This window comes from Neovison vison, chromosome 5, assembly GCF_020171115.1.
Source record: "Neovison vison isolate M4711 chromosome 5, ASM_NN_V1, whole genome shotgun sequence".
NCBI lineage: Eukaryota > Metazoa > Chordata > Mammalia > Carnivora > Mustelidae > Neogale > Neogale vison.
In genome coordinates, this window is record NC_058095.1 from 104,646,884 (window position 1) to 104,717,663 (window position 70,780).

The window sequence follows — 70,780 nt, forward strand, 5'->3', positions numbered from 1 at the left end:
TGGAACAAAGGGGTGCTGGCGGCACAACTTGTTGTTGGGTGGAAAATGAGGAGAAAGTTTGAGATCACCCAAGAGTTGAGCAGGCTTGGAGAACTTGCTCTACACATCAGATGAAGGGGTCCTGCCATCTTGTGTATCTCAGACTATACTCTTCATCTCCCCCCACCCCCCAAAAGCTCCCCATCCTGCTCTTCCTTGGCCTCTTCTCAGTGACCGGCATAGCCACCTCCCCTTGGGTCCCCGTCAGGAGCCTACGAATCATCCTTGATGCTGGCCACTCCCAGGTTGACGAAATCCAACTCATCCCCAGCTGTGGGACTCTGTTGGCCTCCCAGTAGCCCCCTTAGCTCTCGGTTCCCTAATTCCTACTGGTCTGTTAGGCTTCACCCAGTCATCACCCCTCCCTTTCTAGATTCCTCCACTCACCACCCCCCACCACTGCCCGACTCAGTTAAAAGACATCAAAGGAGCACTCCTTGGATCTGTCTCTCACTGTTCTCATCACCTTGGTAGGCACTAGCCTCTTTACCTGCCTGTCTCCCTACCTAGAGAACAGAGCCCAGGATGGTGGAGGAAAGATGGAATCATAGACAGGTGTTTCTGTCCTCTCTGGGCCACTCCTCCAGTCCTTCAGCTGGCAGTTGTCTCCAAATGGTTTCTATGGGATGCTGTTAAAGCAGGAGGGGGATAGTGGGGGCTTTCCATCCCTGCACCTCAGTTCCTCCTCCACCAGATTTATGTTTCTTTGGTCCTAAGATAAACAATTCTCTTTGCTCTTGTTTGGAAAAGAATCACTGGGCATCCCTGACTCCGCGGCTCTTGCTGCATTGGGGTTCCCGCCCTCCTGCACATCCACTAGAAAGGTCTTCTTGAGTTGGGCTGTCCAGTTGTCTCCCCCTGAAAACTGATTCTCCACACCGCCATCTTGTTCCCACAGCTTGCTGAAGTCTGCCCAGGGGTCCATCGGGGGCTGAGGAGGCAAGGCAGGGTGTGAGAGAAAGGAGGAAGCTCCTCCTACAGCCCTGGCCCTGACTCCTGACAGTCAGAGGTCTTGCCCGAAACCTGAACATTCCCACAGTGATACAGAGCCACAGAGGCCTGGCTGCTCCTGGAATGAACCCATTCTTCTCCTATTAGGAGAGTTTGCTCAGCACACTTAGGAGCAACCTGTCCTCTCCTCTCCCAGTCTCTCCACTGCCACCCCACACCACAGTGTAATTCCACAGTGCTATAAGGCTCACCAAGCCCTCATGCCATTTTTGGCATCTAAAGCCACATTTCAGGACCTAGGGCTGTCATTAGAAAAGGAATGGGGCCCAGAGGCAGACCCTTCCATTTACTACATGACTGCTCTTATGTAGTCACTTTGCTTTCTGAGGTATCTGTTTCCACATCTGTGCAATGGGTTGATGTACTTTTCCTGTCAACCCACAGAGTTATGGTGATGGCTACGTGAGTTGGTGAGTGTGTAAGTGCTTGTCAGGTAGGAAGGGAGGCACAAAGGCAAGGTAAGTAGATGTGTTAATAACAATGAGGGTCAGGCCTCAGAAAGGGGAGAGTGGATGTTTCTTACTGTCGGAGGTTTCTTACTGGACATCTCTTACTGTCTACTCTCCAGTCCTTTCCGTACCAATGCCCATATAGACCATCTAGACCCAGAAGAGAAGTTGGGTGTTTGAGTTGCCGACCACATTAGTGTACATTCATTTAACTTTTATGAACCCAGGGCATTTTAATTTTAAAAAGAATGGAGAGAGAGAAACTTAAAGAAATTGATAATTCAGTGACACCTGTGTGAACGGGAACACACGGTGGCAGGGAGACTGTCCTACACGGTCCAGGTGACTTCATCATCCGGGAAGGGCGGTGCTTTAGTGGGCGGTGCTTTAGAGCCTCGGCCTTAGGCCACGCCCCTTTCTCCGCCACAGAGAAGCGGGAAGTGGAGAAGTTTGGGGCAACAGTAAGAGCAATAGGACCATTAGGGGATCCCCCCCCTCTTGTATTCCAAATGGGTCACAGGGGAGCAAGAAGCACAGGTGAGTTGTTTGAGAGCCCTGTGGCCTTCTTTGAAAAGCCGTGAACGCTCTCCAGGTCTCTGAGACTGTTCAGAGTGGAAAAGAAATGATTGTCCCACAGCGTGACAGTAGTGTGGGTGGCTCAGCTGCTCTCTGTCCCTGTCTGTCTCTAGCTGGAGTTGTCTGAGCCTCTCCTCCCCCATTCGGACTTTCAGAGAGAGCCACAGGGTCTCTGTTCACGGACACTCCCACATGCGGGGCTCAGGGGGGAAGCGCGCAGAACCGAGCTGTGTGCAGACAGCCGTACAGCCTGGCGGGTGGGAATATGGCCTCGGAGAAAAAAATGAAGCTGGCCCTATTGAAGAAGTTGTTTTCCCAAACCTCTCCCCAGGACTTTATTAGATCTTTTGAAGCAAGGAGACCAACAAGCACATCTTTTCTCCCACATATGGGGTCATCCTGGACTTGAATCCCAATCCAGCAGAGCCTGGACCCTGTGGCCCTTGTTTCTGGGGCTCAAGCTCTGCCTCGGGAGAAGGCTGGTGGTTGTGGCCCTCCGTCGGCGTTATAGTGCCCGTCTTCAGGTATCTGCTCCTCGGCAATATGGCCACCACCTTCTACCCAGAATGCTTTCTCCTCCTCCCAGAGAGCGTTCTCTTCCTCCCAGAGGGACTTTTTATCCTCCCACAGGGCCTTCTCCTCCTCAAGAAGAGCTCTTTCCTCTACCCACAGGGCTTTCTCTTCCTCCCACAGGGCCTTGTCCTCCTGAAGAAGGTTCCGGTCTCTTTCCCATAAGACATTGTCCTCTTTCCAAAAGGCCTTATCCTCCTTCCAAAAGGTACGATACTTTTTCCAAAAGGTTTCCTCTTCTTCTCGGAAAGATCTTTCCATTTCCCAGAAGGTTTTTTCCTCTTTCCAGAAGGTTTTCTCTTCTTCCCAGAAAGGTCGCTCCTCTTCCCAAAAACCTAAGATCTGACCCCGGAAAGCACGGATCTTGCCTCGGAAATTCCACATCTCTTCCCTGAAGTCTTCTATTTTCTCACGAAAAATGTTCATCTCTTCCCGAAAAGCCTTTTCCTCCTGCAGTTTATAGATTAGTTTCTTCTGGCGAATGTTGGGTGAGGAGCCCACCATTGACCGGAAGCAAGCAAGCCCCATCCATTTGCTCACCTTGAAGGGAAACATCTTCTTAGTGAGCCAGAATGGTGCGGTGGCCATGATGGAGGACAGGGCCATTGGCCAGGTCCAGGTCAGCTGGTCAAACCCTGTGGGGGCACCACAAAAACATGTTCATGAGTATCACATGCCAGAGAACAAGCCCCTGTATTACCTGTTTCTCTCTTTGTCCCATCAGCTGTATTTGTGAGAGCCAAGATTTGGTAGACAAACATGCTGGGGGGTCATGCCTTTGGGCTGAAGAGGCGGTTAGTATATTCAAGCTCAAGGCTGCTAAAATCAGAGAGTCTCAGCCAACAAGGACAGGGGTTCTCAACAAGGGCACCAGAACACACGAGTATGTTGTGCTCACTTAAGGGGTGTGTCACGGGATTTTTTGCTTTTAAGTAATGCAACCCCCAGATGACTTACTTTTGTTAAACCAACCAGAATTCATTTATTTTTTAAAAAGATTTTATTTGTCAGAGAGAGAGAAAGAGCACAAGCAGGCAGACTGACAGGCAGAGGCAGAGAGAGAAGCAGGCTCCCCAGTGAGCAAGGAGCCTGATGCGGGACTCGATTCCAGGATCCCGGGATCATGACCTGAGCTGAAGGCAGTGGCTTAACCAACTGAGCCATCCAAGTGTCCACCAGAATTCATTTAAAGTTGTGTCATTCTCACTTGGGGATTGCTTATAACCTTTTCATGGTCACGCTCATGACAGGGTGCCATATATGTGAATATCCTGTCACAGGTCACCTGGAAAACAGAGCGTGAGACCCACTGACCTAGAGGGGACCGTTTTAGTAGAAAAGTCTTTTTGGGGACCAGAGGCTTAAAACAGTAGGTTGAGAGACAATGCCACATGTTGGCATATGGAAAAGAGGAGCTCTCACAATAGGGAGTAACATTGCACTGTAGGGAAGACGTGTTATGACCCAGCAGCTCCACTTCCAGATATGTACCTGGAGGAAACTTATGAATCGTGACCAGGATATACATATAAGAATGTCTGAGGAGCTTTGTTCAGGGAAGCACAACACTGCAAACAATCCAATGAACATCACAATAGAACGGAATTTAAAAATGGTAATCTGGGGGCGCCTGGGTGGCTCAGTGGGTTAAAGCCTCTGCCTTCGGCTTGGGTCATGATCCGAGAGTCCTGGGATCGAGCCCCGCATCGGACTCTCTGCTCGGCAGGGAGCCTGCTTCCACCTCTCTCTCTGCCTGCCTCTCTGCCTACTTGTGATCTCTCTCTCTCTCTCTGTCAAATAAATAAAATATTTAAAAAAATTTTATTAAAAAAATGGTAATCTGTTCACGCACTGGAGAGCATAGCTATGTGCAACAATGCGGGTGAATCTTATAAATGTTGAAAGAAAGAACCAGGATCAAATGATTTCAAAAAATTGAGTTCCCAAAGAGGCAAAACTAAACTCTGTTGTTTATGGACATATACATAGGCGATAACACAAAAAGGCACAGCAAGGAAGTGAGTCCCATAATTCGAGATAGTGGCTACTTGTAGGGGTGAGGGTGGGGTGGGAGGTGTGATACTAAGGGGGTGTCTAGATGAGGATGTGAGGGGGGCTGAGGGGGGCTTCTGAGGGGCTTGCAGTCTTCTGTTTCTTGACTTGGGTGATGGTCGCGTGTGTGTTCATTAGAAAAATGTGCTACACTCTATGTTTATACTCTATGTACTCCAGTTAGTGTATTGTATTTCACGATAAAATATAAGCTAGGGGAAAAGGAAGGAAGGAAGGGAAAGAAAGAAAAAAGAAAAGAAAGGAAAATATAAGAACAGAACAGGGAGAGGGAGAGGAAAACATTGCCATGTATCTGAGGTATCAGGTATTAGAACTTTCAGACCTCCCCACCGACATTCCAGTAACTGCAAAGGTGGGTCAAGGGATGACAGAAAAGGTTAGACATTGGAGAATGGGTAGAAGCAGGGAAGACAAGGAGGGCGTGCCCCTGGTGAGGCCATTGATTTCCATTTTGAGCTTTCTGGAAGCAGCTGCCAGGGTCGGCCTCACTCCGTGGGCCTGGCTGAGCACCATGCAATGGAGAATTTCTGGTCTTTCTCCTTTTTCCATTTTCTGACTTGGGAGGAGAGCGTGGAGGGAGAAGGAAGGACACAGCTGGGGGGTGTGTGTGTGCATGTTTAAGAGAGACGGTGGCTCCACTGTGGGCAGCTGGTGGCACCGCCATATTCACCCAGCCACACAAGCAGAAACCTGGAGCTCACCCCGACTCCTTCCTCTTCCTCACCAGACTTTGAATCCATCACCAACCCTCCCGGTTAACATTTCTTGAAACCCCAGCCCCTGCTTCATCTCCTTGACCACAACTGGTTCAGGCCAGGACACCTCCTACCGTCTCCTGTTGTTCTGGGATTGATCTTACCCTTCCATCTGCCCCAGGGGTGTTTCTAAAACACATCACATCACGCCTGCTCACAAAGCTCTGAAGACCCCAGCCCAATCCAACACCCTGATAAGATGCCCACTGTCTCCAAAGCTAAGTTTCAGTAATAATAGACTGTATCCAGTTCTCTGGACAAGACCCGCAGTTTCTTGTTCTTGCCTCCAGGCCAAGGAACGTGCTGCATCCCCCATAGTCTCCCATTGTGGGCTTGAATTCTTGTCTGCACCGTCCCCTCTGAAAGCTACTTGGACCCTCCAGGGAGCCTGGGTGGCAGCTGGTTACACATCTGTCCAACTCTTGATTTCAGCTCAGGTTGTGATCTCAGGGTCATGAGATCCAGCCCCGCCTGAGGCTCTGTGCTCAGCGGGGAGTTTGCTTGAGATTCTCCCTCTCCCTCTACCCCTCCCCACCATGCTCTCCCTCTCTCCCTCTCTTATTTATTTAAAGATAAATAAATCTTTAAAAAAAAAAAAAAAGCTACCTCCAGCTGAAGTCAATCACCACCTCTTCCATCGTACTGCGTCTACCCAGTCCCCTGATTTACTTGTCACATTTGCTTGAAATCAGGTGTGGGTGTGCCTTGTTGCCATCCCTGTAACCCAGTATCTCATATGAAGCTGTGGATATGAGGAGGTAATTGATAAAAATGTTGGTTGACTTGAACTGAATTTCATTGAATTTTGGAATTTTGATTTTCTATGTTGTATTTTGGTTATTTGTCTTATTTATGTTACTGTCGATATCTTGAGGTGGGAAAAAGTGCCTCCTCCTTCAAGTGCCTGCATTTACCGCTTTCCTTTACGAGAACACAAAGCAGGCCCTCAACGAGTGTTTGTTGAACTGGTTTAGGAAACTCTGTGGGCAAAGCCTCTGGGTCAGCTGGAGTCCAGGACCGCAGGCAACGGCAATCAGCTTTCTAATTACAATGTCAGGAACAACAGTGACTACACGCACATTCATTCAGCCCTTTGATGCTGGGCACTTTACCAGCACTATCTGTTTAATCCTGTTAACCATACTATGAGATGGGCACCTTGATTAACCTCATTACATAACTCAAGCTTGAGCAAGTTAAAAACCCATTCAAACAATTAAGTAGGTGAGTCAAGATTCTGTTAGTAAGTGCCAGGAGTGCATTACGTGGTCAAACAATACTGTTTGTAAACACCATCGGGCTCATATTTTCACTAGGAAGGCTGTGTGTATGTGTATGTGTGTGTGTGTGTGTGTGTGTGTATAAGAGTGACAGCATTTGTATCAAGCCCTTGACTTACTGATAACAACTTAATGATAACATTTAGCAACCTGGTCACTAATTTTAAATGAACCTCTTTTCTCCTCACACAATCCTACTGCTGGAGGAAACTATGCCGACTCCCCCCCTAAAAAGCAAATCAAAGAAGATGGAATGTTACCACTGAAGAAAATAACTATATTTTTGAATAAACAATGAAACAACAGTCACAAAAGTCTACTTTCATAAGTGGAACCTGTCTGTTCCCAATTCGCAACAAAACAAAACCAACCAACCAACCAACCAACAGAAAAACCATTTTGGGGCAGGCTTCTGGCTTTCTTCTGAAGTGTTTCCTGGACCTATCCCAACACCAAAAGTAACCACCTTCCAAAATTACACTAAAGCTTTATTTCTTACTCCTTGGGTAATGTTCGCACTAACTAGAGCCCTCACGGAATCAGATTAATAAATTCCCTTCTCCTTTTGGCCAGAGATACCAACAGTTGCCTAAGTCCGCATTTCTCTTGTCCAGTTTCTTCCAAGCTCTTCTCTGGCTCTTTCCATGCCTGCACGCATTTGCTGCTCTAACACTGGTTGTTGCTCTTGGCGGGCTTTCCTCTCAGGGCTGTGCTCCATGAACAGTGTGGGCATTCATGAGGAGAGAGCCCCTCAAAGCTGGGTGGAGAAGTCAGTTCGGGGGGGCTGGCTCAGTCCATGCAGTCACTCGAGAAAAAAATCTACAAATCACAGGTCTGTGAGCACTAAGTGTTCACTCTACCTGATTTTCCCCCCAAGTCTGATTGCCTGCTTGGCAACATCAGGAGAAATCTGCTTATGGCACTTGCTGACAAGAAATAAATGTATTATAAGTCAAGTATTCAAGGACTGCCCCTTGTTGCCAGAGGATCTGGGTTCCTACGTGTGGAGAAACAGAGGCCCATGGGCTGAAGCTTCTTCAGCTTCCAGCACCCTGTCTTGGCATTCACATCCGGGTTAATGCTCTCCTCTGGGCTCCTGGCCAAAGCTGGGCCCTCCCCACCCCCATCTTCTCACAACCCAGTAGGAACATTATTTCCTCAGCAATCCCTTATGGACCTTCCCCGTCTCTCTCTCTCTCTCTCTCTCTCTCTTTCTGCTCATTCTGGCCTCTGGGCACACAAACACACTTCAAACGACCACCCAACTGCCCAACCATAGAATCCACTAACTCCCTGTGCTCATTTGCTAGCCCTCTTTCCCTCGAAGACTCTTCTCAAAGAGCAGCTGCCTATCACTATACACCGCTTCTGAATTGCATGTATGCCTCATCCGCCAGCAATCTGTCTTTTGCCTCCTTCTGCCACTGAAATTAAATTTGTCAAAATCATGAGTGACTTGCTAGTTGCTTAGTCCTTTGTCCTCACTGACCTCTGGGTAGCATTTGACATTAGTCCTTTTTGAAGCTCCTTCCCCTTGGCTCCTATAACACAAGGCCATCCTGCTCTGGTCCCACCTCCTAGACTGCTCTTTCCCCATCTCTTCGTGGCCTCCTTTTCCCAATGGAATATACTTTATCCTCAGAAGGCAGTACCCACACCTCATGGAGCTCTTACAGAGGATGAATTGGGTATGTCAAGTACCTAGCCCAGTACCTGGCCCATAGTAAGAGCTCAATAAATAGAAAGCCATTTCTTGCTGTATCTCTCAGCCACCTTCCCTGATGCCTAGGCTCTAGCCTCAAACATGCCAAGGTTTCCTCAGTTCCCCGCCATGCTGTTCTCTCTCCTTAGATAGCCTTTGCCTAACCCCACTTTCCTTCACCCAGCTAACTCTTCAGGACTTGGTCACCTCCTCTAACAGCCTCTCCAGACACCCCTGTCTCCACCAAGTTAAGACTGAGCAGATGCCCCTCTTGTCCCACTAGGAGCACTCCATCTCACACCTCTGTGTCTGGTATCCTGTAAAACGACAGGTACATAATACGTGTTAAGTAAATGGCAACTGAACGAAGGGGAGTCCCTGGGTTAGAATGTTAGGGAAAATTCATTTGCAAGTTTTTCTCATGACGACTTAAATTATCTTTGAAGAAGAGATAAATTAAGCGTGATATCAAATACATAGAAGTGTATGTAGATATAAAGCAAAAGATAAAACTGTAAAGGTGTACCTACAGAGATATAAAAACATGAACCAAAGAAACACGCCTCATCTTCAGTATAGTACTTCAGGACAAGAATGTAGTTTTAAGGAAAACATTATGTATAACTCTATGCTTCAAGACACTACTATCCAATCTAAAGCCAACCGTTACTTACTACTTAGCTGTTTCCCAAGTGGGCAAGTACCGTAGCCCTCAGAGGGCAGGCAACCATTGTTACATCACAGACCCCCTAATGCTGTTTGCAGTGACCCCTCTGCCCCTCTTAGTCCTGACTCACAGGGTAGGGAGGGCCAGGATGGGTAGGAGACTTTAAGGAGTAGAGAGAGAAAAACTTGCCCATCTTCCATCTTTGACTTCACCAATAAGGTGGCTGTTGATGACTCACAAATGATTGTTACCTCACATTCTACCTGGATGGTGTCCAGGAGCAGGCTTCTGGAAAACCACGTTGCGGTTGTGGGTTTGTAGGTGAAGAATCCTTTCTCTTGCTGCTCTCGAGATGCTGTCTTTGGCTTTTGACAGTTTGACTGTGATGCGCTCATGCATCCCTTTGAGTTTATACTACCTGTGATTTGTTGAGCTTCTTAGAGATGCAGATTTGATGCAGTGGTTTTTCCTCAAACTTGAGAAGTTCTTGGCCATGATCTCTTCAAATATTCTTTCTTCCACTTTATTCTTCTTTTAGGATTCCTTTTATATGCAAGTTAGTAGCTTGAGGGTATCCTACAGGTCTCTGGGGCTCTGTCCATTTTCTTCATTCTTTTTTTCCAAATTTCTATTGCTTAGACGGGATAATCGCAATTGATCTGTCTGTGCTCATGTAGGGAGTCCACAATTCTGCCTTAGCCTTCAGTTCCTTGCTGTGCAAGACCTCAAGGTCAGCTAGAGGTGAAGGATTATGAGGCATGTACACAGTCACATATGTGTGACCTTCTCGATTCCCATAAATATGTTAGAATTTTTCGGTGTCTCCATGTTATTCCCCAGTTTTTCCTTTTAGGTTATTTCTCAGCTTCTTTTTAGCTCCAACTGGTAATACTGCCTCAGGAAACTGAGATATTAAAAAACTGCCACTATATTTTTTTTGGCAAATGCCCCGAGGTAAAGCCTATTTGTACAAAATTAGCATTGACTTAGGTCAAACACAGACAAGTCCTGTGGATGGAACTTTTCAGTGAACTGCCAGACAGGTCAAATAGTAATGATTCTTTGGAGAAAGGGATTTTGGGGACTCCAAACCCAACTTGTTCCCTTTCATGGCCATTCTAGAGGTCCCAATCATTGGCTTTAATCATCATTCTTTTCTAATATATATTCTGAAGACTATCCCTTTCCCTATAAATACACTTACTTGATCTCACATGTTTTGATATGTCACATTTTAACTATCCTTCAGTTAAACTATTTTCTGATATCCAGTGTAATTTCTTCTTTGACCCACTGGCTATGTATAAGTATGTTACTTAATTTCCAAAAACGTGGGGATTTCCAATTACCTTTTTGCTGTTGATTTCTAGCTCCATTCCACTCTATGTCTGTACAAAGCATATGGTTTGTATATTTTGTATCATTTCAATTTGTTAAGACTTGCTTTATGGCCCTGCATCTATTAAATTTTGATAAATGTTTCATGTTCACTCGAAAATAATTGGTGTCCTTCAGTTGTTTGTTGCTATGTTCTCTCTGTATATGAATTAGGTTAAGTTTTTAACTATGCTCCAATCTTCTATATCTTTGTTGATTTCTATGACTGTTCTGTCAGTTACTGAAAGGATATACTTACAGATCTATTTCTCCAAATCTATTTCTCTCTCCTAGTTCTGTCAGTTTTTGCTTTATATACTTTGAGGTTAGGTTATTGGGTATACCCATATTTACAACTATTATATTTTCTTAACATACTAACTTTTATCTTTATGAAATATCCCTCTTTATATTTGGTAATGCTTCTTTCCTTAAGTTCTACTTTGATATTAGTATAGATATATCACCTTTCTTTCATGTTGGCATGGTGTATCTTTTCTATCTTTCCATTTCAACTTTTCTGTGACCTTGTATTTAAAGTGTAGTTCTTGTGACTAGCATATAATTTAGTTTTGTGTTTTCCACTCTGAAACAATTTGTCATCTCATTGGGATATTATTTTATATTCACATTTAGTATAATTATTGATGTATATTTTGATTCAGCTCTGTCATCTTAGCACCTTTTCCGGACTCACTTATTCAACGTTTTTTTCTTTCTGATTAATTTATTATTCCATTTCCCTTTATTATTTCAGTAGTCATATATTCTTTTAGTAATGATCCTAGAGATGAAAATAGGCATCCTTGAACAACTAAAGTATAATATACATTTTCACCTTTATCACATTATTGATAATGCTAGAATCTTAGAAGATTTTTTTTAAAGATTTTATTTATTTATTTGACAGGCAGAGATCACAAGTAGGCTGAGGCGCAGGCAGAGAGAGAGAGAGAGGAGGAAGCAGGCTCCCTGCTGAGCAGAGAGCCTGATGTGGGGTTCGATCCCATGACCCTGGGATCATGACCTGAGCCGAAGGCAGAGGCTTTAACCCACTGAGCCACCCAGGCGCCCGAATCTTAGAAGATTTTATCCCCATTCACATCCCTCCCTCTCATCTTCTACATTTTGTTGTCATGAATTTTTTTTTAACGATTTTTATCTATTTATTTGACAGACAGAGATCACAAGTAGGCAGAGAGGCAGTCAGAGAGAAAGAGAGGAGGAAGTAGGCTTCCTGCTAAGCAGAGAGCCCGCTTTGGGGCTGGATCGCAGGACCCTGGGATCATGACCTGAGCCTAAGGCGGAGGTTTTAACCCACTGAGCTAATAGGCACACCTGTTGTCATGAATTTTGATTCTACATATATTTAAGACTCCAGAAGCCTTTACTATTACTGTTTTGTAAAGTCAATGTTTATTTATAATTACACATATTTTTATCCTTTCTGGTGCTCTTCACTTTTTGCTGCATCTCTGTGCCTCTCTTTGAGATCATTTTCTTTTGCCCCCCAAAATCATACCCTTTAAGTTTCCTTTATTATGGGTCGTGTGGTGTCTTCTCTCAGTGCTTATTTGTTGCAAATACTTTTATTGTGCCTTCATTTTTTATACCATCCAATAGACTTTATTCATAAGCTAGTTCACTTAACATGTTTCTATTACGATGTAAACAAATGTTCTTCCATTTTTTTGGTCTTCGCATATTGAGTATTTCATGGTAATAAGATTTCAAAACAGTGTAAGAAATGAGTTTTTAATTTCTGTAAACACACTGGTGACAAAATCAGCATTTGTCTCTGATGAATTTGTATTATCATGACATTGGTTCTAAGTTTTTAATAGAAAGAAAGAAAATGTACTTTGGGGCTACCCAACATTGAAATTCTAAAATCAGTAACTTTGGGTTTTTTTCAGAAATGCAATCCTTTATGATACCATCTGTCTTCATCTTCAAAGCATATTTCCACTAACTAGAGAATTCCAGGTTAGTTGTTATTCTGGCCTTCACTGTTCTGTTGAGAAGTAAGCATCCATTTAATTATTGCTTTTTTAGAAAAGTAGTATTTTTTTTTGTTGTTTTTAGCTGCTATTAAGACTTTGCCTTTTATCCTCAACAGTTTTATTTTGTGTGATTAAATATACTTTATTTTGTATTTGTCATGCTTGGAATTTAAAGCATATTCATGGCTTAATGGTTTTTATAATTTTGGGGACATTCTTGGCCAAATTTCTTCAAATATATCTTCTCAATTTCTTCTCTTTTCCATTTCTAATACATATATGTTAAATATTTTCACTGGGTTCCTTATATTTCTTATGCTCTTTTCTATATTCTCCATTTTTTTGGTCTTTTTTATTTAATCTGTGCATTTTCTACTGCCCTATATTCCAGACCATTATTGTGTCTTCAGCTGTGTTTAATCTGCTGTTAAACTTATCCATTCACACTCTACTTTTATTTATTGGATATTTTTCAGGTCTGGAATATCCATGTGATTATTTCACATAGTTTTCTGTGCCAAGTTTATTCATCTAGATTTTTAATTCCATGAACGTATTAATAACAGTTCAATATATATATATATATATATATATATATAATTATTATAAAAACCTGGGTCTTCTCTGGATTTCTTTGCATTGTCTGTTTTCCCTCTTGGTTGTCTGTCAAAACTGGTTTTCTTCTGTGATTTGTTACTTTTATTAATGTTATCTATTTCCAGAGGTACTTATTTGTTGCTTCTAATAGACAGAGAGGCTAAAAGCTGATTAACTGAATCCAGTCAGGAGTTGCTATGATTCTAAAACCAGGTCTTAATCAACCCTGTGAGATATGCTTCTCCAGTTGACCCTTCCTCCAGAAAATATGTCCGTGATGTTTTCCAGTACCTCTGCCCTCTAATAGGTTCTTGACTCTAATTTTATCCCTCTAAACATTTTCATATTGATGAAAACTCTGCTCATACTTTCCAGCTTTTCATTCACTGCTTTCACTTTTGGAATCGGCTTCAAATATCACTCACCTCTACTGACTTGATTCCTTATTCAGATCTTGGTCTAAAAAATTCTCCCTGACTAGATATTTCTGAGATGTCCAGTACTTCTACTTGTTCCTAGCAGGATATGTTGTCTCAAACAACCTAGTCAGCCACTGCCCAGTATAAGACTCATATGGGGGCTTACAGCCAAAAGAGTGAAATGATGTTACTCAAGACTTTTGACCTAGCCAAAAGACCCAAAGTAGATGCAAATGAATTTATTATATAATTGATATTGCTAGCATTGATTGATCATTAACTATGTGCCCAGTTGCGGTTCTGTGTGCTTTTACATGTATTATCTCACAACAAATTAATAAACTAGATAGTATTGCTACTTCCATTTTACAGATGAAGAAAGACATACATGGAGAAGTTAAGAAACTCACCTAAAATCACACAGGAGTAGAGCCCATATTTGAACCTGGGCAGTTTTTTTCAGAACACATATCTCTCTGACACAGAAGATTGCTGTGATAAGGGAGGCAACAGGTAGTCGTAGTCCTGATGAATATTGTAGCTGGGGAGTCAGAAAGGAATCAATAGCTACAAGAAATGTTTCAAAGAAAGACTCATTAGGTGATCAAAAGAGTTGCATGGGATGAAGATGAAGGAAGTACGGGCAAGGCTAAGGGGACTGGCTTCCATGCCTAGAAATTGACCAGACACTGATTAGAAATTAGAAATTGAGATGGAGTTGATTTAGGTGAGTTGAATTATCGTTATGGAAACCTGGGGATCCTCAGTAATTCACAATTCACAAAATGTTGGCTGTTCCAAGCAAACCTTACAGTCTCTGGGGAAATGGCAAATAAAATTATTATTGCAGAATGTGAATGGAATACTGAAAGTAACTTGATCTGAGCATCAGTGAGCTCACAGGATTGAAAGGATAAGCTTTTCCCTTGCACCACCTGCTCTGCTCCAAATCAACAGCTTCTGTTCCCTCAAGACAAAGTTTAGCTTAAATTCTGTACAATATTATTATTTTAAAAAATAATATTGCCATTATTACCAATTTTCAGAACAATACATGTTCATTATAAGAAATATTAAGAAATAGAGCAAGGATGAAGAAGAAAATTAAAATCATCCATAATCCCAGTACTCAGAGGTAACCACTATAAACATTTAGGGTATAGTCTTCCACTCTTTTTCCTATGCTAATGGCTAGATATAGTCTATGTGACTTTTTTTGCTGTGCATAGAGCTTTGTGGCTTGCCTTTTTATGTAATAATATATCACAAGCACTTCCCCATTTCTTTAAATATTTCTGAGAACATGATTTTTAATAACTGCAAGATTGCATATTCCCCTCTTTTTGGAAATTGATTTATTCTGTTAAGAATATAGATTATTTTCTTGGAAGAGTAGGTCAAGCTGGAAAATTGCTCACAGATGAAGACAATGGCAACATAATCAATCATTGCTGCCCATGGCTTCAGTCTCTGTGTTGAAAGAAGAGAATTCATTTTAGCAGCACCAGTCATAGAAAGGGATCGTTCATGGGAAGTTGGCCTTGTGAAGGCAGAGACTTTTTTTGTTCCTGCCCTACTCACAGTGCCCATTTTACAAAGGGATTCTGAAATAAAGCAGAAAAAGATAAACCACCTGATAGATAAATCACCAAAGACTGTGAATAACTAGATTGCTGACAAACAAAAAATGACTCTAGGAAAAAATTCCCAACCATACTTAAAGAGAAAAGCAATTAAAAATAAATATTGCATTTTCTACCTACTGGACTGGCAAAAATCCAAAAGTTTGACAATACACTCTGTTAGCAAAACTATGTGGAAATAGGCCCCCTTATATTGTGCTGCTAGGAGTGTTAAATGTTACAACCCCTAGAGAGAGGCATGGTCAGTATCTAACAAAATTATAGATGCATTTACTCCTGACTCCTCAATTCCATTTCTGAAAGTGTATCTCACAGGCACACCTTCACAAGTACAAAATGACACTTGTAAAGGTTATACAATTCCTTGGAGTATTGTAACTTCAAAAGATTGGCAGTAATCCAATTTTCCAGCAATAACGGACAACTTAAGTAGATGATGGCCTGTCCACCCAGCAGAGTACTATGCAGCCATAAAAATAATACAGCAAAAGTTCTACGTGTTGATAGGGAGAGGTCTCCAGGATATACACAATGAGAAAATCACCATCAACAAGATGCAGAATACTGCTATATATTGTGTAAGGGAGAAAATAAGAATACATACCTCTGTATTTGCCTATATTTGCACAAAGAAATATTAGTAGAAAGGGGCACCTGGGTGGCTCAGTTGGTTAAGCATCCACTCAGGTCATGATTTCAGTGTCCTGGAATTGAGTCCGACATCAGGCGCCTTGTTAGTGGGGAACCTGCTTCTCCTTCTTCCTCTCACTTTGTGATCTCTCTTGCTCTCTCTCAAATAAATAAAATAAAATAAAAAGAAATAATAGAAGAAAAACACCAGCTAAAAAAAATGGTTGTTTATGAGGGAAACAGTGGAGGGGACAGGGATAGAAGTAAGACTCTTCTGTGAATACCTTTCATGAAGTCTTTGGTCTTTGAATAATGTAAATGTTCTATAAAGTCTAAAATAATTCTTAAAATTGGAAACAAACCCATGAGCATAACCATACATCCATTATTACCAGGTCTGCACAGAGGAAGGATTTATTTCAAGTAATTTTAGAACACGGTGCTTTGACTTTTAGCTCTTAGTGGCTAAACCACATGATGTTGGTCAAAGGGCACCATGTGAGGTCCTACAATGTATCCTCCACAAAGGTGGATGTCCAGGGATGAGTTGTATTCCCCAGAATGTCATATGTTGAAGTTCTAACCACAGTACATCAGAATGTGACCATATTTAGAGATGGAGTCCTTAAAGAGGTAATGAATTTAGAATGAGGTCACTGGGTGGGTTTTAATTCAATATGACCCGCATCCTTGTAAGAAGAAAAAACAGGACCCACATATGCACAGATGAGAGACCATGCACAGACACAGGTGAAGATGGCCATCTACATGCCAAGGAGAGAGGTCTCAGAAGAAACCAAATCTGTCAATACTTTCATCTTGAACGTCTAGCCCCCACAATTGTGAGAATAAATTTCTGTTGTTTAAGCCACTTAGTCTGTGGTCTTCTCTCACAGAGACCCTAGCAAACCAATGCAGTGAGGACTTTTCATTTACTGCTTCATTCCTGCATTGAGAACAGTGTTGGACACATCATAAACATAGTTATTGAATGGATAAAAGGATGAATGAGTGAGTGAATGAATGAATGTTCCACTCCTAGAGTTTCAAATAAAAACAGGAGAAAAGATCTCTACTTGCAGCTCTCCTCTGTCTGTGGTTTCTATTCTTTGGCTCCTCCTCCTCTTTTTTTTTTTTTAATATCAGAAGAGGTTGTTACCCCCTTGCCTTACCTTTCCATCCTCATCTTCCAGTGAAGGAAAGACTTTTACTCACCGGCCTGTCCTCTGGAGATTTTCTGAATGTCCCATTTTCTTCTGGGCATTCCTTCGGATCTCTTTGTTCTTGGGGGTTGAGGCAGACTAGATTTTCCAAGGATGGCCTTAACAAGATCTCTTCCATACATTTTTCTTGCCCTGTGACCCCCCCAATCTCCCAACAAGAGGAAGTCTTTCCCCTTCCCTTGAACCTGGGTGGACCTTTGGAATGCTTCAGCTGACAGCACAGAGAAGGTGATGCTATGTGACCGCTCAGCAGTAGTGGGCTGGGGCCCTGCTCCCAGCTCCCTAGTGATAGTGGACATCTTCCTCCAGCTCCATGCCCTGGGAAGTCCTGCCAGTGGCCTGGAAACAGCCACAGGAAGATTATTGATAGTGCAAAAACAGCAAGGACTGGGATCTCTCTCTCTCTCTCTCTCTCACACACACACACACACAACTATTGTTAAACATTTACCCGCAAACCACTATTTCTGAGGATAGATCATAAGAAGTGATACAGCCTCCCTTGGTGCTCCATCTCTCAGTACAAGTGCTTTTAAATCCAAGCCAGCGTGCTGTGCGGAAGCCGAGGGCGCATGCAGAGGCCACATGTAGCCTGCTGGCTGACAGCCCCAGCTAGCCTCATCCACACTGCACATGGGAGTGAGAAAGCCTTCCACAACTGCAGCCTCAGCCTCCATCTGCCTGTGAGCCCAGTCAACTCCCAGAGCTGGGAGATCCAGTAATAAATGATCATTGTCTTACACCACTTAGCTTGGAGTGGTTATGCAGCAATAGCTAATCAGAACACCGATGCTCGTCTGCCGTCTTCATCATGATGCCGTAAGTGAAGGGAAATGAAAATGCATCAGTCTAACAGGCGAAAATATATCAGTTTTGCAGGATAAATCTCCATGCTCAGAGTGAAAGTTATTTGCTCACTCATTTATGCAGCAGATGTGTCCTGAGTGCTAATTAAGCCCCCAAACCCTGTGCTCTCACGATGTAAAGGGTAGAGGAGCTCCCTGCTCTCTATGGAGACAAAAGGGGAACAACCAAATACAGACATAGTGTGGAAGGCCTCCCCACAGAAGGGTGTCCAGGAGCCCCTGGGGGTGCAAAAAGGAGAAAGGGGCTAACTCTCCTTCGTTGGGAGGGGCCGAGAAAGCAGCAGGTAGTTGAGGAAGATCTCAGAAAGCCTGTCTGGACGGAGGCCTGAAATCTCAGTGGTTTTCCATGTTCTCAGCCGGAAGAGTTCTCCAGGCAGTGGCCCACAGGAGGGAATGAAACACTAGGATCCTAAGCCCCTCTTTTGCTTGACTGGGCTGTGCCGCATTACTGATCCGCAGTTGTTGGAAGATTGGGATCAGGCAGGGGTACCTTGAGGCACACTGAGAATGAGAAGGCTGGAAAAATAAGTTGAGGCCAAGTTATGGAGACCCTTGACACTATCCTGAGAAAGCGCTTTTGGTAAAACAAGAATCAAAATATTATTTTACAAGTATTACATGGTATCCCTTCCACGAGGGATAAAAGGAACAATGCAGAGGATCACAGGGGAAGGGAGGGGAAAATGGAATAGGAAGAAATCAGAGAGGGAGACAAACCATCAGAGACTCTTAATTCTAGGAAACAAACTGAGGGTTGCTGGAAGGGAGGGCAGTGGCAGGTTGATCTAACTGGGTGATGGGCATTAAGGAGGGCACGTAAGGTGATGAGCCCTGGGTGTTATACGCAACTGATGAATTATTGAACTCGACATCTGAAACTAATGATGCTCTGTACGTTGGCTAATTGGATTTAAAATTAAAAAATAGGGACGCCTGGGTGGCGCAGTTGGTTGGACGACTGCCTTCGGCTCAGGGCGTGATCCTGGAGTCCCGGGATCGAGTCCCACATCAGGCTCCCAGCTCCATGGGGAGTCTGCTTCGCTCTCTGACCTTCTCCTCGTTCATTCTCTCTCTCACTGTCTCTCTCTCTCAAATAAATAAAATAAAATCTTTTAAAAAAATTAAAAAATAATAAAAATAAAACATTGTTTTCAATCTACTACAAATCCATGAGCAACGTCACGCTTGAAGATAAAACATTCGGGGCTTACTAGGTGCCTGTCACCTGTGATCTAGCTGTGCCAACTGTTTACAGCTGCTATCTGTTGGGATTGGCTGGTGTTGCCATTCTGATTGGTCAGGGCCCTTGTCTAGGTTTTAAGTACTCTATTTTGAAAATATCACCCCTAAAAACAATATTAAAATCAAGAACAGGACAAAGTGGGTAAGTTTCAACATTTTGTGAGCAACAACCATACATTAGACAAGGAAATAAAGCAAGAGGCATAAATACCAGAAAGGAAGGGGCAAAGCCATCATTATTGGTGGATGATTTGACTTTTTATCTAAAAAAAGAAAAAAAAAGGAATCAACTTACAATTTTAGTATTGATCATGATCAGAAAAAATAAGCCCGCAATGCCAGCTCTCTCCACATTTATTTATAAATGTAAAGCAATCTTACTCTTGGGTACTTACCCCAAAGATACAGGTGTCGTGAAAAGAAGGGCCATCTGTACCCCAATGTTTATGGCAGCAATGGCCACGGTCGCCAAACTATGGAAAGAACCAAGATGTCCTTCAACAGACGAATGGATAAGGAAAATGTGGTCATATACACTATGGAGTACTATGCCTCCATCAGAAAGGATGAATACCCAACTTTTGTAGCAACATGGATGGGACTGGAAGAGATTATGCTGAGTGAAATAAGTCAAGCAGAGAGAGTCAATTACCATATGGTTTCACTTATTTGTGGAGCATAACAAATAGCATGGAGGACATGAGGAGTTAGAGAGGAGAAGGGAGTTGGGGGAAATTGGAAGGGGAGGTGAACCATGAGAGACTATGGACTCTGAAAAACAATCTGAGGGGTTTGAAGTGGCGGGGGCGTGGGAGGTTGGGGTACCAGGTGGTGGGTATTATAGAGGGCACAGCTTGCATGGAGCACTGGGTGTGGTGCAAAAATAATGAATACTGTTACGCTGAAAATAAATAAATTAATTTTAAAAAAAAGTAATGCAATCTTGAACAGAATTGCCAGAGGATGTCTTCCCCTGGGGAACTCAACTAAATCACTTATTTAAGAAGTAATCAGGAGAAGCAAATATGTGGGAATGATGAGGAGCTTGACCCGGTGTCTCTGGCTTCAGAAATCCAGGTGAGGAGAGAGAACCGGTTGTTGGGGCTGGAACTGGAGCCTGGCAGAGGTAGATGTTCCTAATGAGAGGCCAGGGTCCCACAAAGAGCTGGTGGATGGTAGGGGGAGGAGAGGTGGAGAGACGAGAACCCCTCATAGGTGGTGTTGAGCATTTTCCCAACTGTGACACATACCCCTGGAGACATTGAGATCGTCCTGGGACCAGGATGAAGCAACCATGAAGACAGGAATTATTCCTTTGACTCAGGTCTAGTTGGAACCTTGAGGAAACCTTCCAGGTTTCGATCAGTCCCTAGAAATCAATGCCCAGGGACGTCACGTCCTCACACCCTCCCTACAGCCCCTGGCATCCCTGGAAGTGGGACTCATGGATGTCCTGACATTTTCCTGGAACACCTTGGACAACTGCCCAGTTCCACAGGGCTTTTAGAATCTCCGAGGTTGACTACCATTTTTTTTTTCTTCTCCTAGACTGAGGAGTTTTTGTTCATGTATTTATTTATAAAATTGTGGTAAAATGCACATAACATAAACTTTACCATTTTAATCATTTTAAGTGCCTCGTTTGGTAACATCAAGTCCATGATTGAGGTCTTTGTAGGCATCATCCATCCCTAGAACCTTTCTGTCTGGCAAAAGTGAAATTGTACCCAGTTAAAAATAACTCTCCGTTCCCCTCTCCCCTGAGCACCTGGCAGCCACCGCCACCTTCTGAGTCTGAGTCTGACCAATCTAGGTACCTCACATAAGCGGAATCCTACAGTGATTATCCTATTTCCCTTAACATAATGTCCTCAAGGTACATCACAGTTGTAGCCTAGGTCAGGGGTTGACTTCTCCTTTTTTCTTCTGACGATGAACTAGTTTAGGACTCAGATCCACTCCTCTTTTTCTTAAATTATCCTCAAGATATAATGCTGAGAAAAGTCCAAAAGAGAATAAAAGGATCCATTGAAAATGCTTTCTGATTTAGGTGGAAGTTGACATGAGGGATCCTCAGGGTTTTCTCCCAAAATAGGAAGCTGCCAGGATTAGTAGATGGTAAATACAGAAAAAGTGACTCAACTAGCAGAGTGACATCAGAATAGAAACTCTCCAAAGAAAGCATGGGAAGAGCTAGAGGGTCTGCACTGGGTTGATTTATTGGAGACTAACACACAATAAAACAACCTTCTGCACAGTTTGGGGGAGGAGGAGGAGGATGATCATTCGCAAATAGGGGAGTCAGTGTTGATTGTTTCTCTGATTGCTCCTTATGTGGTACACAACTTGGTCTCTGGCCAACTTTAATACCTCCCTTCATTTCTGTGGCTTCTGTCAAGAATCAGGCATACCCTCATTAATTCATAGACTCCTTTGTAATTAAACTCAGCGATACACTCATTAACTCATTACTCTTTTGAATTAAAATTCCTTATGGGATACATTGAATTTTATGAAGTAACCCTTTTACTCAAAGTGTCTGGCTTGCAGTAAGCACTATTTGTTCAATGAATGACTGAATTCACTTCTATCAGCAGGGCCCCATTATGTAGACCAACCACCTCAATGCTTAGTTGTGACAACACACATAATAAAGCTCACACTCCGAATTTAATTTTTAACTCAACTCTACTGACATTCCCCCCCACCCCCATGTGGCCTTTATTCTTATGGCAGTAAGTGTAGCGGGCAAAAGCATGGACTCTGGATCACACTGTCTGAGTTTAAATTCATTATGCACTCAGGAGCTCTGTGACCTTGGGTAGTTACTTAATCTCCCCATGCCTCACTCTACTTATCTGGGAAATGGGGATATTAATAGCTCCTGCCTTGCTTTGGGCAGCATTTCCAACAGTGATTTTGCACTCATTTCCAACAGCTGCTGCCACGGTCTGCTGCTAATCTCTGAGTTGCCTACCACCCCCCTACACCCCAAAACTTCCATTTGCCTTTTCTGTCAGCCATTCCATACTTGTAACTAATTTACCATGTTATTTATTTATTTAAAGATTTTGTTTATTTGTGAGGGAGAGCATGAGGAGTAGGAGCAGAGTGAGAGGGAGAAGCAGACTCCCCACAGAGCAGGGAGCCTGATGCAGATTTCAATCCAGGACCCCGAGATCCATGACCTGACCCGAAGGCAATAGTTTAACTGACTGAGCCACCCAGGTGCCCCTACTAATTCCTCGTTTTAAATTCCCTGTTTTTAAGTGATAAGCCATTTATTTTTATTTATTTATCTATTTATTTATTTGAGAGAGATGGGGATAGAGCATGAGGGCAAGGGGCAGAAGGAGGACAAGCAGACCCCCCGATGAGCATGCAGCCTCACATGCGGCTCGATCCTACGACCCCGAGGTCATGACCTGAGCTAGAATCAAGAGTCGGGGCCTCAACTGATGGCAGCCACCCAGGTGCCCCGAGTGATAAGCCTTTTCTCATTGTTACTCTTGTTTAGACTTCGAATCTCATCATCACTTTCCCAAGACTCCTGCGTTTTCCAAAACAAATCCCTCTATTTCCATACATAAACATATACCCTCTAGTTTGGGAGCAAATATTCTCTGACCATTTGCTGGGCCTTCAGGGGCTCCTGGAAAAGCTGAGAGACCAGGTATTCCTCCCTTGCGGACCCCCAGGAGGACTGCCCCATAATCTGAAATTTAGTCTGTTTTGAACCCTGGCCAGAAACATGCTCAAAAAGGCCTACTGTCCCTCTTGGGGTGCCTGGGTGGCTCAGTGGGTTTAAGCCTCTGCCTTCAGCTCAGGTCATGATCCCAGGGTCCTGCATCAGGCTCTCTGCTCAGCAGGAAGCCTGCTTCCCCCCCCGCTCCCCGCCTCTATGCCTACTTGTTATCTCTATCAAATAAATAAATAAAATCTTAAAACAACAACAACAACAAAAAAAACCCTACTGTCCCTCTTCAGCCAGCTCCGGGCTCTGATAGCCGGGTCTGGGAGTCTGAAGGCTCTGCCCTCCCTGCTCATAACTGCTGCACTTCAACTTGCTGGGGTGGGGGAGGGGAGGGGTGTCCCAGTGTCGTCCAGAAGGTTCAAATGACCCAGACACGGCCCGTTCCTCCACCAGGTGCCCGTGTGCAGTGAGGAGGTCGGCTCAGGACTGGGGGAGGCTGAAAGACACTGGACCCAAGGCTTGAGGAGCGGTCACTTTCAGGGCTGTGCCAGTGCAGGCTCAGCCTTAAAAAGGACCACCTCCTTCCTTTTTGTGCAGCCCAAACCTCGGCCCCCCCCTTAGCCTCACCCCTGTAGAAAACAGCAAGGCAAGACTTAGCCTGTCAGGTGTGGAGACTTCCCCTAACGCCACAGGAGACTGCTGCTTCTCAGAGTATGGTCCGCGGACACTCGGCGGAATCTAAAATGCAGATTGCTCAGCCGAAGCCCAGACTTACAGATTGAGAATCTGGGCAGTGGGGCGGGACTCTGCCTTTTCAGAGTCTCGGACACTTCTTACAAAGTAGCAGTTGAGGACTTCTGCTGCCAGATGCTGGTAACAGGCAACACAGCCTTGGGAGGACGGCCGGCTGCGGACCAAAGAGCATCGCAGGTTAATGACCTGGGACATGCTTCCGCCTCCTCCCCAAGACTCCACTCTCTGTCTCAGATCTGCAATGACACTGACCATTTCATCTCTTTTCTACACGCAGTCCTCCCGCACCGAGGGCTGCCTCTCACGTGCTCGGCTCCTCTCGGGGGACCTCCACCCCCTCACTAAGCCATCCCTGCTCTGGGGACCCTTCTTTCCATGCCACCAGGCCTGTAGGGAGAGCAAGAAGGGACAAGAGCCTCTCCAGCCAGGCCTGCACCCCCGACGAGAGCTACGGCACCGCAATGGAATATTTCCAGCACCAATTGATAAGGCCACTGAGTTACAACCTCAGCTCCGCGTGGTACCAGCCTTGCAAGAGCTGCCCGGGGTTGGGCTGCTGCCCCTTTCCAGCCCTGGGGAGCACTTCAGGTTGTTAAGGCTGGAGGTGGGGTGTGCTCTTCAACCTCGTGTGGGAGGGAGAGGGAGATAACCCACACCCCAAGGCTAAAGCCAGGAGTTGCTGGTATGCAGCAGGCAAGGGATCCAAAACGAGAAGCAGAGAAAGAAGTAGGCTACAGAGGGCGGGACCTGCTCATGAGGAGGGGTCCACAGATGTAGACCTGGACCCCTGGAACCCTAGCGAGGCTGAGTTCTGCCCGGGGTTCTGGCTCTGGCTCTGACTCTGGCTCCGGCTCTTTCGTCAGCTCTAAAGGTGAGTCAGGACAGCCCGTGCAGCCTTTCACGCTGGAGAAACGCTCCTAGCAGATGGTTTCTCAGAATCATTCCGAAGAAGATGGCAATGTGCTGATTTATGCTTCCTGGAAGGGAAAGGACTGCATTGTCGAGGTACTTTTCTTAATTGTGTGAAGGGAAAGGAAACCTTAATCTTCACGAATCTAAGGAAAATGGTTTTTCTAGCAGAGAGAATTACTGGGAAGGAACAGTGAACTACAGGGCGGAAAGCAAGTTACGCGGGACTGTTAGAAATAACTCGCTAACTACAGGGCAGTCAGTGGGGATCGCCTATTAGGTCTCTGAGCAGGTGGCTTTGACTTTGGTCATTGCAAAAGTGTCCTAGAGTTCAAAGGAAGTACATTTTCCATTTCATAGGAACCGAACATCGAAGGGTGCATGGGGAGGGGGTTGGATCACTCCGGAACTCAGAAACTATGCAGGAACCTCTACGGAATTCATCTGTGATGGAGTAGTTAGGAGAGGAAACCTAACTACATAAAGAGCTACAGACAATAATAGATTTATGTCTGGAGCACCTGAAACGTTTGTTGGAAATATTCAACGATTCTGGTTAGCATCGGCCTTTGGAGGAACAGGGATGGAGATGGTTCATGCTTAACACTTAATGTTACTCCAACACCAAGCGTTGAGTTGGGGTCCCCATCACATCTCATTTAGGAACAAATAATCTTGCTTACCAAGGAAATCACTAAAAATACATCACCAAGTCAAAGATGTGCTCTTGCTTCACCTTGAAGCTTTGGAGTGAAGATAAGTCATGCTCCACACGGACCCAATGCTAAATGTCAAGAGAACTTACACACCCATAGATATAGGTTCACTGCTGAATTGCAACAGTAATCAGAGGTTTAAAATAAAGTAGTATTTATTAGGGATGTTAGACAGATATAAAAGGGTTTCTCAAACTCAGACCTACCGACATTTGGACCAGGTCATTCTTTATTGTGGGGGCTGCCCTGCTCCTTGCAGGGTGTTTAAGAGCATCCCTGGTCTCTGTCCACCAGGCACTGGCCACCACCCCCACCCTCGCCATGACAGTCAAAAATGTCTGCAGACATTGCCCCTGGGAGGCAAAGCTGCCCCTGGTTGAGGACCACTGAGATACACCAAGTGGAGTGAAACTTGAAAACGTGTTAAGAATGTGATTTGGCAATTATTATCAATTAATTTCCTGGTTGTCTTTATTATCAGTCAGCTTCCAGGGGAGGAAGCAAGACGAGCTATTAGCACCCCTCTTCTTGGTGCAGAAGCCCATGTGATGCCAGCAGCCCTCTCACTGTTTTACATGCCGATGGACTTCTAAGTCACTGTTAATTCTCAGGGGAAAGTACTGGCCAGCCCCGCCCACCTCCATCTCTTCCTGTTTCCGATTGCTACCAACAAAGAAAACCTATCAGGTAAGAAGCATTTTCATTTTCTAGTACTTAGAACCTTTAGAAATTGACTGAAATTGTCATTATCACCAAAATTAACATGGATCTACTCTGGTGAGCTTCTGCTGTATTTGAGAAGCTCTTAGAAGAGCTTCTGTTTAAAAGGGTTAGGGAAGGGGCTCCTGGGTGGCTCAGTAGGTTAAGCATCTGCCTTCAGCTCAGGTCATGATCCCAGGGTCCTGGGATCGAGCCCCGCATCGGCTCTCTGCTCCATGGGGAGCCTGCTTCCTCCTCTCTCTTTGCCTGCCTCTCTCCTTACTTGTGATCTCTGTCAAATAAATAAATAAAATCTTTAAAAAAAATTTGAGGAAGTATTCTTTGAAAGAAAAAGTAGATTGAAGGGCATAGATAAGCTGAAACCAGTCACTGCAGTAGAGAAACAAAAAGGGGAGGCAGGATGTGATGGTGGTGAGGAGGTATTCGGTTTCTCTTTTGGAATATTTTCTTTAAAATCATGGAAGTAAACTAACAGAAAAATTAGGTCATAGGGGAAAGAAAACCATTTGTCATTATAAACAACTGCAGAACACCTAGGCCACCAACTGTTAGGATTTGGGAGCTCTTCTTTCAAGTGTATGTATATGTATTTGTATGTGTATGCGCACGCACACGCACATGCACACGCACATGACTAGATGGCTGCATTCAGCAGGCACATTAAAGTCACACTTCACGTTTTGACATAAGAATTCCTTCTGTTATTAAGTGGATTTTATAACCATCATTTTAATAGTTCTATCACATTCCACAGAGCAAGAGATATATCAGGCTATCTTAACCACACCTCTTGGTAGACATTTACTTTGAATTTTTTTATTATTTTGACTAATCCTAGAAGACATGTATTTCCTTGAAAATCGCTTTTTCCATACATGAGATACTTCCTTAGAACAGGTAATTAGATGTGGGATTATTGAATTTAAAAGGTAAGTAATTTTTGATTCTTGAGATAAAATTAATTTTCAAAAGAGTTTATCCACTTAGGGTGTCACGAACAATACATGAAAATGCCAGTTTCACCATACCCAGGCCAGCATTCGGTGTTAGAAAGACTAAAGCATTTTTATTATTTTAAAAGGTAAAAATGGAATTTAATTATGATTTTCATTTGCACTTTTGTTGATAGGGGTATTGCACATTCTTTCCTTGCTTGTGCTTTGGTCGTCTGTCCCCTTGCGTGAATTACTTTTTATGATATTTGATGTGGATTTATTTCAACTCAAAGCAAAATCAAGTATCTTTCGAGTGCCAAGCTACAATCACAGTCCCAAAAAGCTACAATCTGAAAACATAGTAGTGAATCTGTTTTTTAATTCAAGGAACTCACTGTGAATTTACAGGTTCCCACTATTACAGTGGGAACATGGAAAAACTCACAAAACGTAATGGCGTGCTCCCTAGCCCTTTTATTTATTTATTTAAGATTTTACTTATTTATTTGAGAGAGAGAGTACACAAGTGTGGGGTGGGGAGTGGCAGAGGGAGAGAGAGAAGCAGGCTCCCCATTGAATAGGGAGCCCGATGCAGGTCTCCGTCTTGACGCAGGTTGCAGTCTCAATTCTGGGCTCGGTCCCAGGATCCCGGGACCATGACCTGAGCTGAAGGCAGATGCTTAACCTACTGAGCCACCCAGGAGCCCCTTCCCTAACCCTTTTTATAAGGCTTAACCCACTAAGCCACACAGGCGCCCTCTTCTTCAATTTTTTAAATGATAAAAGTAAAACCTGTTCATGGGCAGCAAAGTAAGGCAGGATTAGGGTATAAAGTAGAAATGAAATGCTTCCCGTTGGTGCCTCCAGACCTTTCTTCCAGTCTTCATCCCGCAGTCCTGGTTCCATCCCGCTCTCTGGAGGCAGCGGTTATGAACGTGGGGTGTGTCCGCTCCCCAGCTTTTCCTCTGCATTTACATTCACACGTGGGCAATGTTTACACAAATGAAATCGCATGATACACATCACCCTGCCCACTCTGGTTGTGACAGGTTGTGCCACATTTCCCTCCAAAGAAGTGATGCCAACGGTGTATCCTTAGCTCTGTTTCCCTTTCTCCTCACTAAAATCCTAAACTGTTTGATCTTTGCCAAGACGATAAGTGAGAAATGATAACTCACAGCTGTTTTAATTAACGTGTCATTCCTTATCAGTGAAGTTGAACACAGTTTACTTGGTCTGTTGGCCTGGGGATTCCGTCTTCTCTTTCTGGCTGGCCGCCAGAGCTCAGCGGCAAGGTCACAGCCCCCTGTCTCTTCAGGAACATTCTCGAAGCCATGACAGAATTAGTAGCACACATTACTCTCTTTGAGTTTTCATCCATCTTAACAGCTAATGAAGATAAAGGGCTGGAGGGAATAAGAATTGCCCCATGTATAAGATGATCTAAATCCCTGTAACTTGTGTTGGTTGATTCTGTTGGTTAACACTTCCTTGGGTCTGATACTGTTACCAATAAGGGTATCTGTGGTTTTTAAGTTTATGTTTCTGCCACTATTTGCAGTTAGTGACTAAAAAGATCAGTCAGCTTGGGATATTTGCATTTAAAATTTCTCTGTGTGTCCCCCCACCCCTTCACTATTTCCTATAGTGGACACTGTTCAAGTTTCCTGTGAAATTAATGTGTGTACTTCCTGCCCCATTCAGTGGCCCAAGGTACAAATGTTTGTATTGTTATAATGTCACACGGACAAGTACAGGGGGTTTCCACAAAGCTGTCATAGATTTAAAAACTGGAATATCTTGGGTTGTGGGTATGACAGGAACCATTCTCCACACACAAGTCTGAACACTTTTATTTCTCCTCCCTCCATTATTTCCCTTCTGTAATGTAGAAGGAAAATGTTATGGCCCCTGGCTAGCAGTGAAGTCCACACCAACCTCTGAGAAGAAAATTCCACCAGCTTCTCCATGTGATTTACGTACTCCATCCATGTGCCTCCGGCCCGTGTTAGTGAAGTTCACGAGTTTTAGAACTCTAAGGGCTGTCTGGGAGGGCAGAGATGCAGGACCTCTGGAGCTGAGACAGGAAGAGAGACACGTAGGTACTGGTGACATGGTCTCTAACGCTGTCAGCGGTAGAGGGAGTGGGGTTTCTCTCCCCTCAGGCCTGCCCGGAGACACAGATGATGAGACTTGCCCAGAGCAAGGGCTTTGTGTCTACGTGAGACACACCTGTTCTTTACCTCAGAAGGATGAGGAAAGGAACTGTCCCTCCTGGTTAGGAGCCCCGCTGGACCAGACCCTTCTCCTGCCCTTTTAGGTAACTGGGCTTATCTTCAGGTGCAGGACGGTTGTTTTCCTAAATAGGGTTTTAAGTGGCTTAGCTTATACGGTGCCCTGTGGTAATCGACCCCAAAAAGTGTGGGCACCGACAATAAATCTGTGATTCATTCAGTCACCAGTTGCTTATGACTGGAGGGCTACTTTCTATTTAACAAAAGGGCATGCACTTGGGGAACCCCATCGAGCCAGAGAGGCAGTGTGATTTCATGTCTCTCTGTGGAAAGCCAAACGAACGATGTGGGAGGAGGCCATTGCTTACCCACGGCTGCCGTTTTCCCGATTTGCTATGTGAAAGGATGCCAAGGTGGTGGTTTTTGCAAGGATACTGTGGGAAAATGGAGCCTAGTGAAGAGACACTTGACTGGTGTAGTTCATGGAATCATCAAATACATATTGAAGACCTACTTTGTGCCAGGAAGACACACTCACACATGTCTTCTACACTCACTTCCGAAAAGGCAGCATCAAGAGTCAGGATCAGCGGAAGGCTGTGTGGGAATGACCTAGCTCTGCATCCTGTAGGATCGGACCTAGCTCTGCATCCTGTAGGATCGGCGGGGGGTGGGGGAGGCAAGGAGCCCTGATGCTCGGCTGTGTTGCTTTGCGCCCTTGATCATCCCACTGTGATCAGAATTACCAACATGGGTTCAGACCGAGTGAGAGCTGGCATCTGGCAGATCCTCAGGTACCTGAGTTCCAATCTAGCTCTGTGACCTTCGGCAAGTTCTCCACTCTTCTGACCCTTTGTTTCCTCGTCTGTAAAATGGGCACAGTACTCCTTATCTGGGAAGATACGATGGTGCATCCAGGTCACCGAAGGAGAAGGCAGGCCAACCTCCCTGCCCCACCCCTCAACCTGGGAAGCCTTTCTCTCTAGGTTTTCTCGCCTTTCCTCCAGTTCTGTGGCAAGGAGGAGAGACTGTGGGCTTGGAGGTCACAGAGGTCAGATCTCAGACAGAGTCATCAAGGTCTCTTTTCAGATCCCAGCTCTCTCCCTCACTTGCTGAGTGATTTTGTACAAACTGAATCTCAGTTCCTTCTGTAAAATGGGGCGTGCCTGCCTTGTGGAGGCTGGAGAAGGAAACGAGGTCACGTGTGAAAAACCTTGGCAGGGCACCGGCGCTGTGTCTCGGGTTTGGGATTGACCCCCCCCACTCCCCCCGACTCTGACTTGCCTTAAAGGGGGTCCTGCAGATCCCCAGCCAGGTTGTGAGTGGGACATGCCCCAGAAGCAAAGTGATGGGAATGAACGTCCCACATCCCATGGTCATCCCTGGAGCTGGGAGCACTGACTAACTCACCCTGCCTGCAAGTTAGCAGAACATCCTCAGGAGACAGAAGCCTCTGGAGAAGGAGCGCCTGCCTGGGTGGCCTCCTGCCAGGAGGCCCTGCTCCCCTGGTCTCCCAACCCTGGCACTACTAGCAAGGATGAGATTATATTTTAGGTTCTTTCCATTTTTATTCACACTCATTTTCTTTTTCTGTGAGCACCGTGGACACACCATGTGACTTGGTTTCAGGTGGATAACATCGGGACTCCACAAGTCTGTAGGTTCTGCTGTGCTCAGCACAGGTGTGTCTGCCATCTGTCACCTGTTATCTGTCATCTGTTATAGTCACGCTGATTGTACTTGCTGCACTGTGCCTTCCATTCCCACAACCAAACGGGAAGCCTGCCCCTCCCACCCCCTTCCCCCCAGTTTGTCCATCCCAAAGCGTGCTTGCAACAGGACAGTGACCACTCAGGACAGGCTTCTGGAGACGCTTTCTGCAAGTGTCCTGTCTTTTACATTTGCCTGGGTCAGCCAGCCCTCCCAGAGACCAAACAAAAACCTCTCCCAAGTAGAAAATTGTACACCTGCCCTCTAACCAGGCTTTAGGGGAAAAGGAACGGAAGTCCCCCCACCATTCCACCAAATGCCTTTACAGTTCTACCTCATTCTGGGCTGGGAAATTTACAAATTTCATAGTTAGGGGCACCTGGGTGGCTCAATGGGTTAAGCATCCAACTCTTGATCTCTGGTCAGGTCTTGAACCCGGGGTCGTGAGTTCAAGCCCTGTGTCAGGCTCCATGCTGGATGTAGGGCCTACTCAACAAAAAAAGAGAGAGAGAGAGAGAATTTCACCATTAACACTCTTCTTAGAATTTAGACTGGAAAAAAAGCCTACCAATCTTATCCCAAATTTCTTAAAATGCTATACCAGATGCATATATACCAGGATGTTTTCCTTTTGTGTGACTTCAAAATTTCCTTCTTTCTGCATTTTCCACATTTACTATTAAGTGGTACATACTTATGCAATTAGATAAAAAAAATTATATTTTTAAAACAGTCTTCAGATACCCCTTAGGTTGATTTGCAGCCGGTCCCTCTCCACCTGTAAAGTTAGTCAAATGGTTGTGGGGAAGGGGAGGGGAGAGGAGAGAGGCTTGAGGCCTCACGGGAGTGACCCATCCATCTGTCTGTCCATCAAGAGAGCAGGGCAATCTCTGTTACGCGTCAGACCCCTCCAAGCCACCCGGTAGAATTTCCAGGCCTCCCCTGGACCACTACCTGGCCCTGACCGTCAGCTTCCCATCTTGTATATTCTTTTCTGTCAGGTTCCCTCTGCTGCAGCGCACTCGCTTCCCTGTGCCCTGACGCTGGCTTGGAGAATGCATTTAATAACTGGGAAGCAATGAAATCTTGATGAATGCGTGTGCAGTGTGCGCGGCCTCCGGCATCACAGGATAACTCAATTAAATGCGATGAGTGTGGTGAACCCGGGTCACTGGCACCTGTCAGGGCATCCTGGGAAGTGCTCTGGAGCTCCACACGGAGACGGCAGCGGAAAAGGGGGCCACGAAGCACAGACTCAGGAGGGACACTGAGAGAGAGGCCTTCTAACCTGCGACTGCACCCAAAGAACTGGGCCCCTGGGTGTTTGCAGCCCCCACTCCCCAGTGAGGTGGGGAGAGGCTCCCAAGACTCTACACACCAAACGCAGAATGGCAGTTTTATTTTACAGTTCAGCTAAGAGCAATAGCACATATTGTGCTGTTTTTAAATTTACTTTTAAAACTTGAAAACGTCTCTTCTTCTTGATCAGATTAATCTGACTTCCATTTCCACTTGCCAGACTAGCGAGAAAATCCATCTTGGGCACCTCAGCCACATAGGAGTTCAGGTTGTAGGAGTTGCAGGGGGTGGGGGCGGGTCACTTTTGGGGGGCTGGGGGTAGAGAATGTTGCCATTCTCCGGGCAAGGCCATGATGAGTCTATTCAGATCCTTTGTGCACCTTTTCAAAGGTGCCTTCCCTGTAGGGATGGCTTCAAGGGCACACAGCTTAGGAGCAGACGGTGCTTTTCTTGGAAGGAAGGACATCCCCTTCTTCCAGGCGAGGGACACCTCACCCAGGCCCCCTGTTTCCTGTGCAAACTGCCCCTCAGGGCACTGTCCTTGCCAGGGAGTCAACACCACGGCCAGGCTTGGGCTGTTGGGGTTTTTATAAGCCTGGAGGCCTGGTGCCCCCTTCTAGATGCTTCTTATAGTAATTCCTTCTGGATGCTGCCAGGCAAAGTGCCACCAACCACAGAGGCCATCAAAGAACTCCATTCCTCATGGGCTTAAGAGGCCGCCCTCTCCCCGATCCATGCCTCCTCCCCACCTGGGCTCTCTTCTCCCTCCCTTTCCTTTGGGACAGACTCATGGGACTGCTCCACACACGAGGAAAGCACAAGGTGCCACCCTTGCCAGAGATCAGCAGAAGAGATTCTAACATCTGCCTTCCCAATCCTTCTTACTAACTCACCGCCTTGAAACACTGGACAGTCAAGAATGTGGGCATTGGGGGTGGTTTCAGAAAGTCCTTTTCAGAAAGAGATGCCTACAAGATCACCCGACACGTCAAAGGCAGTGAATTCTGAACCAAACACGTGTTCTTTCCCAAGCAGCTCCTCCATTCTCCATCCCTCGCATCTCTGTCAGTGCCACCGTCGTCCTTGCCACCCGAGGGCAGCACTGGGGTCACTTCTGGCTCCTTCCTTCCCTGCAATATCACACCCAACTGGAACTCAAGGCCCTGCCCAGCCCGTACCCTTGATTGCTCGCCAGGCTTGATCATGGCTCAGCCTCCTCGACCGTCTTCCTGCCCCATCGCCGTGCCATGGCCCTATCTTTCTTCCAGGGGTCTGACTTCCACTATGTCACCCCTGGCTCCAAATCTCTCAACGCCCTGTATCTTCCTAATAAAATTTTAAAAACGCCCTATTCTCACAATCTCTTTCCAATCTCATCCCGCATTTATCTTTTACCAAGGACCTATGCTCGGCGACACTCCCCAAAACTACCGCGCACTTTTCTTACTTGAATCTTCTGTCTCCTCTAAGAATTTCCCTTCAGCTGCAAAGCCATCTCTCCACAACTCAGCCTTACAAAACCCTAGCCACCCATGAACAGCAGGGCAATATCAAGGAAGTGTTCCTTGATTGCGCCGGGACTCCCTTCTTCTGGGCTTCTTACTGCTTCGTACACCTCTGCTCACCCCTGTCACCCACCCATCTGTACCACTCCTCGATGCCTCCCGTCTCCCTTATGAGATTGTGAGGTCAGAGCTGGAGTGGCTCATCCTGCCCATTTTCCGTCTCCCCAGACTTTGTCAAATACAAGAATGCATGGGTGAATATCTGTGATGAATTGGGTTAGGCGCTGAGTAAGTGCACCACACACACCCCCACAAGCTGCTATTGGCCGTGACCTCTAGGGGGTGAGCGGGCAGCTGTGAGACAGGTGTTGCAGGTGATGTGACCCAGAAGGGCAAGAGGAACAGGTGGGAAGGACGAAGCAGAGACGGAATCACCGGCTACACCAGGAGGGGACAGGAGCCGCACTGGTGATGGGGTTTGGGGCTTTTCAGGATACAGGCAAGTGGGGAGGGCAGTTGGGAAGGAAAGGCAGTCTACTTCTTTAGTCTACGACCGGGAACCCGAGACTGTGGTCTCGGAGGTCTCGGAGTTATCCTCCTGCGCCCTTCGACACCTGTCTGCTGGGCCCTTGGTGGTCAGGGGCACCCTGAAAGGTGGTGTTGCAGAGGAAAGCCCCAGCTGGTAGTCTTGGCCACCACACTGAGCGAGAGCAGGGTTGTACTTGCTATTCACAGGAAACATGTTCTGGAGGTCCTTGAGAACAGGCTAAGCTAAAAGCAGTCCACGTTTCCTATCAAGGTTACCCCTTTCAAAAATGCTTTGAGGGGCTCTGTCGGTAAAGCGTCTGCCTTCGGCTCAAGTCATGATCTCAGGGTCCTGGGATCGAGTCCCGCGTGGGGCTCCCTGCTCAGCGGGGAGCCTGCTTCTCCCTCTGCCTGCCGCTCCCCCTGCTTATGCTTTTTCTCTCTCTCTCTCCATCAAATAAATAAATAAACTCTTTTTAAAAAATGCTTTGAATACTTGTGGCTGCCCACCTCGTCCCACAGTGGGGCGCTCCCATGTGTCCACCCAGTGACGGTGGGAGCAGCAGAGGTAAACCCAGCTGAGGGTGTGAGCAAGGACGCCGCGCTGGCTCATCCTGACACAGTCTTCCTCCTCGGCCTCTCGCTAAGTCAGGACCCGTTTATCTATGCTCTTGGCATAAGAATAGTTTGGCTCCAACCCTCTGATTCGAATATCATCCCACATGGCTCTAACTCTGGATTATTTTCTCCTTTGGGACTCAGTCGATTTAGCTCTTTCAAACGGACTCGATAGAGGCTCGTCTTACCAGAAACCAGAAGGCAGTGCTCTGAGCCACACTGGAATCCGTGCTCGGTAAGCTCAGAAGCACGGCAGCATTTGTCAGTGGTGGTCACTGCTGTCAAGCCACCATCCTGGCCTGAGCAGGGCCCTGAGGCAGCTCAGCCTCTGTTTCAGAGAGGTCGGATGATCCTGGACTGCAGAATCAGTTCTCCGGGGAGGCAGTGGGGGGCGGGGGGCGGGCTCAGGGGAAGCACGTATTGCTGATCCCTGACTCGCTGCACGGGTCCTTTTTAGGACGAGGTGATCAAGAAGCCCCAGCGTTGTTAACTGCTGATGACTTCCATCCCAATGAAACCCGTGGTCCCAGCACCTCGCGCTGCCCGGAGCCAGCAGGCTCTAAGGAAGGCCTGGCGGAAAGCCCTCCGTCCCCTCTCATGAACAAGAAGGCATGTGATAATCTACTTGACCATCCCTGGGTGGTTGCTTTCAGTCCCTGATTCCCAGATTCTGTTGGGAGAGAGGCTGATTTTGTAGCTACCATGGCCAGGGAACCCAAGACTGATGTCTCAGAGCTGGAGGGAGCAGGTTTGAGCCTCAGGCCCAGATAGAGGGGCTGCAGAGAGGGGCTTCTCGTGAGTTGGGGTGCGGTCTGATGCCAGTTCCAGACAGGGAGCTCAGGTTTGGGACTGTCCCTGCTCAACGCATTCGAAGTCCCTGGGAAGCACAGGGCCTCCGTCACTGCTGTTCTTCCCGTTCTGTTTGGTCCCTACGTGGGGTCTGGAGTCAAAGGGAAGTCACACGCCCTGAGTAATGGTAATAGCAATGATAATGACAGTGGCTAACACTGAGCCACGTTTATCATGCAGCAGACCTTGTGTTTCATGCCTTACGTGGGTTATGACATTCGATCATTTTAGCAGCTCTGTTAGCAAAGTCCTAGAATTATGCCTGTGCTTTAAATGAGGACACTGAAACCTCAGGGGTCAAGGGCCCTGCGATTCCCAGGGCTGGCTGTGGGCCCCGAGGGTCTGGCTCCAGCTGCCCATGGTCATGCTTTCCTCTGGGTGGTCATTAGGGACTCTCTGGCCTGAGGCTCCCCTCCCTGCCTCACTCAGAGATAGGAAGCTTGTGTGGCAGGGGCCTCCCTTGGGGGCTGCTCCACGTCCGTGTCTCTGAACACGACACTTGATTCCACATGTGGCTGGGTGACGCCATCTGTCACAAGTCTGCGGCACAGGGAAGGGTTTTCCGGGATGCCAATCACTTTATCATTCTGGTGACAAGCCCAAGGCTAGAAACAGAGATGAGATGCAGCAGCTTCTTGCTTTCCTATCACTTCCCAGCAAGTAATTTCTTCCCTGACCTCCACTTTAAAGTGTAAATTAAAACAGATGCGGCTGGATTTCCTAAAATTCTCCCTTTGGCGGGACACACTGCCAGCCTCACTGTATCCCCGATGGGCAACAGGGCCTGCTGTGTAATTTGCAAGGCCCAGTTGCAAACGGAAATGCAGAACACCTTGTTCAAAAAACAGGGGGGAAAAGCCTTTTTCAAGGTATGGTAACATAAAGCTTTATCCTTTCTTCTGCAACCTTTTTGGCCTGTCATTGTATTTTTTTATTTCCTAATTATTTTTGTTTCAAATAAGCAAAAATAAAAGTGTTTCATACACAATTTTAAATGACTAGCATAATTTTATCATTCACCTTAATATTGTATGATGTCAGGGTTGGTTTTTTTAATTTTTCTTAAAGATTCTATTTATTTATTTGACACAGAGAGAGTGAGCACAAGCAGAGGGAGTGGAAGACAAAGAGAGAGAGAAGCAGACTCCCACCAAGCAGGGAGCCCAATATGGGGCTCAATCCCAGGACCCTGAGATCAGGACCTGAGCCAAAGGCAGATGCTTAACTGACTGAGCCACCCAGGTGCCCCATAATGACAGTTTTAAACACAAAGAGCATTTGACTCAGAAACAGAATTGCCAAAACGACACATTTGTGTTTCTAGATCTTATGTGCATATACATATTTTGTTTTTACCAGAACCGTGGAAACATTACACAAAAGGATCACAACTGTTTTCACTCCGCTTCTTGAGAATGTGTGCTTTCTACCAACATTGTCTGTGATGCGAGAGGGAAGCCTGAATGGCAAAGGAACTAGGGATGGCCCCAACCATCCCTTTCCTTGTGTGGTATTATGTTGGCAGTAAATGGTTGGCCACTAAGGAAGGTCACCCGGGGAAGAAAGGAGGTGATGGGGCTTCTTGGCTGTTGGGTGTTTCTTAATACGCCGCATCCTTCTGTCTGCGTTTGAGGCAAATTCTGGTTCAGAGATGTCCCTTGGGGTTGTTGTCATACCTGCTTCCTTGTAACATTCTTCCCTGGTATTGATTTTGAGTCCTGCTGAGCTCCCACAGCCCGCGGGCACTCCAGAATTCAAGAGCACGGCGGCAAGGAGGGACAGACACTGACGTTGCTCGTATCTTCTCACATACAGGCTCCATTGTCCCATCGGACTTCCCTGACATGATACAGGCTCAGAGATAAATTCATTAAGCAAGTCAAGACAGCCGGCGGCGAGCATCAAACCAAATGCCAGGGCCTCCCAAGCACAGGGCCCCGTGTGATCGCCCAGCTCTGGCATCCGGAATAAACCAGCTCTGATGATCAGAATTCTAGCTAATTCAGAGAAGGGAGACGTGAACCCTGGGGCCAATGCCTCTGCGTGCCTGTCCTCCTCGACGTCTTCTGGAGGAAGGTAAAGGCAGGCCTGAAGGGGAACTTAAGGCGGTCTGTTGAAGGGGAGGGGCGGTACCCTGCCCTGTCTGTCAGGCAAGGCTCCGACAAGCAGGGGCAGAGCTCACGGTTTGGTGGCGTGGCTGTCAGTCATGGATCTTCTCTCCTCCAGAGATGCCTGGGATTCACAAATAAATCCTAGATCTCTGACGATCCGAAACTGGAATGGACCTTGTAGATTAAACTAACCTGAGAGGGTTCAGTGTAAGTAATAGAAAACCCAACTCAAACTGGCTTAATTAATAAAGAGGAGTTATTGGTTCATGTCAACAGAAATTATTTAGCTTCGTGGGTGTGTAATTCAGTGGGTGACAAATGCCACCGAGGACCCAGTTTCTTCTTGTCTCTCCTTTTTGCCTTCCATGTGTCCTTCTCAGGCTGACTCACCCTCCTGGTGGCAAGATGGCAGCCAACAGCCCCTAGAGCACGGTGTTTGCACACCAATGTCTGGGGAGGGAGAGAAGACTTGCTTCTGGGAAGTTCTATCCAAAGAGTGAGAAAGCTTTTTTCCTTTTTTCTCTGCTTGAGTATGCTTGGCCCAAGATGAGTCAGAAGCTTATCCACCAAATGATAACCTATCCAATGAATCCTACTCTGCTGATTAATTTACAGCTAAACCTCATGCCCTTCTCCAAAGCCCTGGGTGGTGTCAGCTTGTGCCAGAGCACATAAACTGCATAGGAGACAGGGAAGATGGGCAGGTGGGGAGACGTGAGCAAAAACCGGGTGATTACCTAGAGAGGAAGGGGTTAAGGCTAAAGAAGCTACCGTGATATGCTGTCAGGGCTGGCACCAGAACCCAGCAGGATACAAAAATGTGTGATGTTATCAAAACTTTAACAGTGAGAACTGGGGGTGGAGGGCAAGCTCCCCGAAATGCATTTGAATTCATAATGATGGAAAAAGTGCTGTATTTATTTATTTATAATATATTTATTTATAGTTTATTTCTTTTTTATTTTATTTATACAAACAAAACTTATATGTGCCGGCCATTTAACAGATGGGGAGACTGAGAAACAACAAGGGGAAATAATTGCCTAATCACAGTGCCGTATAGTGAGCTGGGGTGTGCATCTGCGAATGCATTGTACAGAAGAACATGGCAGCCCAGGAGGTCATCTAATTTGCCCCAAGCCACACAGCTAAGGAGTGACTGGGGACAGGACTGGATCCAGACCCATGCAACTCCCGCAGCTCTGCCCTCTCCCAACCCCAGAGGGGCGAAATGACGGCAGGAGCCAGAAGAAAGACCCCAGGCAGCTAAGAACGCTCTTCCACTGTGTGTCAGTAAGAAGTTTTAGGAGACCATCTCCTATCATATTCTATGGGAGCTAGCGCCAAAGAAACAGAAAGGGAAAGAAGACATCGTGAAGCAATTTCTGTAAGTGATAAATCAAGTTGTCAGTGAATCTTGGGCAGGGAGGGGGAGAACCATCTGCGGCGGGGAGAGGCTCCCAGGAAGCGCAGGGTCGATCCTGCCTAGCTGGGCAAACGCGGTGGCTTCTGGCGTCCTGGCACGGGCAGAGCAGGAGTTTATAAACTCCTTTTCTAGAAGCTGTCAGAGTTGGGAGAGGTGGTGCAGGAAACGTGGGTCTTAGACCTGGCAGCACGCTCATCGGAGACATTCTGCTCTCTCAGAGAGGCAGGTCTGGGCTTGCACCCCTCCCTCCCTCCTGTGCAGTCGTGCAGTGACCTCCTGCCATCTGCTGACTTGCCAGAAGTTCAGGCGTCTTGGAGGCATCAGTAGACGGCACCGCAAAGGAATCGAAAGGGTCTGTGTGTTTCTAACTCGGCGCCTGCTCCTTCTCCTTGTAGCCTGCTTCATCGTCGTGCTTTCCGCTTTCCGTGGCCTCCACAGGGGAGCTGGCCACTGGGCTGCTGGACGCCATGGGGCAGCCGCATCTGGCCGCAGGACCATGGCGCTGTATCTTTACACATAAAACTTGCACTTGGGGGCGCCTGGGTGGCTCAGTGGATTAAGCCGCTGCCTTTGGCTCAGGTCATGATCCCAGGGTCCTGGGATCGAGTCCCACATTGGGCTCTCTGCTCAGCGGGGAGCCTGCTTCCTCCTCTCTCTCTGCCTGCCTCTCTGCCTACTTGTGATCTCTCTCTGTCAAATAAATAAATAAATAAAATCTTAAAAACAAACAAACAAAAAAAACTTGCGCTTGGACTCGCTGGCCGGACCCAGGAGGATTTCCAAATGCATATTAGTTATAGCAGAAGGACCTGGTTGAATGTTTTTAAAAGACTGACTCCTGGTCCTGCTCTGGGAAATATTGTTGTAATATGTTCAGGGTGGGGACACATAGCTGCTTTTAAAAATCTGTGGCTAGGGGCGCCTGGGTGGCTCAGTTGGTTGGACGACTGCCTTCGGCTCGGGTCATGATCCTGGAGTCCTGGAATCGAGTCCCACATCAGGCTCCCAGCTCCATGGGAAGTCTGCTTCTCCCTCTGACTTTCTCCTCACTCATGTTCTCTCTCACTGTCTCTAAATAAATAAATAAAATCTTTACAAATGTGTGGCTAGATGATGTGGTACCTGTGGACCAGGCTGGGGGCCAATGGGCTGGAGGTGTCCCAAGGTCCCTTCCCAGCTCCTGTGTTCCTGTGCGGAAGCCTGTCGTGAGCAGTATGAGAGATGCTACAGTAATGTGTTTGGAAACGCATAGAGCGTTTCTTCTGCAGAATGCATGAATAAATGCTTCCATAAGTCACATATATTAAACAACCTCAATAATCTAGAAGTATGAAGTGTCAAGGGAATGAGAATCTTCCTAAGTAGCTAAAAACCATTGTCATGTGTCAGTCAGTGGATTTAAACTCAGGCCCTGGAATGTCGCTAATGGGGACGCCTGGGTTCTGCACACAGAACCGAGCTAGCCCTATTTCAGTAGAGACCTAGCAAGCCTGTTGTTCTAGTCTCCAAGTTCATAGCACTCTGGAGTAGATGTTCAAAGGGCATGGGAGTTGTTGAATAAGACCTCAGAACCCTAATTGCTTAATGAGTTTGGGGTTTCTCCTTGGGGTGATGAAAATATTTTGAAACTACATAGAGGTGGCAATTAGACAACTTTCTGAATATACTCAGTGCCGCTGAATACTTCACTTTAAAATGGTTACTTTTATTTTATGTGAATTCCACTCAGTAAAAAAAAAAAAAGGAGCTAAATAATAAAAAACAAAAAACTAATACAAAATAGTACTCTTAGATTTTTAATAAGCAAAAGCTGACAGTTAGATGGGAAATAATAGAACAAAATAACACTTTAACATTTGCACAGAAATAAAGTAGCTGAGCAGTCTGGGGCCGTTTAGTGGAAGGACAGACAATCCAACCACTTCAGCAGGCCCTAAAGCTGTCATTATCATAGGGAGTTCAAAAATAAACATGTTTTATGTGGCTCTGCTCCACCCTGCTTAGGAAGTCAGGAGTATCCTTTTAAAAAATGTCCTGTGCAAAATCTATCAAGTAGAAGATTTTTATTGGAGGGGGCGGGGAAACAAGCCTTTGGAGCCTGTGGTTTAGTTATCTGGGAAATGATTTTTAACTGGAATAGTTCATTCACTAACAAGGCTGCTTAAATGAAGCAAGAACCTACAAGGCTTGTTCCCATAGACATTATACTAAAATCACTACACTCACTGCAGGAGGAGGGTATTGGGGAATCACTGCTCCGTGATTACGAGTTTCTGTTCGGGGCGTTGAGAAAGTTTTGGAACTGAAGAGTGGGGATAGATACCCAAGATTGGGAACATAATTACTGCCACTGAATCGTCCACGTAAAAATGGTGGACAAAATTGCCAATTTACAATGGTAAAATAGTGTTATATTTATTATGTCATAATAAGACACGTAAAAACACAATTTTTAAAACCCCATAATATGCCCCCCCCAAAAAGCCCAAAGAGGGTCATTGTGATCCTGCTGATCAGACAGAAAGCAAATCTAGAAGTAAGGTAGGTACTAAGCGATACGTGAAGAACAGCAGGGGAAAGACGCTTTTATTAAATTTATTAAGACCCTTCGAAGCCATCTGTGCGCCGTTTGACCCTCCTGTGAGCAGCAGCTGTTTTTATTCATTAGGAATGAGCAGATATAGAAGTCATTACTCAATGTTCATCTCGCAGCTGGGTTTTGAATTGAAAGGCAGTTCATATCCAACAACTTTGGCATCCAGCATTTAAAGGTCTTTGTGTGAAAAGGTTGCATCGAGGCTTGGAAAGTATTTGTATCTAGTAATGGCTTCGGGGGAACATCAGAGATACAGTGGAAGGCAGGCCTCCCCAGGTTGATGACTGGAGCAACGTGCATATTTGATTTGACTCTGGGGCCCTGAATCTGTGGGTTTCTGTCTACCCAGGAATTTTTATTAATTTCAGTGGAATATGGTGTAGCCGTGGGGAAACGGCTTATTTCCTCTAAGTCCCAAGGCATTCGTGGGAAGTAAAAATCAAATCAGAGCTAAAACTTGAAATGTCATTATAACAGAAGACTTCGATTTTACAGTGAGCATCCTCTTTCTTGGGCTCTGGTGACAGATGAATCGGTCAGGGGGACTTCATCGCGCTGCGGTAATAAATTAGCTCCAGAATCTCAGTGGATCAGCACTGTAAAGGTTTATCTCTTGCTCGTGAAAATGCCACTGTGGGTCAGGAGCCTCTCCCGGGTTCCAATGGACTCCCCAGGGTAGTGTGAGGACCTCACACTCCAGACTACTTCAGTCTTGATCACGGGCCATCTCGACCCATGGATTCCAGGGGGTCAAAGCAGGAGAGGAAGACCAAAGGTCATGTGTCAGGTTTTAAAGGCTTTGTCCCCAGAGTGTCCCACAGTGCATTGGTTAGAATTAGTCACACAGCACTGGCTACCCACCCCGGGACTGGGAAATGGAAGGGACACTCACGGAGCCGTCAATGTCTCTGCCCAGCCACCAAGTATGATGGAACCTGGTCATTTGAGCCAGATTGGTTGCAGAGGGCAATAGGCATTTCTTTCATATATTTTAAATAATATATCATACCGTCATTAGTTCATAATAGGCCTAGAAGACAGATGCCTGAGAAAAGTAGGGGAAGCATTGCTATGGGATTAAAATTACCATTAAGAAAGGGTTCAGCCAGTTAATAGCCAGAAGAAGTGATGTCTGGCTCCTGCTCTGCCTGATGTCTGGTGGACAACCACTCAGTCCCCTGAGCATGCTGAAGACCAGGTGGCCCGTGAGACGGGGTGCATTGGGGATCGATCAGCTCACAGTTTATAGGAACAGCGTCTTCTGCAGAAATCTCCTGGCTCTTCCCAACTGGCCACTGTGCTCTTGAATGCATTTCTCTTAATCCCCGTTTGTTCTCTCCCCCTTGTAGGCATGAAGTTTTTGGAAGACTGCCCCATAGAGCCCCTCTTTCCTCTCTATTTGCTGGTGGGTGGGATCATTGGAGCCTTAAAGGTGAAGCATGTTTATCCTTTTTTTTGTAGTTCTGGCAGAGATGTAACTAAATGTAACTAAAGGTATGCATCCTTTAGCTGTTTGCTACTGGCAGGGCAGCCAGAACAACTCCCCCGCCCCCAAGCCCCAGGAAGCCCAGGACTGTGGAAGCAACAGGGCAAGGGGGGTCCTGGAGTCCGCTTGCAGAGACATGGGTTTTCCCAGGTGAGGAGCGTTTGTTCATCCACAGCCGGGCCCCCTCTTGCCCTGCGTTCCATGCGCTGCGCTGTGGCTTCGGTCCCACAGCGGCTGACAAGGAGGCGTCATTGACTGCCAATTAATTTTACCTTTGAGTCCAGCCAGTGTAATCTCGGCCTTTCTCCGTGCTTCTTTTTCAAAAGCTTCCTGTGAAGGGCAGTGGAGTTCGCAGCTAGTTCAGATGTATTTACTCTGAGCAGCTCGTATTTCCGTTCTCCTCCTCGTTCTTAATTGACTAGCACAGGGTGGTGAGCTGCAGTCATCAATCAAACGCTAACCTCAGATGTTCAAGGGTCGGGGTGCTTCTCTCTCATCCTCAGCTTATGTCCGTGTGGGGAGCCGGTTTGCTCATGGGTTGTATTGACATCTGTTTTCACAGGGAAAGGGACGGAAGAAAAAAATACGGAGGGTCTTGCGTAGCCTGCGGTTAGGTTTCTGAACCCCGGGCCCCCAGTAGTGTCCCACCTGCCCAAAGCACCTGAGGTCTAAGGTACGCTAAGCTATGTCCAGTCTGCCTCCATTTACCAGCAACCCTTCCCAGCCATCCACGACCCCCTCAGAGCTTCCTGTGTCCAAAGCCAGAACACACAAGCATCTGTTTTTTTCTCAACATGGTTTCATAAAAATGAAGCACAAGCGAGAACTAGGTATAAAATGTCATTTGGACCCACTGAATGTTTCTTTTGCCTGCTTCCTTCTGGAGCATGGGGCCTTTAAGAGATGCTGGCCAGGGGCATTGGTCAGGGTACTGATAGGCCATCAAAGGAATGTCTTCAAGATTGCTGCTCTCCTTTGCGGCCAGAAGTCACAGGCTCAGTTCATGGGAAACATGTCTGACTTGAGCCAAGTCCTCAGAGCCTTTTGTGTCTGATTACTACACTAGTAAGTGCCCCCCAGCTCCCGACAGCAGTCTGAGGGCAATGTTCTGGAACGTGCAGGAACACGTGGTCCCCCCCAACCCACCCTGTAACAACATCCCCACGGGATCTGTTTAGGACTCTGTTTAGCTACAAGGAAACCCAGAGGCTCTCTGCTCAGTGGGACCGCCTGTCCCCTGTGGCCCTGTGATGTTAGGGGAAAGCTCTGATGGATTGAGCGCCATAGAGATGTTCCAAACAAGGGCAGAGTTTTCAGCAGTAATTACGCCCGCTCAGCTCTCCCTCACTGGACTCTCTCATCATCTGGCTGTGAACTGAAACTTTCCTGTGGAGATGTTCCCGTCCACGGGCTCTGTTCCCCTTAACAACGGCAAACTTTGCCTTTATGAAATCCAGCCCAGAACTCAAAGGTAATTTATTTTAATGAACAAACTAGGACCCGAATAAACAACATTGATTTTTTTTCCCCAGGCAATCTAAACCTGTTTGAAGCCAAATTAAATTTTTGCGCTCATCATGATGAGGTAATACACAGTAGAGCAACAACGAGCAGGCCTGCAGAATTCTCAGACAGGGCATTTGTGGGTGAGGCCAGGGCTTTGTCCGTAACCCTCTCGGGACACCGCATTGCGATACCCAGCGTCCTTTCCCAAATGCTCCCGATAGCGCCTGAGTGTTGCATTTGCTTGAAGAGAAAGTTGAATGGCAGCGACTGGATGGTTCCCCGAGTCACAACCCACAGGAAAGATCAGAAAATGAATTCAGTAGGTCATGACCATGAAAAAAACAACAAACAAACAAAAACAGAAGAGAAACTGTGAGAGTGCCCAGTGTGACACATGGGGACACATGTGGGTACGTTGGCCACATAGTTTCTCATCCGAACGGGGACACTTCTGTGAGTAAAAGGGGACTCTGGTAACAGTCCTCTGAGGAAAACAGCACAGACCGCGGCTTCTCTGAGCCGGCAAGGACGTCCGGTCCCCTGGCTGCTAGGTTGTGAGGTAAAATGTATTTGTTACTGAGGGCCACGATGAAAAGAAAGGTTCAGAAACCCTGATTTAGTGGCCCTCTACCCACCGAACGCTCCACTTCCTCTCTCAGTAGCCCACCTCTCAGGACGAATTTCCAGCACCAAGTGAGGGCGTGTCACGTGACCTGAGTCCTTGGAAAACCCCTCTGAAGCAGCTACTTGTATCAGAAAGGATTTTTGAACACTAGGAACAAGGAACAAAAAATCAACCAGCTGTCGCTAAGCTAAGAGGTCATGTACTGGAAGAGCTCACAACAAAAAGGTGGGCGGAAGAGGAAGGAACCAGTCGGCTCCAGAAAGCCTGGGCAGTGGGACCGACTTACAGTTTCTCCTAGAGTGACGGTGCCCACAAAGCAGTCCTGAGGGGTAGACAGATACATGGACCCTGGGCATCCTGCTGCCCCTGGCACGCCGAGCGTATGGGGAAGGCGCCTCTAGGGACGGCAGACGCTGGGATTTTCTCTCCTGTACACCTGTGATGGGTGGGGGACACCCACAGGATGGGGCCTAGCTGGGAAGGAGAATGGGTGCCGAGGAACTACAACCTGGACTGTAACTACCATCAGCTCCGGCTTACAGACGAGCAGACTGAGGCTCACAGGCTGCTTCTCTTGACTTTACACAGAGTAGGTGGCAGAGCGGCTGTGCCATCCACTCCTGCCTGACCTCGAGTCCCCCTCAGCTGCCCTTCTCCATCATGCCGTTTTCCACCTCTTTCCCAAACCCACCACCCTTCACCCTCGCCACACCACTTGCCCCCCAAGGAGGTCCCTCCCACCTCTCCCTGCTCACAGGGTTCCAGAGCCTACGCCCTCTTCCAGGAAGTCCTCCTTGGATGGGCCAGCTTCGTGCAGGTGGCTCTCTGGACCTCTCTGAGCTTCACTGTCCTTTTCTTATGGAAATACTCTGCCTCCCAGCTGGGCTCTCAGTCATACTTGTAGCAAACCTGGGCAGAGTGGGACCAAACAGGAGCACCTTCCCAGCAAAGAGCCCCTCCCACTCAACATTCTCTGATTTAAACATCTGGGGAATGTGGTGTAGACAAGGCCACAAGTGTGGACTGACACCCGTCTCATCCTTTTTACCCACCATGGGCCTGGCTGAAATGACTTACCTTCTCCGCTCCTTAGTGTCCCCACCCATGAAGCAGAGACGATAATACAGAGCTCCTCCGGTGAGCATTAACTGAGCTCACACAGGCCAAGCAGCGGACCAGCACCTTTACTTGGGCTGTGCTGTCCTTTTGTTTTCCTTTGTTTAAAAAATATTTTATTTATTTATTTGACAGACAGCGATCACAAGTAGGCAGAGAGGCAGGCAGAGAGAGAGGAGGAAGCAAGCTCCTTGCTCAACAGAGAGCCCGATGTGGGGCTTGATCCCAGGACCCTGGGACCCTGACCCGAGCGGAAGGCAGAGGCTTAACCCTCTGAGCCACCCAGGCACTGGTCCTTTCATAAGTAATAACTCTTCATGTAGAAAGTAAGAGCATAGGAGAAGCACAAAGAAGGAAATCAAAATCACCTGCCAATTCCACCAGCCAGAGAAAATCATGCTGACATTCTGGCCTGATGGCTCCAGCCGTGGGGCCGCCAGGCACCCATTTAAGTAATGCAGCCCCCCTCAAGTCTCTGGGCACATTCATCGAGAAGGTACCCATTAAGCACTCATTCCAGCACAGGGACCTCCTTCCGTACAAGGCCCATTGCCAGAGACACTGTCACCATTGCACACAGAACCCCCAGCTGTGTCTATCTCACCTGCCACTCTTCACCCCCAGGTTCTGATCCCACCGTCCTGCAGGTCCCCTCCACCGACATTTGCATCCAGAATTTTAAATGTGACACGTCCAAATCTGAAACCATCACCCACATAAAAGCACAGCTTGGGCTCCTCTGGCCCCCATTTCTCTTGATATGATCACTCACTCCATGGCCCTGGCTTCGAACCCTCTTGGCTCCATCTCTTGACTCCGTGCTGCCCCCTCGCCAGTCTGCCACACTGTCAGTAATTGGAGGATTTTTTTCTGAAGCCCAGTTCTCCATGGGTTAGGAGTGCTGTGAAGTTGGCCTTGGAGGGCAGGTAGCCTGGGAGAAGAGAATGGATGAGCCACGTAGGTCTTGATCATTTATCAAGTTGCTAGACACAGGGAAGACAGGGAGCCAGGACTCCTTAGCAAAGCTGACCTGTGGTCTTCTGTGGGTGCATTTATAGAGGAAGCATCTGGAACCGAAATGTGTGAGTTGCCATAAGAGCTGGGTGAGGGGGTGGTCCTTTGTGCAATAAAATGGGAGCAGCATTTCCAAGGGATGTCAGGGGAGCCGGGAACTACCCAGTAGGGTGAGATGGCCTTTGTCTCTCTACGAGGAATTAGCAAGGCTAGCGCTCAAAGGACAAGGGTCTGTGCTCTTGACTGGATGGATTCCTAAGGACAGGAGGGATGCCCTCGTGCTGCAGGGCCCTGCTTGGGATTACAGATCCCTGGAGATGGTGAGTGGTGGAAGCATCCACCACAAGTAATTATCTGTTTACAAGCCTCTTGCTGTTGAACTGGGGCTCCAGGGAAATAAGGACTAAAATTGACCTTTGGATTTGGAGGCATGGAGGCATGAAGGTGTGGGTCAAGGCACGGTCCCATGGCATGTGGAACTCACCAGGCCTGCCAAGTGGCCTGGAGGAAGCAGGAAAGTCTGCTGGGGGCTCCTCACCGGGCAGAGGGTCCAGCATAAGGACCAGTCATCCATGTTACCAAGTCATGTGTGGCGGAAGCGTGCTAGGACAGGAGGAGGGAAGGTCTCTCCACCCGGCTTCAGGTCGTCAGTGCCCGGGACAGTGACTGAGCAGACACAATGAGCTGGGGATGAGAAGACAGTGGGACCCCAGGGCAGAGCAAAGGACACCCCGGAGGCAGAAGCCGTGTGTTGTGACTGAAGAAAGTCATGAGCAGGAGGGAAGGTGAACCAAATACAGCTGGACCCTGCCCTTTGTTCTAGTGCAGAAGGAACAAAAGGAGGTACAACCAGCATCACATCTACGGCTTGGCGAGGTGAGGAGCAGGGAGCATCCCCGGTTTCTAGCTTGGGCGATGTCACCACATGAGGGGATATGGAAGGTAACAAGTTCTTTCGTCAGCGTACTGAGCCCAGGGTCTGAGGATACTCAATGGAGCCTTACATGCTTCTGAACTCTGGGTGAATGTTCTAGAAAGGTGCTGCACACTTGGGTGCCATCAGCCTATATGCAGATGAGGTCAGGGCTTGGGCCACATTTGAGAGTCACCAAAGAGGAAAGATACTGGTAGAAGCAGAGGCACAGAAGGGCTTGGGGGAGAGGATGTCAGCTTTGGCTGAAGGCAGACCTGGTGATCTACTCTGGCTCTTCAACTTTTTATATGCGTGACCTTAGCCAGACTTCCTGGTCCTTAACTCCTTTGTTTCTGAAGTGGGGAAAGTAATGTGCATTCCATAGGGTCATTTTAAATAAGACAACATGCCTGAAAGCGCTTAGCATCTGCAAGATACCGCTCCGGCCGCCATGACCCGGTGGCTTAAATAACAGAGATTTACTAGGGGTGGGGATGAGGGCACTTCCAACTAATGACCACAGGCATGTCTGTGGCCATGGGAGGAGGAGGGGCAGGTCACTGGAGCCAGGAAGGCCATGGATGACCTCAAAGCCGATGAGGCAAACCAGAACAACAGTGAAACTGGCTGTGGAGATGAATTTCAGTCAGCAAATCCCTTGTCCAGAGCCGCTCCCGCATCTCAAAGGTAGACGCCACCAGGGATGGCGACTCAGGATGGAGGTCTTCACTCTTGCCCACTCTAATTCTTCACCATTAAATTTCACTCCTTGGCGGCATTTCCAACTCCAGCATGTGCCCTTCTCATAATAAATCTCTCTGTTTCTCCCCTACCTTCTCTCCCCTCTCCTCCCCCGTCTTGGCCACTCTGCCCTCCGACCCTCGCTCCCTACCAGCATGCAGGCGTCTCTCCTGCTGCAAGACTCCAGCAGGATGCGGCGCCTTCTGCCCAAGGCCGTGGTGACCCACCATGACGACGATGATGACTATCCCTGGAGGCCAAAGGTGCAGGAATATTACCACCCACCTCGTCCTCAGCCTCCTCCTCTTCCTCTGGTCCCTTCTGGGAAACGACTGGGTCTTTTCCGTTTACCTGCCTGATTTTATTGCCCCTTTCCAGCAGCCTCAGGACCGTTGTGACAAAACCCTGTACCTCTTTGCGGTAGGGGTCCTCATGCTCAGCCATACTGGGCTGGTCTGACTCGCCCTATGTGGCAGGTGTGCCTGTGTGTGGTCAAGGTGGAGATGTGTTGTCATGACGACTGAGAACCACCCCCTCGAACACCCACAAGCACACATGCACACGCACACACATTCACACACGCATGCACACATGCACGTGTGCACACACGCGTGCATATACAAATACATAGGCAGACACACTCACACAGATATGCACAGTGGCAAGGGAAGGGCATGCCGGAAAGGTAGGAAGTCCTTCCCCACAGGCATTCAAGAAACTGCCAAGATGTGCCCATATTCTCGAAGACTAAGGAAATTCTTGCCTCCCTGGGCCTGGGGACAGCACGGTGGCTTTCTTCAGAGTTGGACTTTTGTACTCATGAGTTCACAGAGAGATTTTTTTATTTGAGGGGATGAAGTAAGGTAAGGCAAAGAATGGGACACCTTTGAATCGCATGCCGTTCCCAAGACTGTCATGAGAGCAAGGTTTGTTGTTGTTACTGTTGCTGGTGCTGTGTTGTCATTCGGCCACAGGCAACCCCAAGTTCTAGAAGTCAGCCTCTCAAACAAGACCTATCTTGGCCTCACAGCGGTAGCTTTGTTACGAAAAGGAGAAAAGCTCTCTCTCTCTCTCTTTTTTAAAAGTATTTATTTATTTATTTATTTATTTCAGAGGGGGAGAGAGAGAGAGAAAGAGACAGAGAGAGCACATACATGAGCAGGGGGAGGGAGAAGCAGACTTCCCCCTGAGTAGGGAGCCCAGTGCGGGGCTTTATCCCAGGACCCTGAGATCACAACCTGAGCCAAAGGCAGATGCTTAACCAACTCAGCCACCCAGGGGCCCCAAGAAAGGTGCTGTTGTTTAATGACTCCAGGTGTCTCTTGGGAAAGTTAAGGAGCTCTCTTTCCCAACCCTGAATCACATAGGTTTGATCTGACAGGTAAGGGAATCCCAAGGACAGCTGCCAAGGTCAAGGAAGTCAGTGCCCCGTGGGCTCTGGTCTGGGGAGTCAGCCTGGCATAACAGAGAGCAGCATGCCCTCACTTGCAAGTTCTTGGCTTGGCCCAAGTTTGCTTCTTGAGCTGGTTGTCGGGGTACATCTCTGTGAGTTGCTGATGCCATAAACCTGTCTTGTATAGGTTTCAGCCAGGCTGCATGCAGAGTGGTTAATGTAGGTGGGTTTTTTTTTGGTCCCTGAGTTTAAATACTCTACAGAAGCAAATCTACTTAAGGTCTGGTTAGGGTTGGGAAGTCTTTGGCAAATGCATCTGTCTCAAAGTTCAGGATGAAACCAAAGAGCGAACCCTCACATCCTCTCTTGCTGCCATTGTTGTGAGTGACTCTCCTAGGAGCTGGGGTGCCATGTCAGTGTGTCAGAGGGGAGCACAGAGACTTTAGAGTTTTAGATGAAGACTCGGTCGTGTGTGTTTCTAGAGCCAGTGCCCACCTGGGGCTGGGGGTGGGGAAACCTTCAAACCTGTGCTTCTCTCTCAGCCATATGCACAGCCTCTGTCTGTTGACATGATGCTAAACTACTTGCTTGCTTTTGAGGGGGAATGCTTTATACTCAACCGCTCAGTGGCCGTCAGTGTGGGCTCACTTCTCTCAGATGGCTCATCAAAAGTCTCACTCCTCTCCATGCTTTAAGAGAAAAGGACCCGTGAGTCCTGTAGAGAGTTCACAAAAAGTTCGGGCATCTGTCATCTGCCCTCACTCTAGGTCTGGGTTCTTCCTCTGTAGGAAGAAGGGGCTGGATGCGCCCTCTGCTGGGCAAAGGGCAGAAAGCCCTTATTTTGCCCCTCTGGGACTACTGGGTTTTCATTTTTCACCAGAGCCATGGAAGATCAGAGGGAGTACCACTTGAAGTTCCTGCTGTCTGCTGTGATGCCTGAAGTCATTCTCATTGTGCCCCATGTTACTCTCTCCATCTGGGAGCAGGCAAGGTGTTCCATGGACAGCCCCTTCCTCCCTGCTTTCCCTAGGTGATGACTCGCCACTCACTTCCAGTCACTTGGCTACTCTCGGGACACAAAACGAACACAACTGAAAGCCAACAGAACCTATTTGTAAGCTCAGTACAGGCCATACATCAACCAGCATGTCACTTCACATCTCTGACACTAACTCCTGAGCAAGCCTTAAAAAGAGAGTCCAGGATCCCACCTTAAAAATAAGCCAAGCCTATATGGTTAGGGCAAAGCCAGACTATTATCTAAGGAGGAGAATGGCCTGGCAGCCCTCTGCAGAGGCAGGCTCCCTTGGTGCACAGGGACCACACTACCCGCTCAGGCACCTGTACCCGAGGATGGCCAACAGTCTTGTTCTCTCCTGCTAGCCCTCATCACAGCTGTACATTGTACTGGGAATGACTCTGAGCATCTATGGAGACTCAGCAGGAAAGTGTGCTGGGACTGTGGAGCCACGCCCCTCAGGTGCAGGAAGGGGGAGCCCCGCACCTCAGGTGCAAGAATGGGGAGGCACCAGCCCTGCCACAATGGGCAACTCCTCCCTACAGTCCTACTAGGTGTAACCCCAGCTTTCTGGGGGCCGAGCAAATGGAGTTTCTACTGCTTATGGCTCAACACTGTTCTCACCCCATAGTGGTGCTGAAACACTTTACTGTGCCCTGGTAAGTGACTTACAGGAGTCTGGCCATAAGGAGACTATGACAAAGGGAAGATGTCCAAAGGAGCACATCACTGACTCCTCTTCATCTGTGGTCACTGAGGACCTGAGCCCATGCTCCCCACATTCCTTCCCTACACACGTTTCTAAGACTTGCTCTGGGACCTGGGCAAAGGGTGGAAAGAGCTTATGGAAAAAATTCTTTAAAAAATCATAAAACTGGCTGTTAGCAGCCTGCAGATATTGGCTAGTGCTTTGTGTGCACCAGTAACCAGACCTCAGATGTTGGAGACACCTGGTTTCTGATCGGCATGACTATCCCCGGAGTGTTGCAGAAATCTCCATCTTGGTATACCTGATGACTTACCAAATATGCTTGTGAAAGTGGCAAAATATTCCCTTTGCAGAAATGGCTTGGTAGAAGGATTTATTCCTTTCTCTATTTATATCTTATTTCACAATAAACTTGGAGGGGTTTTCAATGCTGTATTTGAGACAATAAAATTAAAGGAAAATATATAGTTAAAAAAATAGAACTGTAGGAAAAACTAAGATGTTTAGAAAGCAGGGGTTCTCAACCTCTTTTGCTCCCTACACCGACACACTAGATTCTCTCTCCAGAGGGAGTGGCGATGAAGGGCGATCATTCTCATATGTACCCCACTCCCCTTTGCAAAGGAGAGTAGTGGTCATAATCACTAAAACCTGGATTAAATTTTTGGCTTTGAGCTTTCCTTGCCACCAAAGATGTAAGGGAAATAATGATAATCAGCTATGAACTGCACAGTTCCCATGCAGTCAAAAAATATGTCCCCTCTGGAGAAACACGGGTTAAGTCTGAAAGACCATATCCCTGTGCATCCATTCATTGAGGGAACAGGAAGGGATTCAGTGGGTGACATCTTCAGCATGCTATAGTCTACCTGCAGTCTATGAATTACGATTTATTAGGACCTCCTTCAATGGATGGTGAGGTGGTTATGACAAGACACATTTCAAAAAAGAAGTTCTGGGCCAAGGCAAATGGTCCACGACTAAGGTCCTCTGAAGGTCTGGGTTAATCCAGAGAGGATCTTCACATCCTCTAGGATTGTCTAGGAAGTGATCAGTTGCATGTCCTTTATGTGATTCCCTGTTAGGATCATTTCCTTCATGTAGGCTTTTTGATAGAAGATGAGCATGGGAACGTTCAGAGTCATAACCCAAAGCCCTGGAGTGCAGACAATCCACACAGATGTTCAGGAGATGTCATATACCTACAGAATGAAAGGCCCAGCCAAGAGTGACCCAAAGAAGTCAGCCATCCCACCTTTGCAGGAATGGTATTCTGGGGAAATTAACATGATAACTGGACTTTCCAGATGTTACAAAAAGTCAAAGACCAGCTCCATAAGACTAGAAAGGGTAATCGATTATTCCGAGAAAAGACTGCAACAAAAAGAAACTACACATTGAAATCATTTCATTGTATTTATCACATAGGGCATCATGGTGAAAACCATGGTAAAAACACGTGCATCTAAAGAGACAGCAGTTGAAAGCAGTAGAAATGGAACCATTTCACTAGGGTCAACCACACCCATGGTTCACAAACCTCAGTGAACCATCAGAACTGCCCAAGGGTTTATTTAAAATGCAGAACTGAAGTCTGCAGAGATTCTGATTCTGTGGGTCAAAGAGCCACACATGTGTGCTCGGGCCACACAGGGGTCACAGGCTGATCCAGAATGGTTTCATCTTGGCCATTACCATGTGGGCAGTATGGAGCAGTATTTCATGTTATCTCCAGCTGGTTTAGCATGAGAACAGGCAAAGCGGTCAATAACTTTCATTTTTGTATAAACGAATCTTGTGCTTCATTTCCTTGTGGGCATCTTTCATTGTTGATGAAATAAACTTGGAACAACTATTCCTCGGCGCTTTCCCTGAATACCTAGGGGAGATAGTCCTCCTGGCCCCAGGGACGCTTCTCTTGTTCTCTATTCCAGTGGGATTTCCATTGGTACAGATTGTACACAGAAGCCAACAACCATCAGGGACCTGTTCGAGGCAAGTTCGTGCTCCATAAAACTCCTTGTCCTTAGGTGAGCAAATGAGTTCCTAGTGGATTCTAGAAAAATGAATTAATAGAAAATCCTTATTGATTCTAGTGGTGATTTCTCTTTTTATGGGCATGGAGCTAAGAAGAAAGCAAATCTCTCTCTTATAGAGATCGAATTTCAATAGTTCACTTTGCAGGTCGGCCTGGTATCATGGCAGTCAACTTCTCTTGGCTTTCGTTGGAGGCAGCCTTTTGCTGTCACTTGCAGAAGTGAAATGGGAGGGGAGTGTTTCTCAGATACATCTTCTTGTGTTTTCTCTAGAACATGTTCTTGGTTAGATCCGTTAGCCTTTAAAGTTTACAACTTTCTTACTGCATCATGTGGAAGTACAGTTTCAGAGGCAAAGAGAAGGCATCTCGTACTTTCTGCAGAGCATGGTGGGTGGGTGGGGGGTGGTTCAGGGTTTGCAAATGGGGCAGGTTTTAATAAAGGCCCTAAAATCTTGTGACTCAAAATGTCTCTCTGTTCTGACTGCCTTCTGTTCACCTCATTGGTTCACCTCATTTATTTCTCCTAAATAGTAGGAGATGGCTGAACACACCACCACTGACCCTGGACAGATGTGAGTTAGTCACATGTGTTCACAGCATGGGGGAGGAGGACACGGCATGCGGGGCAGGGCCCCATGGAGGTGGCTCACAGGAACAGAGCAACCACCCAGTGCCCGCAGGGGCCATGCTCTGTGGTAATGAGAGGCTGGGGGGGACCTCTGGTTCTGGTGGGCAGATGTGACTGGCTTGTTTGAACCATGGCCGGATGCAGCCTGTTGCACAGGGGAATTAGCAGATGGGAGCCTTTCCTGTTGAGTGGAGGCATCTCTGGTCAGAGCAGGGACCTCGTGGTTAGTCCTCTAAACCTCAATGAGGCTCAAAGATGTCAAGGCAGCTCGGGAAATCTGGGGCCTTCCAACACAGCCTCCAAAATCAATCTCTGCCTTCATTGGCCTATATTCCCTGGGTTACCTAGTTCTGGATTCAAATCTGGATTTGAACTTTCTTAGCCACTTAAGCAGAAGGGAGATACAATCTGTGAGGAGATATACATTGTCCCTGAAGTCCAAAAAAAAAAAAAAGGCCCTCCATGCCATCAATACCTAGGTTAGAACACTCACTTCTCAAACAGCTCTGCCCCTGGTCAGTAGCTCCAAGCTCCAGCAGCCTTCTGGGGATTTTCCCCGCCTGTACAAAAATCTTGCAGTCTGATGGGATTCTTCCAAACCAATTTTTTTTTAAAGATTTTATTTATTCATTTGAGAAAGAGAGAGAGAGAAGGAGAGAGAGCATGAGAGGGGAGAAGGTCAGACGGAGAAGCAGACTCCCCACGGAGCTGGGAGCCGGATGTGGGACTCCAGGATCATGACCTGAGCCGAAGGCAGCGGCTTAACCAACTGAGCCGCCCAGGCACCTTCAAACCAATTTTTTTACTCTTTATTTCTTCATTCGAGTATTTCTGCTTTAAAATGTCTGTAGCCTGTATTTCTCCATAGCCAGAAGAAAAAAGGCATTTCCCAAATTGATTTATAGTTTACAAGTTTGTTTCTAAAGAAGCCAGTGTCAGTTCAGTCCCCAGTGACCTGGGAGAAGCGGGTGGAGCCCAGATCCCGCTGGGACGTCCTGTGCCTGCCCGGCAGGCCCACCCCAGCCTACTCTGGTGTTGTGCCTGATGGCTCATGCCTGCAGCCTTTCCTGGAGGCCCATTAGTGGAGCCAGCTTGCACCAGAGTGACCCCCTGCCAGCCCCCCAACCTCCACAGTTACTCATAGCTGAAGACCGAGTTAGGTCAGAGCGAGTAAAATCTCAACCCCCTTACTTCAGGGCAGGTCAAGCTCTGCGGAGTCACTGATAGCCAGGAGCTTTCTGCAGGATCAGGCCAGACTTCACGAGAAGACACATCCTTTCCTAACTTCCTTTTTCCCGGTCCTTCTTCCCTCACTCGAATTCTAGTCTCTCTTGCAACCAATCCCTCAGTCCTTTGCTTTCCCCGAAGCTCAGGCTTTCCCTCCAGGGAACCCAACCTAGGACGGGGCTACCCCTCCGTGGCTGGAGAGAGGAGAGAAATCAATAGGCTAAAGCCCTTTTATTTTTCCAAAATGACTGTTACACAACTTTTTATGTAAAATTATAAATATTATTTAAATATTTTATTATAATTATTATATTAGTATTATAAAAGTGACGCATGCTCATGGCTAAACCTTCAGGTAGAATCAGAGGGTATGGAGTAAAATGTAAAAGATTCCACACCCTACCTCAACGCCCAGTCCCAGTTCCCCAAAAGGGGACTAGTGCTCATTTTTTTAGTAACCTTTTGGAACATGTCTATGTCTATGTAACCATAAGTTATATCCAGTTAGTCATATTATTCTGCAATCTGCTTTTTTCCACCTGCTCTGCCATGAACTTTCCATTATTGATGCAAAGGGATCTGCCTTCAAAAATGCCCCATATTGGGGTGCCTGGGTGGCTCAGTGGGTTAAAGCCGCTGCCTTCGGCTCAGGTCATGATCCCAGGGTCCTGGGATCGAGCCCCACATCGGGCTCTCTGCTCAGCGGGGAGCCTGCTTCCCTCTCTCTCTCTGCCTGCCTCTCTGCCTACTTGTGCTGTCTGTCTGTCAAATAAATAAATAAAATCTTTTTTAAAATGCCTCATATTCGTAAGACTCGTTTAAATAGGCACATTCTCTGTTACTGGCAGGCTTTCTTCGTGAATCAAAATGGAAAGCCCAGAAATTTAACTTATTATTTTGCCAAATGGACAACTGAGAGCTCAGTTGGGGGAAACAGTTGTGATTTCCCACCTTGTGTGTCTGGTGAAACGAACGCAACTCAACCAAAATGCCTGATGAAATCAGTTGCCCATCCTTTTGGATTAAAGCCATATGACTCACCTGAGGGAAACCCAGCAGTCCCCTATAGTAGATTAAAGCCAATGAGAGAAAAGAAATTGAGTAGGTTCTACCTGACGCACACCCAGAAAACCTCACACCTAAGGAGCAGACTGTAATTTCAATATTGTGTGTGTATGAGGGTATGTGGACAATGAAGCTATACCAAGCGATGAATACAAGATGGAGGCAGCATCAGGTATCACGGAAATCATCAGAAGCATTTTAAGATACAGAACAAAAAATAGTAACACAACACAATGAGATGCCATCTCACCTCCATTTGGATGGCCGCTCGAAAACCACAGCAACAACAGAAACCAGGAGATAAGTGTCCTTCAGGATGGGGAGACATTGGAACCCTCACGCAACGTTGGTGGGAATGTAAAATGGTGCTGCTGTTATGGAAAACCGTGGGAAGTTTCCTCAAAATTTTAAAAATAGAATTGCCATGGGATCCAGCAATTCCACTCCTTGTTATACCTCCGAAAGAACTGAAAGTAGGATCTTGAAAATATATTGGGACACCGGTGTTCACCAGCATTATTCATAATAGCTAAGAGATGGAAGCAAGGCAAGTGTCCCCCAGCAGACGACAGGATAAGCAAAATGTGCCGTATTTACTATGGAATGTTATTCAACCTTACGAAGAAAGAAAATTCTGGGGCACCAGGGTGGCTCAGTCAGTGAAGCGTCTGCCTTCGGCTCAGGTCATGATCCTGGAGTCCCTGGATCGAGCCCCACTTCGGGTTCTCTGCTCAGTGGGGAGTCTGCTTCTGCCTCCTCTCCCTGGCCCCCCATCCCACCCCCACCCCTGCTCTCTCACTCACTCTCTCTCTCAAATAAATAAATAAAATCTTAAAAAAAAATTCTGAGACACGCTACAACATGGATGAGGGTTGAAGACATTATGCTAAGTGCACTTAATTAGTCATAAAAGGACGAACACTGTATGATTCTGCTACTACGAGGTACCTATTCCAGGTAGCTCATTCCAAGGTCACAGAGACAGAAAGTGAACTGATGGTTGCCGGGGGCTGGGTTGTAGGGGGAGAGTTAGTGTTTAATTCTTTATAAGCTTTATAAGATGAAAAAGTTCTGGAGATGGATTGTGATGATGGTATCATGTGAATGTACTTAAAAACATGGAAATGTGCACTTAAAATGATTAAGATGATGAATTTTGGGGTATGTCTATTTTGCCACAATAAAAAATAAGGCAGAAAATGAATAGTATATCCTTCCGTCCTTCCAAGCCTCCGCAGGATGATCGAATGGCCCAGGACTAAAAGCTGGCAAAGGCGGTGTCGTTGCATGTGTAGATAAGGGACACACGCTCACAGGCTCAACACCTGATTTCGGGGCACCTGGGTGGCTCCGTCATTAAGCATCAGCCTTCGGCTCGGGTCATGAGCCCCACATCGGGCTCCCTGCTCAGCAGGAAGCCTTCTTCTCCCTCTCCCACTTACCCTGCTTGTGTTTCCTCTCTCACTGCATCTCTGTCAAATAAATACATAAAATCTTTAAAAAAAAAAATCTCACTCTTAGTTACTGAGGATCTTAATGCTCCCCCTCCTGACTCAGAATGCGCCCCCCCCCTTCGGTCTCTGAGTGCCTCTACCTTGCCAGGGAGTCATTGTGGGTGTGTGAAATGAAGGGCAGGGAAGGAATGCTAATAGAGAGAACCGTGGAGCCTATAAGTCACCCATTTGAACATAGGAACCAACCAACCCACCAAAAAAGGGGAGGAGCTTCCAGCCTAATGGAAGTGACTAGAAGAAGAATGTGAGGAGAAGCCACTAAGAGAGGTGTTCCATCCTTACAGAAAAAGGGGCGAAGACTAGCCAGTTGGAATCCTGGTTATGCAGCTTTCTAGATTCTCATGTGATCTTGGACACACCATTGAAATTCTCTACGCCTCAGTCTCTTTTGAAGTGAGCTTAGAACAGTGCTTGGCACATAGTAAGTAGAGTATGAATATTTGTTAAGTAACAGGAAAGGTAGGGCGCCTGGGTGGCTCAGTGGGTTAAGCATCTGCCTTCTGCTCAGGTCATGATCTCAGGGTCCTGGGACTGGGCCCTGCATCGGGTTCTCTGCTCAGCAGGGAGCCTGCTTCCTCCTCTCTCTCTGCCTGACTCTCTGCCTACTTGTGATCTCTCCCTCTGTCAAATAAATAAATAAATAAATACTTTTTTAAAAAAAAAAGAGGAAACGTATTTATTTCATCCTCACTACTAAGCTGTGAGGGCTGGACAGTTAATAGAGCTGTGTAGAGGGGAAATTGACACTCAGGGAGGTCAAGTGTCTCCTCTGAAGAGGTGCCAGGGCTGAATATGGGTCTTTTGACCCTTGATCCCAGTTCCTGCCACTCTGTCAGCTTACCGCTCCCTGCCTTGCTGGTGGCTCTTCTCCTGAGCGGTGGGGGCAGCCCAGTGGTACAGGGAAGTAGGGGAGGGCCAGCTACGACAACCTCCAGGCTCTCCCCTGAGAGAGAGACTCCTACCCCTGAGCCCCATATTGCCTTTGCATTGGGAATAGAACCTGCTTGCCATGAAACTAGAGCTCTAGAAACTGATGCCATGTGAGTTTCAGAACAACACAAGCCCCATTTACAGGAAATCACTTCCTTCATCAGCCTAGGGACACGGAGACTGACCGACCCAGGCTTTGCGACTGCCCTGTCCTTGGCCCGTGGACAAGGGAAACAAAGTGGACCTTTGCATGTTTTTTTATTTGAGTAGGTAATTCGTGCACATAGTACAAAATTCAAAGGCTCAAAAGGGTATTCAGTGTAAACTGAATCTCTATTCCACCCTGCCCACCAGTGCGGGGGCTCTGACTAGAGATCTACACTGTGATCAGTTCCTGTGAAAGGAAGGAAACCCATACATCAAACAAATTTGTTCTTTGGGAAGCTGGTTCGGATGGACAGCCCTGGGGTGAACCAGCGTGGAAAACGTGGTGGGCCTCAAGGGACTCGAGGGGCAGGGGGCAACCAGAAAAGTACTTCTAAATTGGGTCTGGCTTCCTGCTGGGTGACTGTGAGCCACTGCACGGAAGGGCCACTGTCTGCCACATACGACTCTCCTGGGATACTTCTCTCTTCCCTCAGTGTCACCGCCTTGGGTTTCTCACAATCAGACTTTTTAAATTAAGGCTGGGAGCCCCTAACCCCTTGTTGTCATTACAGAAGAGACCACTTCTCGAATCCATGCATAAACAGGGTCAGGACCCGTGCAGGGTCCACACCGCGGAGTCACAGGGATCAGCATCAGAGATCTTCCCCACCCCCGGCCTCGCCCTCCCTTCCTTTCTGTTCCTTTCCCTTCGCTCTCATTTCTCTTCCCCACCCCCAAGTGCACATTAAACACATACAAAGAGCAGTGCCTGGGCTTCCTATGGATTTATGATTTATGGTTATTCATCTTATTATCTAAGTGGTTTTGCCAGGTAAAATATTAAGACACCACTGCCATTATAACCTTGTCTTCCATGATCTCATTGGCAGCTGGTGTTGCCATGACAACTGGGCTGGAGAAATTGGTGCCGAGCTTCAGTGGAAGATGATTCGAGCACTGGTGGTGTGTGTGTGTGTGTGTGTGTGTGTGTGTGCAGACTTCTTATCATGTATATCTGTTGTGTGAGAAGCCATAGATTTTTTCAAGCCACACCTCTGCTTCTCCTTCCAATTTGGTCTAAATTAGCTTTAGGACTCTAAATCAACCGGAAGGAAGCTTTGGAGGAGGGTTTCTTTGTTTGGCTTATTGGGGTAGCAAATTGGAAGCTGGGACACGTAAGGAATATTTTAGAGTCTTTCTGAAGCAGCTATCCGCCATCACTGTCACTCTTAAAAGCACCTAGGGCTTAACTTATTTAAAATCTTTTATGTAATTCTCATATTAAATATAGAAAGTCAGAGCTAGAAGGGACCCCACATGTCATGTGATTCCCCCTTCCATTCAGATAAGAAAACTAAGGCCCAGAGAGGCTAAGTGACTTGCCGTCATAGAGGACAGCTCCCACATGGACACTATGACTTCAGCGAAGGGACTTACTCCTTTAAGTCTTGGTTTGCTCATCTGTAAAATGGGGTTAATATCAAGAGCACTTTTACTAGGTCACTGTAAGCCTTAAATTTTACTAGGTCACTGTAAGCCTTAAATGAGATAATCCCAATGCTTGGAACATATTAAGCTCTCATAGGGCAAAAACCCAGCTGAGCTAACTCCTTACACTGGAGCCTTTTCCCCTCAATCCCATCCTGTCCTCTGTTTCTTTTTGTGTCTATGTTCCTTGTCAGCCAGGGGAGCTGGGAAGGCCCTTCTGAAGTGGAGGTTGTCTTTTCTTAAAACCCTCCATGCGCGCGTGTAATGCCCACACTGGACACCCTTTGCATACTTCTTGATTTGAGGATAAACACGACGTGCTTTGTGTCCTCACGGAGGCCTCACGGACAATCGTCTGAAGGTACGTGACATGGCTACAGTGTAAGGGGAGAAAGGAATGTGAAGGACCTTTAAGGAGGGGAGTGAACACTTTCTGAGCGCTTTGGATGAAACCAGGCATTTTGCTACGTTCAGTGTTTAATCATCACCATCACCTCATGAGGTCATGAGGTGAGCATACTTGTCCCCATCCTACGAATAAGAACACTGAGACCCAGTGGCTACGCAGCGTGCCCAGAGAGGTTCACACGCCAGGCAAAGAGCTGGCTTTCCACCCGACCTTTTAGTTCAAGGTGCTGTTGATGCCCTCAATAGACTCTGTGGTCCAGGACAATTTCTCACCCCCTCTGTGAGCCAAAAGCCTATTTCCTGAGGTGGCAAGAGGGACGGCAGAGCAGGCTGACACCTTTGTCATCCCTGTACGAAGCACAGTTGTGTATCTCCGGGAATCTGTAATGTTCTCCTAGCCCAACCAGACTGGTATTGAAAGTCGCATCAGGCTGGTTGGTGCTACAGAAGGCCACGTGTTTAAACCTCCTTTCATCAGTCTGTAAGGAAGAAGAGCAATGCTATGGAACATACCGTCCTGTTCAGAGGAACACATTGCTCCGGGGAAACTTACTTCAAAAGAGATTCTGAAGTAAAAACACGTGTGCTTGGTGGGGGTGGTGGGCAATGGTCCTCTATCTCACATTCCAGGCAATGAGGCCGTGAAACCAGCAGGTCTCTGTACCTCTGATGTAAGAGTGGCTCCGTGTCTGGGCCAGCAGGATACACCAGTACAGAATTTAGCTGAGTGACCCGGCTCTCAATTAGGGATGGAGGTCACTTAGGGATGTGGACAGGGATGCCTGGTGCGTACACGACAAGGTAGATGACTTCGCAGTGATCTAGAGTGGCACAGCAGCAGTGCTTTGCTTACACTGTACGGTTTCTGGAGTTTGGGGGTGGGAGTAGGGGGCCGATGGAGATTTGGAGGAGAAAAAGGGGCCCTCCCTGGCACTGCATGGAGTTGTCAAACTAGTGGCAAAAGTTCATACTTAGAAGACAGACCTCCCTCTCCGGTGGGCGACCCAGCACGGCCTCTTGCCAGCTGCCACTGGGTTCACATTACCAATCTGATTCATTGCACCTGCTGGGGAGGGGAGCTGTATCATTACATGACATAAACTCATTAGGAACCTGGAAAATGCTAGTTATCATGACACCCCCTATGATAAAGCTCATCAGATGGAGAAATCTTTTTAATATCATTGATCATTTTTTTGATATGATCATTGATCATCATCATATCTTTTTAGGCCACGATTTTCTAGGTAAGGACTTTCTACGAGCTGAGCTGCGGGGCCATCTTTGCGTCCCAGCCATACCCAGCAGACAGGTATTCCCTGAACACTTAGTGACACCCGGTTTCAATGCCGAGGTGACTTGGTGGCCCTGAGTGCGGCCCGCAGCACAGCCTGCCTTCCCTCTCCCTTGAGCGCTGAGCCAGCAGTGGGCGCTACGCAAAGCCGTTCAGGAGACCCCGCCGCATTCCCGTTAGAGAAGAGCCCGGGAGGCCGCGACTCTTACATAACTGGAATGACGTAACCGCTGGCGGCTCCCGAGGGTGGGGGCACCGGGAGCGCGGGCCCCACCGCGTCCCTCCACCGCAGCACCGCGAAGCTCGCCTAGGGGCTGCGCGCATACACCAAGGAAGAAGGCGCGGGCGGCCGAGGGTGCAGGGCCGGGGACTGCCGGCCGGGGGCGCGGCCCGCTGGGAGCTCAACCGGCCAGGTGGGCGGGGGCCGCTGGACGTCACGTGGCCTGCCTGGGTGCGGGGAAGCCGGGTTGGCTGGGACGCGCCCGCGACTTCGCGATCTCGCTGGACCGGAGAAGCTACGGTGGCCCCCGCCACGTACGGGGCGGCAGGGTCCAGCCCCCGAACGCTCGGGGACCCGGCTTGCCCCGGGGGCGGGACTTTGCCGCGCCTGGGCCGCGCCTGGGCCGGGACCCACTGACGTCAGGCGGCCCACGGACCTCGGAGCCCCTGGGCGTTACCTTGGCGCCCTGCGGGGCGTGCTCGGGTGACAGCGTGGGGCTGCTGTCGGTCTCAAGCAGGGCGAACTCTAAATTGCTTGCTGAGGACTCCTGCTTAGAACTTTCCTGGGTGTGTTTGCTTCTCACCAATAAAACGCAGCTTGTGCACTGTGACCTGAGTCCAGCTGGAACATTCCGATCGCGGGTTTCAGGACGGGTGTCCCCTGTGAGCTTGATGAACAGTTCTTGATCTCACTGGGCTGGTGATCACCCTGACCGGCTCTCCGCCTCATTGTGACTTTAAGGGGCAACCAGTTCCCGGGGATGGAGAGGTGTTTTTATCTTAGAATAAAAATAAAATACATAAAATAAAACACTGCTTGTGCAGTGGTTCTCAATCCTGCCTGAATAACGGGGCAAGAATTTAAAATACCAGTTTTGGGCCCTGCCCCTCAGGATTCTGATTCCGTTGGTCCACACCGGGGCCTACACTGACATTTTACGAAAATCCTCCAGGTGATGCTCCTGGGGCCTGGTCATCTGAGAGACTGCCCTGCTCCCTGCGCTGGGGTTTTCATCAGTTCCTAAGGCCTCCTAGCACAATTCAGTCATTCCAAGGGGAGACGAGGGGCTGGTGCTCCCGTCTCTTCACCCCGCATCCTTTGGGAAAAGTGCTTGTTTTTCTCAGGAGGAAGGACTGAGGATAATGAGAAATGTAGCTGTCAACCCTTACCCACGCTGTATTGAGGCAAATACAGTGGCAGCCTCTTTCTTTCAAAGGGGTGCCCTCTGGCCCTGGCCACTATTTGCTGGGTCTTTCCATGTTACACAGAGAGCAGCTCCAAGAGCTTGAGTCAGCTTCCAGCCCTGGGAAAGCAGGCTTCTAGAAGTGTTCTCCCCAGATTCATTCATGGAGGGGGAGGAGTGCAATCTCAGGTGGGTTTCCCTGCTGTGTACATTTAGTGAATCAGAGTGAAAGATAATTATTTTGATTCCAGTGCCAGAGTCTGTAGTTGGGGTTTATGCTGTTTTTTCTTGGCACACTATGACTTTTATAAAGCTCCCCTATATTGATCTCCTATGCAACAGCATCAAGTCACTGTTCCCTAAACTTGCCTGAGTCTATGAATTACCTGGAACAACTCAGAAGAAAACAAAACCTGATTTCTACGCTTCTCATAGAAGTAGGTGGGGCCTAAGCAAATTCCATATTGGGTAAATTGGGAAAAATATGCCTGGGAGCTTGCCCCTTGGTGATTCCTATTTTCAGAGGTTCAGGAAACACTAAGTACAGTGTTGCTCAGTTTGAGTCAAAATCACCCAAAGGGCGTCTGACCACAGATTGCTGGGCGCATTTTGAACTGCGGACTTGTTTCCAGCAGGTTCCTATGTGATGCTAAAGCTGCTTGTCTGGCTCTCACCCTTTAAGTAATGCTGGTGTAATAGAAGGTGCCCCAGGCTGGGTGTTAATAATAATTTTTTAAAGACTTTTATTTATTTATTTGACAGACAGAGATCACAAGTAGGCAGAGATGCAGGCAAAGAGAGGAGGAAGCAGGCTCCCTGTGGAGCAGAGAGCCTGATGTGGGGCTCGATCCCAGGACTCTGGGATCATGACCTGAGCCGAAGGCAGAGGCTTTAACCCACTGAGCCACCCAGGCGCTCCCAGGCTGGGTGTTAAAAGAATGGAAACCCTCCTTTGGCTTTATCACCTACCATTGTGTGACCTTAGGCAAGTCATTTATTTCCTCTCTACTCTGAAAAACAGAGACTGATATGGAACACCGAAAAAATAAAATAAAATTTAAAAAGTTTGTGAAGATAAAATACTTCAGAAAGGATGGGGGATACAAAAAAGCCAAATCTTATTATTTTTTTTTTTTAAAGATTTTATTTATTTGAGAGAACGCATGTGCGTGAGCAGGAGAGAACAAGCAGGGGAGCAATAGAGGGAGAGGGAGCAGCAGGCTTCCGGCTTGAGCAGGGAGCCTGTTGGGGGACTCGATGTTAGGACCCTAGGATCATGACCAGAGCCAAAGGCAGATGCTTAACCGACTGAGCCACCCAGGTGCCCCCCAAACCTTATTGTTAACAACAGATTGAAACCTTATTGTTAACAGATTGAGGGGAATCCTGCACTGACCGATAAATGGCCCAGGCAAAGGACAGAAGAAGGGTGTGACAGGCCCTGCAGGCCAGCCTGGCACCGCCCTCTGGCATGGCTCACAGCCTAGAGCTTGAAGAAGAGGTTTAGTCCACAGGAGCTGCCCTCAACAAACCTTAGTGTTTAATAGGATCATCGTGGTCATCCAGAGGCTCAGGTCTCCTCTAGCTGGGTGTCCCAGAGAAAAGCCTCTTGGCTTCCTGCCCCGGAACGAGGGGATCTCGCAGGTTCTCTGGCCTCCTCTTCTGGCTCTGCTGTGGTTTGGGAAGGTCTCCCATGTTCCCCACCAGTACCTTCCCCCGGCTAGTACCCTGTTCACTGACTCCAGGGCCTTAACCCTTTCTGAGGAATTGCTTGCTTCTGCAAGGAAATTCTTTCACAGTGATCCTGCCCACCCCCAACATTTGTCTGGGGAAACATAGCTTCATCTTTGGTTATAGTTTAAAATGCTCTCAAAGTCCCTAATGATTTGGAGGACTGGAATGAAGGTTGGGGGCAAATGAGGAGCTCAGTTTCGAACACAGGGAACATTGATGTCATTGCTAATAATAGTAATATTAGTGGCAACTACTGCGTATTGAGCTCTTAATTTATTCCAAGTGTGACAGTAAATGCCATGCATATGTTTCTTCTAGGCTGCCCAATAGTCAGCTTTTATCATCCCCTTTCAGCAGAACAGTGTCCTCTTCTGGGCGGCAGGAGCCCAGAAAGATTAAGTCAACACGGAGAGCATGCGGCTATTAAGAGGCAGAGCTGTGATTTAAACCCAGGTTGTTTGACCCAAAGCCCTTATTATTGATTTTCTTTTTAGCTTCAAGTCAGCCTCCCAGGAAGCTTTGGAAGAGTCCGAAGTCTCAGTGAGTTACGGAGGGTGGGAACAGGAACATTCTTCATGGTCTCTCTTGACTGTGAGACAAGGGGCTGTGACTGTCCCTGGGGCGATGACTTCCAAATTTAACGTGGGCTCATAAACATTCTTTGGCCTCCTCACCAGTGTCCGGGCTTGTAGTTGGCAGTTGTGCGGGCCCAAGGAACCCAGCTGTTGGCAATCTGTGAGTAATAAACACGGTATGGGGGAGGGTGCTAGGCTTCTCGCAGAACCTTCAGGAAAAAGAACTGTTCTCCATTGCAGGGGAGAAATCACTGGCTCTTTGGGTGAGAGATCCAAGCTCTGAGACCCAGCTCACCCCTGTGCAGGGAGAGTCCTGCCCTCGGGGCCTCCTCCTGCTAACCAGCCTCCATTCTGCCTCCACTGCTCTCAGCTGATTCCATACCCAGCAACTACTAGGAAAGCAAAAGTTGAAGAGCTATCTCAGGGGCACCTCGGTGGCTCAGTCATTGTGTTTGCCTTTAGCTCAGGTCATATCCTGGAATCCTGGGATCGATCCCTGCATTGGGCTCCCTGCTTGGTGGGAGGCCTATGTCTCCCTCTCCCACTCCCCCTGCCTGTGATCCCTCTCTCCCCATGTTTCTCTGCAAATGAATAAATAAAATCTTATTAAAAAAAGAAGAAGAGGTATCTCAAAAGACTGAGAGAAACGGTTAAAGAACTCAGGATTACTTTTATCCAATGTGATCCCTTTGCACAAATTAGAAAAAGCACCTCCTTTGTTCAAATGTTCTGCTGCTGTCACCGAGAGGTTGCTCCAATGCAGATAGAAATCCCCTGTCTGGGATCCACACAATGCCCCCTAGAGTTGTGCAGCACATACCTGTAGCCCCGAAGGAGACTGCTTTCTCTGAGGTGGTACAGAACTCAGCGACTACCTTCCTCCTGCTTCTTTCTGTCCTTGCAAAGCTCCCCCACGTCACCCAGTCCTTCTACAGCTAGGTAGGGAGACCAGTCCTGCCCTGCAGTGGGCATGATGCTAATAATGGTCTCCTAAGCTCCTCTTCTCTTCCCCCCCAAAATTGGACAAAGGGAAAATAATCCATCTATCAAATGATTGGGGGGAGGCACTTCTGATATCAGAGGCAATCAGAGAAAGCTGGCTTAGATGCCTAATTTTCAGGGTCTCCAAATAGTTTTGGAAAAGTTCAGGAAGCTAATGATAGAGAAAATGTAAAGCCTGAGATGATGACACTGTTCCTGAGCCCAGAGAGGGAAGGAGGGAGGTGAGGAAGGAAGGATGGAAGAAGCTGTGCGGTGTCCTAGGGGAGAGCAGTAATGCCCACCTCTGAATTAGGCTTTCTCCCCACTGGGCTTTCTGTTCCTGGCTCTGACAGCCATTCTGTCTATCGGCTTGCTGCTTCCAGGAGTGGCTGTGCATCTGCATCTAAGGTTGCCAGATGACTTGGAGGTCCAAATTCCTGGAACAGCCTTCTTGGTCAGCTGAGGGAACAGTGGCCCTGGGAAAGCAAACTGCTTTGACATGGCCAAGCGAGGTGAGCAGACTGCTGTGTGTCCACTTGGCCTCAAGACCAGCCTGTGGCCACTCCACACAGGGAAGAGTGCTCAATGTCACAGGCTGGTCATGGAGAGCTCGGCCAGCATGGCCAGGAGTTGACCGAGATCCCATGGTGACTGGCACAGCAGCTGATTCTCAGCTGTGCATTGAGCTTCTGGCTAGAGGTAGATAACAGCAAGTGACCGCCTTTCCTCAACCCTTCATTAATTCGAAGGAGAGTCTGGGTGCTGGCCACACATCATTAAGAGCAGTGAGGGGTTCCAGGCAACCCTGGGCCTCTGAATCAGCAGTAGAACTTTAAAAGGGTCTGGATACCTGATCCCCACCTCGTGTCTTGTCAGTGAGCATCTGGGGGGTGGTGTGGGGAGGAAGGTGGGAGTCCACTGCAGTTTGGCTGTGGACCCCACTTAACCAGTGCCCCCAGAATAACTGGAGAGGGGAGTGCATTAAACTTCCTTCCTCCTTCCTGGTGTCCGAGCAGCTGGGGACGGCCTCTGATTTCACTTCTCTAATCCTGATTTTGTGAAAGGCTCTCTAGGTGCCCCATAAATCATTTAACCAGCTGAAGTCTTCCTCTGGGTAAATGCCAGAATTTCCTGCATGAATTCAATGGCCCTGGGTCACCAAATGGTGCTGTGGTGGCTAGACAAGTCCACCGTGTCTTTCCAGGGACTCTCCTCCAGAAAAACGGATGTTTCAGCAGAAGTTGGAGAAATAGGTTGGGAATGTTATCACTTTTCCAGATGCTCAAAGATTTTTTTTTTCTCTCTAAAATCAAGTTAGGCACTTTCAGGCAGAATATTATACCATTTGGAGCTGTATCTCATCATCTGCCAAGTCAGGGTGAGGAGTAAGTGCATCCTAGCAACTGCGAGGTCTTCTGAAATGTTCTGGGGAGGAGGAGAGAGCAGAGGGGCTGGTTACGCAGTTAGCTGATAGCCTCCCATGAAACAGACCCCATTTAATAAAGCGAGCTATTTTAAGTGAAGAAATCTGTCTCTGTAATGATTACTTTTTAATTGCCACAGCCAAGGCATTCCCCTTTAAGTAAACTTTGATTGATGATGTATGGTCTTTGCTGGAACAGTCCAAGTGTCAATTATGGATTCAACCATTCAGTAAATATTAATCAAGTCCCGGCTGCATGTTAGGCCAGTGATTCTGAACTTGGGCTGGGCATTAGACTCACCTGGGGAGCTTTTAAAACATATTCAGGCCTGGACCCATCATCTGGAGCTTTTAAAAACACCCCAGGCAAGTCTAAAGTTCAGCCTGGTTGAGACCTCTGTGACAGGTGCTATGTGAGATGTTGGGGATGCAGGTGTGACTAAGACTGACACTTCTTATCCTTGATGCATTCAGAGCCCTGCAAAAATCACGTCCTTATCTGGAATGCCCCATCAGTCAGTCCATATAGGCAGGAAATCACGTTCCAGGATCGCCCTCGCTATTGAACCTGCTGCTCTAATTGTGGTGACCATCCATTTAGATTTTCCAGAGGAGTCTCAGTTTCAGGTATCTTTCCTCTGAACCCGTATGTCTTAACTCATTTGGAAAAGGTGGTCTCCAGAGCCACAGGGATCTCCAGAACTCACAGATGGCTTCCTTGAATTCCACCAGGTGGCACAGTTCACCTGGTTTGTCGAGATCAAGACCCAGTTCAAGTTCCAAAGGTGAGATCATCAGGGGGAGCGCTAACCAGGTGAGCTGCCCCTCCGGATGGGGGTTTCTTTCAAGCTGACATCGGGGGCTGCTTGAGGGCTGAGCCGTTGCCCACACCCCACCCTCGACCCCGAGGCTTGGCAGTGGCGGGTTTGGGGGTGCTTCTGCTTTGGAGGCAGCCCCAGCCACGGAGAGCTGGAACTGTGCTTTCTAGTGGCTGGGTTGGACCCCACGCCCTGGGCTGCCTGGGAGACGGTAGGCAGGGGTCAGTCCCTGCTGCAGAGACCTTATACCGGACTATGACTCCGCTGGGTTTCCACCGGAGAAGGAGCTCACGCTGGTGAGACACATAGAAGGGGATTCCGGCACTACACCGCCAAGCTGTAAATGACCAATAAGGCGCTTTCCAGTAAACGGGAACAACAAGAGACGTTTAGATCTTGATGACAAGAGCTTTCAGGGCCGGCCCACATTTTTGTGCACTGACTTTTCTGAGAGTCGGAGCCAGCACTGCGGCGTAATTCGCGGGGCACGGCGCGAAATGAGAATGTGGGACCCTTGTGGGAAAAATATTAAACATTTCGAGACGGGGAAGGCAGAGCACTGTAACGAGTGTGGGGCCCTTCTGAATGTGGGGCCTGTGTACCCGCACAGGTTGGCCCCCTTGAAACTGGCCCCCGGAAGGAAAACCCGCTGGGAAGTGAGCTTGGGCAGTGTTCTTAGCTTCCTCGAACCTCCCGTTCCCTCATCTGAAAAATGGGGGTGATATTATTCTATTTTTGAACATATGTTTGAGAGTGAACCATATGTCAGGCTGCGTGCTAGGAGCTGCAGAGATGATAAGACGGAAGAGGCCCCTGGGAATGGCCCCCAGTTACCATGGCTGCCTCACTTTGACTGCAGAACGT

General features: G+C 47.4%; 1 protein-coding gene across 1 annotated transcript; it reads right to left on the reverse strand.

Moving 5' to 3' along the window:
- Positions 1 to 2,531: 2,531 nt before the first annotated feature.
- On the reverse strand, positions 2,532 to 9,307 carry CCDC70 (coiled-coil domain containing 70). Its single transcript, XM_044250665.1, has 2 exons — positions 9,253 to 9,307; positions 2,532 to 3,280 (listed from the first exon to the last, which is right to left on the reverse strand). Exon 2 carries the CDS (start codon positions 3,249 to 3,251, stop codon positions 2,532 to 2,534), a length of 720 nt encoding a protein of 239 aa, XP_044106600.1. The 5' UTR covers positions 3,252 to 3,280; positions 9,253 to 9,307.
- Between the last annotated feature and the right edge of the window lie 61,473 nt (positions 9,308 to 70,780).

What these genes read in the sequence shown, in the direction of transcription:
- CCDC70 (XM_044250665.1), bottom strand. Translation starts at nt 3,251, where the DNA reads ATGGCCCTGTCCTCCATCATGGCCACCGCACCATTCTGGCTCACTAAG.